We start from the raw sequence: 69,518 nt of genomic DNA, 5'->3' as shown, positions 1-69,518 counted from the left end.
TAAATAAATGGCCTATTATGTGTTTTACTGTATTGCTTATTCACTATGATGGCATTACATTGTTAATAAATGGATATCCAATTTCTACATATTTAACATACATAACAACATTAACATAAGTTACAGTCTTCCAACTTCATGCTTCAAGAGCTTCATGAGGATCATTGTATCTGGACATGAGCTGTGAAGCTGTGCAGCTTTTAAGGTGCAGTACAGTGGTAGAATGAACACTTACACGGTAAAGGCTGCAGCCTGGACGGCTCTGCAGCATCCAAAAGGACAGACTGGGACGCCGGGGCTGTCGCGTGGAAATCGTAGTTCCCCAACCTGAACGTTTCATTTCCGGCAGCTACAATGACTCCAGAACACAAAATAAGAGCAGCAAGACCATCCACCTGGAAGAGGAGGAAAAACACAACAACAACAAAAAAAACAATGTCGCATGAATGCTGCTGGACTACATTTGCTATAAGATTTTAGTGAAACCGTTAAATTATCTTTCTGCCTCATCTGACGCCGAAGGGAGAGCCGGAGATCACGCATGATGAAGCATTTACGACGGTTCCGTGATCGGACGGGAGGCCTGCTTGTTGTTGGAGGACAGATGGGCGAAGGGATTATACGCATGTCAAACCCTGCGGGGGGTAGAGACACTGATAGCTCTTTTAGCGCTTCTTAGAAGAGCTGTTGTCAGGTCAAAGGTTACAGGTAACTTCCTCCTTAGATACTTTGAAATGACCGCTAATTACTTTTTTTTATTATTACTTTTAAAAGTGTATCAATGTATCGACGATAAATATCCCTTAAGTTTGAGAAAAGACAAGATTTTAGTGTTTTTTCTGTCTTACCTCATTTCAATTTGTGTAATGAATGTATTTTGTAGTTAAATTAAAATGACAACATGATAAATCTGATGAATTACTTTAAAATCATAATCAAATATTTAATTGTATGTGGATGGAACCCATGAAATGGAATGCCCACCTATACATTTTAAGCTTCAAAGTGTGTATTTGAACAATATCAAAAATACGATTCTAATTCAAGATGGAACTGTTCATGGTTGGGAATTGTGTTGGCATCAGAATGAAGCAGTCTTTTGCCATACTGAAGGAGATAATTGCTGGGCTGGAATTAAGTAGCTAGAATATCCCAATTTCTTAATCAAATACTATATCAGTACACTCAAAGAAAATCATTTAATATCATTTTTCCATTAATAATATTTTCTCATGGAAGTGCGGACATTCAGAAATATCCAACCTTCATTATGAGTGGAATCCAGGTAAATCGTAATGCATTTAACACATCAGCAAAATGATGTTTTGCTGATGTGTTAAATGCATTACGAGCGGCTTATTTTGTCATGTCTTTGTCTCGCGTTAACAGTACGGTTTGCGGAGTGCGTGCCAGACTATTGTGCTATTCTAAAGAGACTATACTATTTGTGGCATTGGAAGCCAGACATCCAGACACAATCCTCACCTCCCCTTTACACCTCCTCTTCTTATCCCCGACATAAACAATGGGGGCCATTTTGGACCGTCAGGTTTTAAAACCAAAGTGACAGAACATTGTCCCGATAGTACAATTTCAGATGCTCTCAAATCTAGGAGGTCAGCTCAGGAAAAAACAAATCCAACCAAAATGAGGTTAAATTAAAAAAAAAAAAAATGATGCCATTTTGACACCAAGGATCAGAAAGCGTCCTCGGAAACACTTACTCTTCTGCCGTCGGTATGGTAGAGTTTCAGCACCGGGAATTGCATGACCTGGGAGAGGTAGTCTAGCAGAGCGTCAAACGTCAGCGCCATTCTCCTCTGCACCACCACCGTGCGCTTCACGGTGGGATCCCTGTTCTTGATGACGACGAGCCTCTTGGGCGTCCGCACCGTCACCCTGCCGGTGATCCTCGCCGCCCTTTGGCCCCCTCCTTCGCTCCGCCGAGGGAGCTGAGCGCTGGGGGGCCCGCGCCGCCGCCGCCGCCCGGTGCTCACGGGCCTGGTGGTGTTCCACGGAACCTGCGGCCGGTGCACCGCGTCCAGGTTCAGGGGCTTGACGCGGCGCTGGTCGGAGCACACGTAGGACCCCCCGTCGCGCAGGTCCTCCAGAGCCTTGACGGAGTGCGTCCCGCGAGGCGTGGTGATGGTCCGCACGCCGAACGGCAGAGGCACTTTGTTGGACAGGGCGTCCAGGAGGGTGTCGAAGGTCTTGAAGGTGCGCGAGGTGATGACCATGCGGTGCCCGCCGAATTTGTGGTCCCCGCTCTTGTAGAAGGACACTCGCTTGGAGACGGAGGGGTCCGAGGGGACCTGTAAAGTTCTGGAGGCCAACGTCTCAGCGCCTTCAGAGGACACCCCCTGGGCGGGCAGCTCTAGGAGGGGCGTGTTGCTCATGTTGCCTGAGGGCAGCTGATGAAAAAAGGCAGAAAAAGAGAGAGGATAATGCTCGGGAGGGAATAAGACATTGAGAAGGCGATTTATCCGAGGTTTGGTAAAGTATTGAAGCTGTAACCCGGAATGAAATTTGACTCTCCTCCGTTGGTCCTCTTAATTCTATAACTTTCCATTTGTCTTCTCCAGGTTTGGATGATGCCAAATATTTAAGGAAAGCAGAGATCCACTGCCTGCAACAACCAGACAAGGCAACACTGGCTGTAGATGATACGATGGAGCAGCCTTTTTGTGAGAAATCACGATAGTATGGCGATCCTCATACAAAAAAACCCTACATATTTTTAGTCCCTACATGTGCAATATTTCACAGCAACAAATAAAAGTTCTCCACTCTCCAGACGAGTGGGTCGAACTGTGGCTGTCGGGTGTGAATCCGAGCCTGAGGTCCTGTAAGGATTTCTGTTCCTCCGTTTTCTCGTATTGAACTTGTACTAACTTGCTGAATTACTCAGAATATCTCACTTTCACCGTAAGTCAGTGGCTGTTTTATTTTTCTGGAACAGAATGAACAGAAAGATATATAGAGCATCGTCAAAACAGAAGGCTCACCGACACTGCGTGTGGAATGCTGTTTAATAATATTTAAATAATCCAATTATCCCTAGACAACCTGCACAATTGTATACCACTTTATTAAATATTTTGTCCAAATAGAACCATTGATTCTAAAGCGTTGAACCTGACCCCACTCCCCAGATATCCTCTCATCAACACGGCTCAAGTAATAGAAATAGCATCGATTTGAACCACACAGTTTCTCCTTATTTTGTACCATGATCCAGTAAACGTGGCACAAGTGGTCTCCTGAACAATGTCTAGCTGAAAATCCTACTATATTAATGCACATATTATACGTATATTAATGAAAATATACAAAAAACAAATTAGTGTCAGGTTCAATTGGAATCTGCGTAAATCTACATGGCCCGTGACGTCCCCAGTGAGCAATGAGGTCACATTAGGCCGAGCTCAATTCTAACAGCCAAACAGGGTGAAAACAAACAACACAGAATGCGAATATAAGAAATGAAACTCACCGTAGCTCACATTTTCCTTGAATTTGAAACAAAAAAGGCGCAGTGGCCTCCAAAGTGGCCTCCAGCGCACTGGCTTGTGTCGGGGAAAGCTCCTCAGCGGAGGAGCGGAGGCTATTTTAGGACGCGCAACATCATGGCCAATTTGCTTAATCTTTGCTCAGAGTTAATCAGCGCAAGATAACTAAGAAGAGAGGAAGAATCCAGGAAGGAAAGTGGTATTTTAAGGCTCATTAATTGCGTATGCAGGGTAATCAATCTGAAATAATGTGTTAATTAAGCCAATGGGAATTATTTTATTTAAAGAACAGGGATTAGTATGGATATTTTAATAAATTAACATTTAATGTTTATAATAATATCTCATTATACTTTATGTGCACATAATAGCTTTTTGATGTGCATATATAACCACTTTGTAATTTTCACTGAGCGTTTAGTAAAACAATGCAAGTGAGAGTGGATAAATATGTCGCTAATTGAGAAAGAGTGAAAAATAGGAGGATAGGTGAAAATGAGGGCAAGGACGAGGAATTCCCCAATTTCCCAACCAAATTTCTCAGGCCACGCCCATGTTCTCCCCGCAAAAAACGTCTCTACAAATGGAGATTTCCATAGCATGGCCCGCGTTTTAGGGGCAGCTCCATAATCAGATTGGAGGAGTCTAATAGGGATTACAGTCGGGTGAAAGGGTTTTGCGTACTTGCTGACAGTGGAACAAGATCCCAAGCGGGCACTTCTGCCTATCAAATTCACCATCACATTTCAACAAAGACATCTGTGTTGGTGTGCGTAGAGTACATAGTAACTGGTGAATTTTATTTATCTTATACGCTGGTGAATGGTGGTTGTTGGCTTCAAATATGAACGAAAAGTTCCAAAGACTGCAGTCTTTAAAAAAGATGTTGTGGTCAAAGTTGACGTGCAAATTCAGTCGAATTCAAAAAATTTTGCAGGCAATTTGTTCTGCAACTCTTTCGGGGGATAGGGACCGCATCAAGGGAGTCACCGCTCTATAGTGAGCAGACAGTTCACTATAAGCAACACACGGTCGCCTCCCGCAGCATCTGTTCCAAGGGCAGGGATCAGCTAACCGAGGATAAGTTCAAATAAAGGACGTGGAGTCCGCGCTGTGAAGAGCATTAGAGTATGTTATTGCCTTTTTGATGTGAGCGCAATTGAATTTTTTTTTTCAGGCACTTGGTATTTTGAAATTTAACTTGTGAACATATAGCTTGAGAGGGAGAGTTGTGAACAGTGGCCTGTAAAACATTTTAAAATATTCAATTTCTACATTGCACTATATTCACGATACAGTTTTGTTGCTCATCAGCAAAAAAAAATAAATAAAAGAAATGTAAAAACCGTGTGAGGCGGTCCAAATATCTGCCTCTGACTATGATTCTCCTTGTGAGTCCATCGGGATAACTGTGCTGACTTATTCTACTTTTTTTTTTTAATTAAAATAAATACATATTATATGATGTGTTTTAAATTGTTGTTACGATTTTTTCTTTTTATTATTATTTTTCTTTCTCAGACACTTTATGTGTCTGAGAAAGACTGTATGTGACGTCACTGTATGTGAGAATAAACCTCTCGAATTAAGCTTTTTTTATGCTATAGATCTGCACACACACTGTTATAAGTTCCCCTGGAGGAACGTTTGATAATCTAGTCAGTGTATATTGACGCTATGGGAGTACCACGGAGAGTTCAAAGCTCACGATCAGATGTTGATTGGATAAATTACATATACTACAACCAACAAAGATTCGTTAACTATACTCGGAATGGGATAAAGGGCCTGGCAGAGCAATTGGATAACACTAGTTTGCCGACGTGGCAAAATCGGGCGGCATTGGACATGTTGCTGGCTAAAGAAGGTGGCGTTTGTAAGATGTTTGGCGACGTATGTTGTACTTTCATCCCAAACAACACCGCTCCTGACGGCAGCGTGACCAAAGCATTGGTTGGACTCACAGCATTGTCCGAGGAGATGACCGAAAACGCAGGGATAGATAATCCACTCACCAAATGGCTGGAGGGCATGTTCGGTAAATGGAGTGGCATGTTACAATCAACCCTAACATCATTAGCAGTAAGGGTTGCAATTATAGCTACAGTACGTGTGGTTGTTGTTGTATTCCATGCATAAGAGGGTTGTCTCAAAGACTCATAGAGAACGCCATCACCAAAACTATGCTGTACACACGAGCTCCGAATGATGACAACAATGACGGTACAAATGCCAATTATGAATTTCTGATCAAACCCGATCAGGGGGAATTTTATATGTCTATGTGTTGCTGTGCTTTTCATGCACACCAATAACAACCATGGCAAATTCCGAGTAGACCCTCGTGTCAATGCATTGAGGTCATTCTGATTCTGGCTCTGATTCTGATTTTTGATTCTGCATATTATTTGTAAAAAATCCGATCTGCTCGAGGAGCGTTACGTTATGCACTGGCTGTGAGATGGAACGCAACAACACGTAAGAGCAGCGGTGAAAGCCGGCTTGAAAATAAGATTCTGAATCTGGAGAATGAGTCCGTAGCAACAGGAGTTACTCAAATACAAGTGTACACACCAAATACACACCATTCGATTAAAACATATTGTAATTTTTTTAAATGAATAACAAATGTGAAATAGGATATCAAGGAATCAAACATTTTCATTGATAACATTAAAAAAAAAAAAAAAAAAAAAAAAAAACATTTTAGGAGTCAAGAAAAACCGGGTTCTGGCTAAAAACCTGGCTGCGTTTTAGCGCCACCCACCGACGTACGGCGATACTACACAGCGATGAAAAGTCCGGTTCTGTTTTTGGATTCGGCTCCCGACTAAAAAAAAAAAGAATAAAAAAAAGAGTCGTTCGATTTTTTTTTTTCCCCCCCCCCCCCCCCCCCGACTCTCTGCGTCCGTTCGATTAGTCCGGTGTAATGCACCGGGGAGCGACGGAGGTCTTCCCCGGGGGAGTCGGGCGAGAGTCGGTGGGCTGAGTCGGCGGACGGACTTCGCACAGCGACCATTTAACCCCGTCGAAAGGGCCTCGCCGGGCGGGAGGACGCAACGTGTCAACGTGAAATCACGGGCGCGAGCTCCCGTAAAACGAGTCGCGGACTTTTGATCACCGACCTCCCTTCGACCCCCGGTAATGAGTTGCGATATTCGATTTTCGCCCGCCCCATCCATCCCCACCGGAGTGACTCCCGACTGTTCGGGTCATTTGTAAGAGATTGTTTCACATCTCGATCGATCCTCCTCGGGCGCTCTCGCATCCGCTGCTCGGGTCTGGCTCGGTGTGCGGTCCGCCAGGCTGAAGCCGCTCGCCCTCCCCTCCAGTGGCGTGGGTCTTTGTCGCTGATTCCCTTCCCCTTCTCCGGCTCCGCGCGGTTTTTGTTTTTTTTTTGTTTTTGTTTTTTTTTTTAAACCGAGCTTTCGGCCCGTCCGCCGACATGGGCAAGAAGGAGGAAGACGAGATCATTCGGATCGCGAAGAAAATGGATAAGATGGCGCAGAAGAAGAGCGGGGTGAGACGCCGGGCTGAATGGGGCGCTCATCCCGGCGGATGTTGACGTGTTAGCATGCTAGCGTGTTAGCATGGCTGCGCTGCCGCCGAGATAATGGTGGTGTCGGCGGTGTCCCCCGTCGTCCGAGTTTTCGCAGCCGGTGCGACCCAGTGAGCGGGTCGAGCTTGGCGTAACAACCGAGCCGGTGATCCAGCCCGTTGGTCGGACTCCGTCGAAGTAGCCTGCGATTAATCGCTGAGCATCATTGAATCTAGCATGGGATGCGTTGCTCGTGCGACCTGTGAAAAAACCCATTTTCTGTGCAATATACCGTCATGGTAGTGTAATTACATTGTTATAATTCAGACCTACTTATCTATTTCTATCCACCCCCTTCTTGTTGTACACATTTATTCATCCTGTATAGAATATCCCATTTATATTTACACCCATAGCCATACTAGCAACCATGCTGCCAAGTTGCACCTGTCATAGCCTTTTAATGAACCATTTCCATAGAACACACTAAGTACATTCTGTATATTTCCCTATTATATGTTTTTCTTTTTTCTTTTTTAATGCTAATTGTCTGGACACAACAATGCCCCCTCCCTTACCAAGACCCATTCCTTGTACATGGAAGTGTGTTGAGGTGTAACGGTAACCGATTCTGATTCCCTGTGCAGTCCGGGGCTTTGGACCTTCTGAAGGAGCTGCGCAGTGTCCCCATGACCCTGGAACTCCTCCAGGTATCTCACCTCACTCTGACTCCCCCCCCCCCCCCCTACTTGCATCTTCACTGACGTCTTACTTCACGTGACTTGGTACCAAAAACGACACCTTTTCCGCAGTCGACGAGAATCGGCATGTCCGTCAACGCCATCCGCAAGCAGAGCACAGACGAGGAGGTGACGTCCCTAGCAAAGTCCTTGATTAAGTCGTGGAAGAAGCTATTGGGTAATTATTGTTGCTCACTTGAACCCGACACGTGCGTGACTTTTGGATTGTGCTCCTTGATTCTCTGTGTAGATTCTGTGCTTACCTTTTTTTCCCCTCTGTGGGGACATCGAAAAAATAAAAAAAAGCGTGTGCAGCCTGGTTTTCAAATAGTAACCTCAGCGTTGCTCAGCGATCTTCTGTGTTCATCTGCCCTGACTCTGACTCTGACTCTGACGCCTGTCTGCTGCGCTTGTGTCTGGTCCCTAGATGAGCCCGGAGGTGGAGATAAATCTACAGACGACAAAAGGAAAGAACAAACCACACCCGTCTTGTCTCCCTCGCAAGGAAGTCCAGAGGCTAAAGAAGAAAGGTAAAGGGGGGGCGGGTGGTAGAGAACCAAAACGCAGTGTCGATCTTCAAACATACTTTCTCTCGTTTTTGTTTCTTTTTCTCTCGGTATAATTTTAGTGATGGCTAATGAACTTGTCTTTTGTTAAAACGCTCCCATCCCAGTTCCAGCAGTAACTCCAGCAACAAGAGCGAGCCGGCCGACGTTTCAACCAACACACTCATCTCCACCTTTCCTCGTGCTCCCGGTACCTCGGACTCCGTTCGGATCAAGTGCCGGGAGATGATTTCCAACGCGCTGCAGACCGGGGGTAATCCTATTAATATAATATGACAAACTAGGTCTCTCATCAAAGGATATTGGTTTGGATTTCCGGTTGTCATTTGTGGCTTTACTTATTGGACAAAAACTATTCCCCGCCCTGCTCTCTTTTTTCTCAGGGGACTATATTGCTATTGGTGGTGACTGCGATGAGCTTGGAGCACAGATTGAGGACTATATCCTTTTTACCAAATGTAAACTGACTGTCTTGTTATATATATATATATATATATATATATATATATATATATATATATATATATATATATATATATATGTATATATATATATATATATATATATATATATATATATATATATATATATGTATGTATATATATATATATATATATATATGTATATATATATATTTTTTTTAAGATGAATGTATGGATCATTTTCTATATTTGTTTATAATAAGGCTGCACAATGTACCTTTTCACAATCCACATTGTGATTTTAAAACATTCCATGTCGTGCAGCCCGAGCATGCATTTAGCACACAGTACAGGTTCTCCTCCATTAACGACCCGAGTTCCGTTCCTACAACCAGATCGTTAAGCGAATTGGTGGATAAGCGAGGACCCGTGTTATTTCACGGTAAGGGGGCGTGGCCATTGCAAACGGTAGTGTAGTGAATACTGACAGACTGTGGGAACGACACTGAGACTGAGAACAGTGATGTGATGCGATGTATACAGTGTATATAGTGTTTATCGTACATATAGTGTATACAGTGTATATAGTTATATAGTGTATGTCGTATATATACATTATATAGTGTATACAGTATATATAGTGTATACAGTATATATAGTGCATATAGTGTATAAAGGGTGATGCGCCATGAGATGCTTGGCGCTGACACGCAGTGCACACGCCATGGTATTGTACGCAGCATACAATACAGACTGGTAGAGAGCTGGTCGTATGTCCAAACGGTCGTTAAACAGGTAGGTCGTTAAGTGAGGAGTACCTGCATAAACCTCGTCGAACCGTGTAATGTGATACGTAACCTTCTTTTGAGATGAAGCTTTCCACTGTGCGAGGTGAAAATCTTTGACCCGGCCGGCACGCATCTTCCAAGAATTTAAGAACACTGACATGAAATACAAGAACCGCGTGCGGAGTAGGATCTCGAACCTCAAAGACGTCAAGAACCCGAACCTGAGGAAGACCGTGCTGTGCGGCAGCGTGTCCCCGGAGCGCATGGCCAAGATGACCGCGGAGGTGCGTGAGTGACACATCGCTTGAAATGAAAGAGGCCTTCCAGCGGCTCCAAGTGCATTTAGTCATTCAAAAGCCTGTTTGGAATGTTTATTTTAGTGCCTTCTTAAAAAAAACAAAAAAAAAAACCTTTGTCTGATGTGCGCGTTTGGCTGTGAAAGGTGATGGGAGGGGTGAGGGTCCTTTGTCGTCGTCGTTTCAGCCTTTGATTCCGTGCAGGATATGGCCAGTGACGAGCTGAAAGAGATGAGAAAGAATTTGACCAAAGAGGCCGTCAGGGACCACCAAATGGCCACCACCGGAGGCACGCAGACTGATCTGTTCACCTGCGGCAAGTGCAAGGGCAAGAGGTGCACCTACACACAGGTAAAGAGACTCCCCCTGTGCAACACACTACATACGTATATGATCTCGCCTGAAAATCTTTAGGACGGTTGTTGTTGGTAAATTGGCACAATATGCCAAGAAAGTAGGGTAGTGGGGAGTCCGATACAGCATAGCGATATTGTATCGATACACGGACGGTATCTATATTTTATTATTATGGCTGTCAGTCGATGAAAGAATAATACCTTTAAGGGATATTTTTCAAGTGTTTAATACTCTTATCAATATGGGAGTGGACAAATATGTTTGCTTGATACAAATGTGTGTTTATTGGAGATCAATTAACAACCAAAAACAAATACAAATATTGTCCAGAAACCCTCAAAGGTACTGCATTTTGCATAATTAGCATCTGTCCATCTGCCAATGGTGCGTGCATAAGTGCACATACCTGTCAACCCTCCCATTTTCCCTGGGATTCTCTCTCTCGCTCTCCTCTCTCTCTCTCTCTCTCTCTCTCTCTCTCTCTCTCTGTGTCAGCTGCGCGTTGCGTTAATCCGTTAAAACACATTTGTGTTAACGTGCTATTACCCCGTTAACTTTGACGGCCCTTTTTATGATATAAATTGCAAATACAAATGACAATTTTTGGTTTTGGAATAACACAATCAATTCAATTCAATCCATAAAACCGCTTGGTTACGCTTCGTGTTTCCGGTTGGAAACTTTGCGCTGCGGCGGAGCTGGAGTCGGCAGCAGGAAGTCCCGAAGAAGCGCCAGCGATGATGTGCATCTGCGTCATGCGTGTGGGAGAGTTATCATTTCTTTTTCCTTTCATAACCAGCGTGCCACTGTGGGTTTGTTGACCTATCAATGAACATGTTCTACCATTGCCAAACGGTAGAACAAGGTTGGCCTTGAATTTGAATTTGAAAATTATATATAATATAATAATAAACACGACTGGTGGAACTGGGTGGGAAAAGGGACGGCGCTGTTGAGCTTGTCGCAAACAAAGTCAGTATTGGATGTGACGTCTGCGTACCGCTGTGACGTCTGCGTACCGACGACACTGACGCGCGTCTCAGTTAACGTCCTGACGTCAGCGTCTTCAAGGAGAACTGCGTTTTGAACGTTTTACTGCGGTCAGGTGAGAAACAAATGAATATAATGCGGTAGCATATCGCAATACTTGGCGTGCTGCAAAACGTAGAGAATCGCGATATTATCGTATCGGGACCCAAGTATCGCGATAGTATCATGAGATCCCTGGCGGCAAGAAAGGGCTGCCTAATTAGTAATTTTTTTGGGGGCTATTTCTCCGAGAGGACAGGCATGCCAAGAAATATGTTTACGATGAGCCATTGCAAGAATGGTTTTTGTCCACGGTTTTTGACAAGGACACACAAGCCTTTGGCTATACAGTGCGGCGTTTTTATTCGTTTGTTAACAAGAATTGGTTGATTGACGCTTGTGTCTCTCTAGGTTCAAACACGCAGCGCTGATGAGCCAATGACCACCTTTGTCTTCTGCAACGATTGTGGAAACAGATGGAAGGTACGTGTTGAAAATGACTTCAACCTGCTGATGGGTTTAGAGTACGGAAACGGCCCTAGGAACCTGGAAGGTTTCGCGTAGAAGCTCGGTCGGATTTTTGACGTTTTCAAAAGGCGCTAGCCCCCCAGATAATTCAACGATTAAATTAATGACACGATTTTTGGATGTTAAGGGGCTCTTGAGTTAATTCCTCGGGTCAATAAGGTCAGACCGTTTCCAAACGACCTCAACAAAAGCCTCAGGGCCTCTTGACGCCGGAGACCCGTGCCCATTTCTGCTGGAATGTTGATGGGAGTGAGACGTTGGAGGGAGAGGGTTATCGCCGTCCTCCATAACAACAGTGACCTGAACGATGAGTGTTTCAACTCTTGTTGCCGTCTGCGTTGAGCCAACCTCCTCGATCGCTGAGTCAGTCGAGGTGTCCCGCAGGGAGCGCGGGTCCATTACTGTGCACCAGGTGTATAATATCTCCAGACGTATCACAATAACTTTGCGATGGCCTTGTTTTAAACTAAAAACGAGTGAATGTATTTTGTATTTTATTCACAATGGCTTGTGCTGTTAATATGCCCCCGTACTATTATTATACTCCCATCCATCTCACAAAGGCGCTCAAAATGAGTTAGTACAACGTTATAAATACTAAGCCCTTCAGCTGGATAGTTACTGCGCTTCAAAAATCACTTGTGTTGAACCCCATCTCAATAAAGCTTGTCTCATTTTTTTTACAGTTTTGCTTTCTCTGTTGCCATTTAAATATATTAAAAATATATTAATGTTTTTGTTCTTTTTGTTCTTGTTTGTTAGTTCTGCTGAATATACGAGCAATATCATTGGAATTCAGAAGTAGCAAAATCCCTGGACCAGGATTCTGTCTCCCCTGCAACAGATTGGAACCTTGTACTTTATGGTACCTGGTGTACAAATTGCCATCTAGTCCATCTACCACGGCTGGTTTTATTTGAATATGTTGTTCATAGGCACAGTTCATTGTACCCCCTACATACAAACACACACACACACACACAAACACACACATACATACACACACAGATCTGTTGATCATATTTTTCAGTCATTTTTCCACTGTTTGATGTATGCGATCAACAATGTCTAGCTGTTTCTTTTACCAATATCTTTTTTTATATGTAGTTTTAACATTTTTGACAATGTCTGACTGACCTTTACTACGATTATGCTTTTCCCCCCACGAGAATCTTTTATTTAATTGCCCAATAAAAATGTAATCTGTTTGATTTTGAAAGAATGTAGTCCATCACTCCTATCTTTTTTTTTTTTTGACTGTGTGTTTGGTCTCTTGAGCTTGTGGCGGCTGTGTGAAGTGAAGCTGCTGCAACAGAGGTTCTCTGGGAGCGGGGGGGGGGGGGGTCTGTGCTTGTACCATCACTGGTATACTCGTGATGGCGAATGTACGTACATGTATCATTCTGTCTAAAGACTATTAGATTATGTCATTTGCCAAACCGAAGGGATACAATAGTTCCCCCTTCCTTTGTGCTTCCCCCCCGCCCCCTGGCTTTGTTTTTGGCCAGGTGCAGCCTCTTAAGGCTTTGGTAGAGCCGTTCATTATGAGGACCGCGGTACCAACCTGTTCCAAGCGGCGCGTCCCCGAGACTTCCCGAGAGAACATTTTAGTCCCGTCTCCTTTTATAAAATCTGTGTTTTTCTTTCAGGGTAGCAGTGGACTAAATGAATTTTAAAGAGTGTCATATTTTGGCCGCATTTGCCTGTTAATTCAGATGAGCCGTCTTTTGGGTGCTCGGGCGGCACCGAGCACCAGGAGGCGCCTGGCCATAACGAGTCTTTTATGCGTGCGCTTTGTTCGCGCCCCCACTCCCGACAACTACTTTGATCTGACATAATTTACAGTTGCCACTTAAGATAAAAGATGAATGCAGTATCCTAATATTATTCTGACGGACAAAATGAGTATGGCCAATCATCAACCGCATTGCCCAGAAAGACCTGTACCGACAAAATAGCGTTCCAGAATCAGTAAAATTATTGTGCTTTATTTTATCTTAAAGAATCAAAATGCCCACAAGTCAATATTTTCTTAGAGAATAACTGGAAAAAAAAAGCTAAACCATATACTGTAAACATTCACATTATTCCTTTTTTTAAAAATGTATTCTTCCGCAAACTTACTGCAAAATAACACATTTCATATAGTAAACAGAAGAAACAACATTTATAGGCAGTATCACTCCAAACCATTGGCTTAGATTGTGTTTGAGGTTGATCTACGTGGTGTATCCATCAGTTCAAATTGCACATATCAAGTAAAAGTTAACCCTAAGACAAGTAGTGTCACCGTGAAGCACACAGGTTGGCCGACAATTTCAGATCCATCCGCCGTTTCCATCGCCCTTCGTTGTCCTCAGCAAACAAAGGCATGTGTTGTCGTTAAACCTCCAGCTTGCTATTTGGTAGCACCACCAAAGTGGACGGGTGTATTCACAACTAAGGAATCAAGACACAACACATGCAATAATTTGGCCAATGAGAGGGACAGTTCCCAGTAACGGGCTGTAAGGGTGCTCCAGTAACCGTCCGCATGGCGATGGTTTGGGAAAACCGTCGCCAACGAGAGAGATGTCACAAAATTGAATGTCAAGGCACTTCCCCAACTGAGGATCTTGTCTTTGAGTGACACGTTTGTGAGGCAACCAATTAATTGAACTAAAACTAGCAAAATACATCGACGTATTCACCACTTGGCAACTCCAAATTCAGTATTTAAAAACGCTTATGAACACAGTTTTACATGGTAGCTTTGGTGTCACTGCTAAGCCTGTCCGACCCTTCGGCGATTCCACGCTGCAATCGACATGATAATATAACAGAGAAGCTCCCAACACTCTGATATTTAAACGGAAAATGTCACTGTTATTACCCTTTCCCCTGATTATACCGAGGGCAGTCTTTACTCCAATCATGGAGAAGGACTGAACATGATATATCAAAATATGGCTAGGCTTGTAAATCCTAACTAGGTGTCTGCTTTCTTATTGACAATGCACGCCTTTGTATTGCAATGTACAAATGCAAAATACTTAAAGATTTTACGAACTTGCTGGTATTTCAGTGTTGGCAATGGAGAAGAACAAATAAAAAATACTTATAAATAGAAGTACCTCTGATATCCCAGTGTCAAACTATGATGATCTAGAACTGGCTTTGATATAGTGTTTTTAATTAGGGTAGAACATTTTGACTGAACCAACTAAATATAAAAAAGGATAAGTGACGTGTGTGTGATATCAGCCTCTTTAAGGGGGAAACATATTGCACACTGTGACGGTTAAGAGCCTCTGACCAGGTGTCGCTTTCTGTTACATCACCAATAACTACATTTTTTTTTACCTGGAGTTACTCGCATGGTCTACGTGAACTGGAGTTGCCAAGTCACCGGTGCAGGTACCAAAGGTTGAGGTTCACTGACCAAAAAAAAAAAAAAAAAAACCAGGGTGAAACCAAGTAAAATCATACAGCACCCCACAAAGCTGCCTGCAAGTAGAGCTAACGTGTAGCCTTTGACTTGAGCTTTGATTTTCATACGCAGTAAATAGAACCAGGCATTCCCCCCGCAAAATACCCACAATTCCCTTTTTTTTGTTTTGTTTTACTATTTACAAAACCGATAAATATATAGTCTACGGTAGGAATCATTTTCTCCACCAAAAACAATCATACAAATAACAACAGGCCATTTAAAAAAAAATATTTGAACCCAAATAAAATAGATTATTTCTATAAAAGAAAAATGGGAAAAAAAAACAAAAAAACTTATTTTTTCCTTTGGAGTGTTTTGCTATGTTGATCTTTAGCAGTACTTGGTAATGTAGAGCCCTCGGGAGATTTCTTTTTGTTGTGACCTGAGTGTCTTCGGTCAGGTGCAGATCACTATAGCGCTGAGATCCCTGGGAGGAGGGGCGGGGTGCGAGACCCCCAGTTCGTCATATCCTACACTGAACATACAACGAAAAAACAAACAAAAAAAAACAAAAACAAAAAAAAACAGGTAGGGGTGGGAGTGGGGCAGGGTGGGGGTAAGAGGGGGTGGCGGTGGTTGGTGGTGGTGGTGGTGGTGGTGGTGGTGGTGGTTGTTGGTGGTGGTGGTGGCGGGGGGGGGGGGGGGTTAAGGGAGTCAAATGGTCACAGGTTGTCACTGCCCTAAGATTCGGGGGACTGCTCTGACAGCGTGTTGAGCAGGTTTTTGTAGGCCGAGGAGTTCATGTAGCGGGGGTACGAGTCTCTTTGCATTAGCGTGTAGATCTGCAGCTGGGCGTCGTCGAACGTCTGCGAGGTGGGCTCCAGCATGTTCCGGTTGATCACCTCGCGCACGCGGGAGTCCAGGCTCACCTGGGGGCCGGGAGAATGAGGGGGAGGGGGGAGGGGGATTAAAAAGCAATGTAAGCAATGTCATCACTGCGGAAGGACCAACACCTTTTTAACCACCCGTACAGATTGTGAACCCGAAACAGTTCTGATTCGGACCATTTGTTTGGGTCGATAAGAACATAACGCTTCTCCATCGGAGACCGCAAACATGCTTCTGCCTTTTTTCGAAAAGCAGATTCCAGACATTTTAGCCGTTATGGCATTCAGAATATTCTCCAACGCCAACATCCTTATTTAGGCCTGGTCGTTAACGGCCGAGCACAGTATCAGCATATTGATACTCAGAACCAGAGGTGGAAAATTCCAGGTTCAGAAAGTACAGTAAAATTTCCAAATGCCACGTTTCTGCTCCAGCCGTGCACTGATCATCTATTGGACCCGTGGGTGGATGCTGATTAGCGAAAACCTCCCACGGTTGTCTCAACATCCTGGAGAGGAGTTTTACTTTCTGAACCGGGGATTTCCAAACCAATTGTTAATTCCTTCGCTGATCATGAGATGAGACTCGTATCTAATGTATAAGTTTATTATAAGTTTACCTTTTGTGTCACAAATATATTAAAAAAAAAGAGAGTATAACAGAGTAAAATAAAACAAACAGCCTTCAGACCTCTTTAGGCGACAAAATGGAGATATAGTCTTCGTAGATAACTCTGGCCCTCTCCTCGACCGTGTTCTTGTTGCTCTCTTTGTTGAACTCCTCGCAGGCCAGCCAGAAGAGCATGTTCTCCTCGCTGAATTCGGTGCGAAGAAACTGCCGGAACGAGCTCTGCCCAGTGGGGCAGCACATCAGCTTGTCGAAGGACTGCCCCCACGCGCGCACCTCCTCCAGCGTCGGATTGGGGCTGCACGGGACAAGGTGTTTAAGCCAGATTTCGGGTTTTTTTTTTTTGGTGTGTCTAAATAATCAACAAATAAGTCGTCATTGTGCAGTGGGACCTTGCAAAAACTCACCTTTCCTCACAATCCGCAGTCCCTTCCTTGACATCATAGGATGCCTTCCGATTCCTTTCTTCCCTGTCTTCATTCCTAATGGTGAGAGTGACCACAGTGTACAGTATACGCTGATCAGCCACAACATTAAAGCCGCTGACAGGTGAAGTGAATAACATTGACATCTCCTTCCAGTGGCACCTGTCACGGGGTGGGATATATGAGGCAGCAAGTGAACAGTCAGTTCTTGAAGTTGATGTGTTGGAAGCAGGAAAAATGGGCAAGCGTAAGGATCTGAGCCACTTTGACAAGGACCAAATTGTGATGGCTAGACGACTTTGTCAGAGCATTTCCAAAACAGCAGGTCTTGTGGGGTCTTCCCAGTATGCAGTGGTTAGTACCTACCAAAATTGGTCCAAGGAAGGACAACCTGTGAACCGGCGACAGGGTCATGGGCGCCAAAGGCTTATTGATACGTGTGGGAAGCGAATTCTAGCCCGACCGGTCCGATCCCGCAGAAGAGCTATTGAGGCACAAACTGCTGAAAAAGTTAATGCTGCTGTGATAGAAAGGTGTCAGAACACACAGTGCATCACAGCTTGCTGCGTATGGGGCTGTGTAGCTGCAGACCGGTCAGAGCGTCCATGTTGACCCCTGTCCACCACTGAAAGCACCTACAATGGACACGTGAGCATCAGAACTGGACCATGGAGCAATGGAAGAAGGTGGCCTGGTCTGATGAATCACGTTTCATTTTAACATCATGTGGATGGCCGGGTTTGTGTGCATCGTTTACCTGGGAAAGAGATGGCACCAGGATGCGATAACAACTCATTTGTTGTTATCCATGCCCATATTATAGTATGCGTATTTATTCCTTTTACAGAAATATCCCAGCTATATTGATATTTATACCCGCATCCAATTAGCCCCTGCCATAGCCTTTTACATTCACCTTGTGCATACAGCATTCTGGATATCTTTGTATGTTTTGTGTTGTTCAAACATATTTGGCCAGATAATTAAATTCCCTTTACGATTATGATCAGACTACTCGATTGTGCATTTAAAAAAAATAATAATAATAAATATATATATATATAAAAATAAAAATAGTATTGGTTCTAGAATTTAGGGGGAGGCCGTGGCAAACAGGTGGATGATGTGGGATGCCTTGGTATGTGTCGATGTACACGAAAACTCTTCACAGAGCTTCATGAAATGTGTGAGCGGACATAACACACCAGCTGCCATCTGTCGGGACGCTACAGCTCGGGCCTCTCGGCCCTGCGTGCATCAGAGATGTCGGGCGCCGTTCGCTAGGGGGAATTGAGCCAGGAGGGTGGAGACTTACCAGGAGCAGCTACAGCAGCAGCACCAGCAGAAGCAGCATGCGTTGGAGCCCCGCGGGCTGGCCTGGCCCGGCTGCCCCTGCTGGGTCGGTGCAGTGCCGCCCGCCGCCGACTCCTGCTGCACCGACATCTGCCTCTTTCGCATCTCCATCCGCTCTGATCCCATGGGCTGCGGGGGGAGGACAGGGTCACTGAGCAGCGCCCAAAACCTGAACGGCGTGTATTCAACATTGGACGAGCGGTGTAGGCTGCTATGTTGAAGTAATGAAGGACGGCGTGGGAGATACGACATTTACCAAAACAACATTAAAAGGATCAACCCGCCACCGTACTATCATCCATTTCCCGTGACATACTTATTTAAAGCTATCAGTGTTATTTGTGGCCCCGCTCCGACCACAGCATGTGCTGGCATACTAAGAGGTCACATTGTGGTGGAATGCATAATGTCTCTGTCAGGGGCAAGTGTGGGAGAATGATGCAGTGACTTGCTACCACTGTAAAATAAACACTGAGCACCTCATAGAGAGAACTAAAACTAAAACATTGCTGCACCTTCCACCATTCGGTCTCATTAAAAACTAAATGTAAAGGGAAGAAAACGCTGAAATACAGTCTGGTGATGTAATTCCGTTGCTCGGCCTACACGTTTAGCCAACCCGAGATATTCTATTTGGGAACCTCTCACAACATTCAATATTTATTCCGGGAAAAAAAATGTTACATAAAAACGAAATATAATTAATTATATTGTTTCCCTGAAATTGAATGCAGTTTGTGATTAATCCTCTATTTATTTATTTTTTATTGTCCTTCAATGTCGACTGTGGGATTGCCATGCACACGAGGTTACTTCTAAGCCTTTTTTTTTTTTCTTTTTAAATCAAGCTTACTGTTCCCATACATAAACCATAATGCCTTTTTTTTTTTATAACAGTGGTAACAGTGGTAGGCCTTAAAACCTAAAAGACATGGCCACACAGAATCACTCACAAGTACGACATATTATTATTTTAGTTTTTTAATAAATGTGTCATCACAAAGCAGTGAACGGCAAACCCAGTCTGATCACGCATGTAACAGACCACCACCTGCCTTTAGAAAATGTCAGAAGATTTTTATTTATTTATTTTTTGGTCCACGGGAGGGTGGACCTGGAGGCGCAGCTTGAGAACCAACACCCGCAGCATCACGGTCCTGCCGCCAATACAACATCTACTGTCCATTTCTAAAATGGATACGAATTCGGGATTTTTTTCCCGAGGGAAGATTTTTATTTATTTATTTATTTTAATTGGGGTTCGTTTTTTTTTTTAAGGTTCTGTTTTTTTTACGGGTCTAATCCAAATGGCGCGTCGGGCTCTGTCGGACGCGTCAAAGCTGACACCGTTGCATTGCGCTGCGGCTTAAGACGATGAAATGGGGAGGGGGGGGGGGGGGGGGGGTGGTGGTGGCGGCGGTGGTCTCCATCCATTCGGGCGATAAAAACATTATCAGAAAAATCATTGCGGAAAAAAAACCCCAAAAACCCCCAAAAAAAACAAAAACAACAACAACAACAAAAAAAAACAAACCCCCGTCGTCGTTGCGGAACGCGGCGACGGCACCGGTTAGACGCGCGCGTGTGGACCGCGGCGACGGGGAAACGCCGCGTTTCGCACCCAAGCGGAGGAGCGGGCGCCGCGCCGAAGACCGCTCCATCACCCTTTGGACACCCACCCCGCGGGAGAGCCCCGCGACGCGGGGCCGCTCAGACGCCGCGTCGCGACGCGGCCGAGTCGCGGTATTTGCGAACGCCAGTCGGCCGCGAAATACTCACAATGTCACCATGTATGCCCAGGGAGGAGAGCTACTTCTTCGCCTTGATTACATCCGTCGGCACATACGGCTTTTTTCCGACCGGCTGCCCCATGCCAGTGCGCATGCGCCGCCCTCTCCAAGTCGTAGTAGCCTCTATATATAAAACTCGGGTCGAACACTAGCGCTCCGCCGAGCATTAAAGTGGTAATCCGTGCGATTGTTTAATAAAAACAAAAACAAAAACAAACAAAAAAAAAAAAACACGGTCGATACGTTTTCTTTTTTTTTTTTTTCTTTTTTTTTTAAAAGAGCCGGGCGCCTTCTGACGAAAGCAGCCGCTTTTCTACATGCCGTCTCCGCCCGTGGGGCGGCGGGGTCCGCCGCAGCTTCCCACCCCCCCCCCCCCCCCCCCCCCCCCCGAAGGAGGACGCGGCGATTTCGGGGACCAGGGCGGCTGGCGGTTGAATTTGAGGAGCGGCGGACCGGCGTGGCGGGCGGGCTGCGGTTTTTTCCGAGAAAAACCGTCGATGCGGAGAAACGTTCCCGCAAAAGAAACGGCGTCCCCGGATTGGGGGGGGGAATTTTGTGACAATCAAACGATTTTATGGATTGCCCTTTTTTTATATTTGACCCTTAAAACTGATTGCTAAAATTGCCAGGCCTATGTAATTTGTAGTGCACATGATAATCTTAAAATCACTGCCAGGATACTAACGGAAACGCTGGCTGCTGCGACTTCAAAATGTAATTTGGCAGATTCCTTGTGTCGCTGTCTGAGGTCCTGAAATAGACTATCTCTATCTATCTATATATCTCTGCTGGTTATCTCTCTCTCTCTCTGTATCTCTCTATCTATCTATCTATCTATCTCTATCTATCTATCTATCTATCTATCTATCTATATCTATCTGTCTGTCTGTCTGTCCGTCTATCCATCTGTCTATCCGTCTATAACTGGGCACAGCATGTACTGTATTCTATGCAGACACCAGGTGGCAGCCTGTACTAGATATAATCTGTAGGTAACAAACCTAGACTACAAAGCAGTGAAACTTAAATTCAATATTCCCTTTGCTGTTGTGCACATGTCATTAATGTCGATATGCAATGTGCCGTTTTGGTTTATCATGTGGTCCTCTCTCGTGTTTCTAACCGTGACAGAGAATGAAGGTGCGTAAGATCCAGAGGATGGATGTCCTTGCACTATCCTCACGGAACAATATGTCTGTCAAAGCCTAGCCTCACCAATGAGAAAGGTTTTGAATTATGACACATAAAATGCGATAAATTGTATTCAAGAAAATGTCAACAATATATATTTTTTCTCAATAACAACCAGAATGCGGACCATTATTTCCTTTTTAGCTCCTGTTCTGGTTAAAGTCAATTCTAAGGAATCAATGTGCTTAACTGGGGCATGCCCTGCACAGCAAGTTCCAATGTCTCCCAAAGAGGCCGGCACATGTGACTTTCACCATATCGGCCTCATTTAACACCTTCCCCGTGCTGTGTTTGTGTTATGCAACGCGGTCCTACACACAGCGGCCATATCCACATCCATATGGAAAGAGGTTCTTTTTTTTTTTTTTTTTTTTCATGCTGCGGTGATTTGATGATACACAGAGCTTTTCGCTCACCAAACAGGCTGCCAAGCGGAGAAGGGGCGTATGCAGACAAGGTCACATGCAGCCGAAAGGAGGAGAAAAGTGATCGGAAAGAAAGATGAATCAATTGTCTTCAGAAGTGGATTCTCTTCTGGGATTCAAAGGACTGTCGTAGGACCGAGCGCCACAGAGTGGAGATAAAATGACTGCTGGTTCACACAGCCAATTATCATTTTACTGATTGCTGGTATTGTCTCCTTCTGCATTACCTGCCCTATTCATCACCACTGATTTGGAGATTGATGTTCACATTGTTAATTAGTTCAACATCCAGGTAGTGTGAGTAAATCTACTACGTGTTTTATTATTATTATTATTATTATTATTATTGTTGTTGTTGTTGTTGTTGTTATTATATTATTATTATTGTTGTTGTTGTTGTTATTATTATTATTATTATTATTATTATATACATTATAATAATATTATATATTCTTACTATTGTCTCGGTCATTTATATGTTCACCAACAGATAGAGCCACAATGCTCTACTGAAAGCAATATATAGAAAGAATCTTTATTTTAGTCCACATTTTGTCCTTGGAGTTATTTTTTAACAATAATGGCCCATAATTGAGATAAGGAACTTTTGAAACTCAACAGAAAAGTTTGAATTCGAGTTCCACAGAAAGAAGCACATATAGAGTTGCCTTAAAGCTAAAGGTCATAAACATCCATACGTTGTTTGCATGACATAAATACACATTTTACATTTATCGCAGGTTGATTCCCAGTCGTAATAAGTGACCTCAATTGTCATCTCAAATTCTCTATCCAGCAGTGATGGACAACATAAAAAAAACAAATGCCTGCTCAAAAGTATAATACCAGGGTCATTATTATTGTAGTCAATGTTATTGAATTCTCAATAACACTTTGACTTCCGCCTGATAAAAAATGTAATCGCTTACAAATGAATGAGAAAATTGCCTGTCAGCGTCATTTCAACAGACACTGTATGACGAGAAGTCCGAAACACCTTTTCATCAATTTAAACGTTGACAATCCAGTTGTGAGATAAAATTGCTTCTTTGGAACGTCAGCAGCAATTTGGAGAATATTTTGTTCCTGTGCTCTGACTCGAGTCAGGAATCTGCGTCTGTGTCCTCACAGCTGTAAATCGTAACAGAGTTGTCCTTACTGCTTTATTTGATTTTAATCCGGCGGCAAAACCTAGAATGAGCCGTGTTCTTAGAAGTAGTAAGGCTAATTTTAGATAGTGCTTAGTTTACAGTATTTTTAGCTGCCCGGTTGGTTGTTGTTTTTTCAACAAGCGTGGAATTTCTAATCCGCTCGTCAACAAACGTCTCTCTCGCCGTGTCAGATAATTGATATCACATTATTTTTAAACACATCATGTTAGTCAACACAGTTTAAGCTTCTTAAAGCCCTGTGCAGACAGGAAGTACCGTCCCGAAATAGACGTCTCTTGGTCGTCGAGAAGCAAAAATGTCTCGCTGGCGCAAACAAGCGACGGTAGTGTGTAAATTCACACAAGGGGAAAGAAAGAAGGAAGGAAGAAAGAAAGCTTAGAGCAATTCTCAGGGGTTACATTTTCTTGTCTAGAGTAATCGTGCACATAAGTGCCCTGTTAAGGAAAAAACAATTTGATTGAATTATCTGTGTTTTCCAAATGGCAACAACGGATTCCTCTGATTGGTTTACCTCGGGTGAATATTAACCCCACGTTTACCCTCTGGTTTCATCATCTAAGTAGCTGACACCCATCATTATAGGTTGTTTGTCTTGGTGTTTACCCGACACTTCATAATAAGGACCCCTGCGGAGAACGGCCGGCGTCGCCCCGTCTGTGCGGCGGCTGCAGGTGCTGCAGGTGGAGGTGTTTCATATGAAGGTGTTTCATTACCTCGAAGCACACCATCTCCTGCTCCTCGCCGTCGTGGTCCATCTCGTCGCCGTAGCTTCCCGGGGCCCGGTAGCCGTCCCCGCGCCGGCAGGCCTGCGCCAGACCCCGGATCCGCTGCCACATCAGGGCCCTGGCGCGGCCGAGGCCCCGCAGAGCCGCCGTGGGCCTGACATCCCACCGCCGCGCCCCCTTAACGCACGGCATGCTCCACCCGCGGTGGTCGGCACCTCGCGTGAAGGCCTCTCGGAGAGCCTATCGCCGCATAGGCGACGGGGATGGGAAGTCGCACTCTCTCTCTCCTCCTTAACCCCCCTCCACCCCCACCCCGCCCCGTCCCGCTCCACCCCGCTCAGCTCGTCCCTCTGTCCGTCCCGAAACGCATTGTGTCCGTCAGCGGGAAGAGTCAATGACAACGACGAGAAACGGTGTTTACAGATGAGCCTGCAGAAGGGGATTAGCGCTGTTTCCACCGAGTCCAATCCCAGTGCCTCCCTCACCGCGTCTCACCGGCTTAGGGCAGATTAATGCGAGGTCTTAGCGCCAGAACAGGACGGACGGGGAGGAGAGGGAGGCATGGCGATATAGGCGGCCATTTCATCGTTATGTACGCTCCTCTGCCGAAGGATCACTTCCCCCCGACGACCGCCGAAGAAACACAGCCGATTTAAGGACTTTCAAGAGTAAACATACGGCTGTGGTGGTGGTGTATACAGTATATACATACGTACAGTACGTGTACATATAGAGAATGATCAAATCTCTTCCCACGGGACAATAATCTGCGGTCCTCCAAGAGCGATACAGTACATCAACGTCGAAACGGCTGAATCCAAAAATAATAAAACAAAAGGCTTAAATTCACAACGTCGACACCCATCCCAAGGTATATGCGGATGCAGGGCGTACCGTAACACCTGATGCGTAACATTAGGGAGGGAGAGAGGGAGGGAGTGAGGGAGACTTTTACTTTTAAGGTTCCTTTACTTGCAGTAAGTCATGTCACAGCGGCGGCAACTTGATTACGAAGGAACCAAAAAAAAAAAACACAACAAAAACAGAGACAAATCACAGGTCAGCAAGAGCACAGGCACCCCTCTTCAGAGACGGCTCGGTAGGCAGGGACCTGCTGGTTTCTTCACCTGGTTTGAGATTCAAGATTCGAGATTCAAGAAGAGACTGCTGTTCACTATGAGGACGGCTCCCTTTGTAGCCCAGACGCCCTCCTTTGTACAGTTTACCTCCTTGGAGAGAGAGAGAGGGAGAGAGAAGGAGGGAGGGAGGGGGTATAGACAGAGTTAATCGCCGACGCGCATGATGAGAAAACAACGCGTTGGCGTGTGACGTGTGTTTGCCGTGGGATCGAGGCCTGTGTCCTGTCGCAATTTCCACCGCAGTCGCCTGTGCGTCCAGTCGGTCATTCGTTCGGAAACCTGCCGTCCCGCCAGGTTGTCGTCACCGCGCGGTCATATTGTTTAATGGCTTTTCGTTTGCTGTTCGCTCCACTATGCTTTGGAAAACGTACACAGACATGGGCGCTCTGGAGTTGGCTCTATTTTGGGACACACACACACACACACACACACACACACACACACACACACACACACACACACACACACACACACAACAGTGGCGCCGGGGCCCTACACTGCGGTTGCAGAGCGCCTGATTAAAATGATGACGGAGGGTGGAGGGTGCGCGCAGCGCAGTGTGGACGCGAACGAAGAGGCGACCGTCGATGCGTCGTGCTTCTTGAACCGACGGACTCCCCCGAAACTTTTTGGGAGACGCGAGATCGCGGTCACGTGACAACCGCCCCCCCCCCCCCCCCCCCCGGGATCACGTGACCGCGGATCACGTGCCGCTGCAGTCCCGTCAGCTGCGCGCAGAGAGCGACCGATCAGCCGGTGAGTGGAGCCTGAGTTTGCGCTCGTTTCGCGTCGAAATTGGGAAAAATACGTCGTAGTCGATGGTGCGAGAGCTTCGGCTTCGTGCCCGGGCGGTCCGTGTGCGTTTTTGCCGGTGGAACGACGGCGGAGCCATGGGGGCGTTCTCAGCGTCGACGTTCGCTCCCTCAGCTTCCTGCTAGCTGTCACCGTTTGCCGATGGGCTTTCTGCTAGCCGAGCTCGTAATTCTGCATTTGGTCACCCGCGGCGGCTGGGTAGCACTTCATTTAGTGACGCCAAATATATTGAATTTGTGCCATAACCCTCCGTTGGTTTCAGATCTCACCATGTCGTGACATTGGGGCTTGCTAGCTTGTTATGACCTGAGTTTAGCATCTCAGCTCCATCTGTGTTTTGTACAAACCATTTTACGAATAAAACACATTGCAACTCAATATAAGAGCCCCCTTTCTGTTTTCATGTCGGCCCATGTCAAACATATAACAAGACATGGTAAAATATATATATATATATATATATATATATATGTGTGTGTGTGTGTGTGTGTGTGTGTTGGTCAGGTTTGCAATTATTGCATGGACCAAGATGGGTGGAATAAAGTACCATGCATTTGACAAAAAAAGATTCAGATTACAGAAAGAGCCTTATCGCTGCAATTGATGGAACAAGTAAGCTGTAATGTACAGCCGGTCGGTTGTCACCGCAAAATAAACCCCTCTGAAGCGCGCATTAGACTCGATCATCCTGCCGGCGGTTATTTTGCAATAACGGTAGGCTGGCTGTACATTCTTCTTCTTCTTTTGGCTGCTTCCGTTCCGGGTCACCACAGCGGATTTTCTGTTTCCATCTCTTCCTCTCCTGTGCATCTTTATAGATCTTGATTCATCTTACACAGTTACTAACTCAATAATACCTTGAGACATGATATTGATTTGAGATATAATTTAAAAACTAGTACTGCTAGTTTAGGAGCTTCCCATAAGAAAAGTAGTCCACAGCAACACAGCTCATACTAGCAAACTATTGGCTAACCCCTTTACTCTTGATGGAATGTGAAAGTAAAGTATGAAAGTATCAGAATGAGAAGGTATCTGGAACGCGACAATCGCAGTGCGCACAGACACAGTTGAACAGGGGACGTTTAGAGTTTGATCAATATCGATGTACATTTGGAGCGGAAATTAGTAGGGCTGCCCCCTGAAGGTCGACGAGTCGAATCATCAGTTGGAAACCTTTCAGTCGACTGAGATTCTTCAAGTCGTGCAGTTTTTGAGGGGAGCTTTTGTCAGTCAGTCGGCATTACAACAACAAGATAAAACATATTGATCCGGTACTTTAACTGTACTCTTATGGGGTCTTTTTTTTAATCACAAGAGAAAAATTAAAAGCAGAATTAACACTGCTTTATTTTCTGCTCATTACGCATGGGGAGGGGGCGAACGGGGGCGGAATCTGTGCTCAGGGTCTCCTCGTGTGTGTGAGAGGTAGAGGGAGCTGACCCTGCCCCCTTTGCGCATATCTCCATTCCGATGATGGGGGGAGAGAGAGGAGAGGTGTCTCTTCTGATAGTAGCGAAAATGTTTCTTAGTGGAATATCTTAATCTTATTCCAAGTTAGAAACGGGTTATATATCCTAAATAAATTGATGAATCGATTTTTCTTAATTTCTCCATTACCGGTAACGTGGGAGCTTATCGATACTACAGTCTTTAATAAGTTAGCCCTGGGGCCCATTTAATACCGGGTCATACACTTGAGCAGCAGAATCCGATTCGGCTGACAAAATTCTGAGTCGGGTACAGCCCTAGAAGTGAGTGACAAACACCATCCAACGTTATATAGGTCCAAGCTTCCTCTCTCGGCAACTCATTTGCATCCAGTCACTTGCGACTAGACAGACAACTTGAGCCGATGCTGCATTTGAAGGAAAACTCGCTGCGTTTTACAAAACCTGGAAAACTATAATCAGTCACAGAAGACGTAGGAACCAACCCTTTCCTCTGTGTCTGCACTGCATGATCCAGGAAGGATCGTAATGATTAAAACGGTTGTATGTTAAAATTGTTGCAACTGAATGACAGAAAAGGAACATTCAGTGACGTAAGTCCACAGTGATTGGTCGTATGAGCATGAAAAATCGAAAATGAAATGACAAATAAGACACTTCATTTAAAGTAAACATGTCTTTTTTCAAGTTATTTCAAAAACATTAAATGTAAAGGCTGATCACGCCATTACGGAAACTCCGAAAATTCTACCTAACTAAACTGGACCCCGTATATTGCTCCCTGCAGCTATATTTATTATTATTATAATAATAATATTAATATTAATACTTATTATTATTATTGCTGTTATTATTATTTTTATGATTATTATTATTATTATTATTCAGAAACAAGCGCTAATTTCTGCTGTTGACCAATGAGAATCGAATATTCCACAGAGCCATCCAATAAAACATAATAATGCTATTTATTCCCATGATATTTTCAGCTGCGTGGTGTTGGATTAAATTTAGCATTATACTGCCACGGTTTATTCTACAAGATGGACATTCGAGGGGCCGTGGACGCTGCAGTGCCCACGAACATCATTGCTGCCAAGGCAGCTGAGGTTCGAGCCAATCAAGTCAACTGGCAGTCCTACCTCCAGTAAGCACACACCACTGTCGATTATTCATGTCATGTGACAGGTATTTCTGGTGATGTTGAACAATTCCATGAAGCTTTATTCTCTTCTTGGAATTAGTGTCAGCTATGTAGCATACTTTGGGTACTTCTGGAGTTTCGGCCTCGTGAGTCACTGTCAGAAGTCTCACGTCCTTCCTCATTTTGGCTGTTTACTTATAGTGTCAAAGCGAAATGTCTGGTATTCAATGTCTTATCATGATTTATCATATCACATTTTCTCTCAGATTTTTCTGAATGCTTGTTTTCTATACAGTTGTACTATACTGTATATTAGCAGCTTATTATTGACATATGACATTCTTAGAGTGATTAACATTATGATGCAAGCTACCGCAGGCACTTCAAAACCAGATGCCAGACAAATACTCCAAGGCCAATCTTCACTTTTCAGTTCAAAAACTGTAAACTTTTTGCATTATTAATGTGACAATTTATTTGTGCCCTTATAAATTGCACCATAATGGATCAAATAGATCAAATATATCTGCATAAAACTCGTTTTTTAAATTCTATTGGTTTATTTGGACTAGAAAACTTCTCATTGTATGGCAAGGGGTTTGGAATAAAATGAATCAGATACTTATTATTATTATTATTTTATTTATTTATTATTTTTTTTTCCCTAACAGGGGTCAGATGATTTCGGCTGAAGACTGTGAGTTTATCAAGAAGTTTGAGGTGGCTCATTCTGAAGACAAACAAGCCATTCTGACCAATGAAGGACATCAGGTTTGAAGACACTTTAGCCCCTTTCACGCATAGTTCCCGGTAAATTACTCTCAGTATGGTAGTAAGTCCTAGTCCTCATAAGGAAAACAAATAAGAACATCCAACGGCGCCATTGTTAAAAGACTTAACACACACTCTACAATATTAAAATAATTTCATATTCATTTTTCAAAAAAAATGCCAGTTTGTGCATGGACAAGACAACTATCACATACGCACGACGTAGACAAACGCATCGCATCATTTGTTGTCGTCACTGTAGTTTTTCGAAGGACCTTCTGCTGCTGATTCCAGCTTTGCTGCCATGGAAAAACAAACTGTAAAGGCGGCTTGTCTCGGTGGCCCTTCACTTTCTTTTTTTGGGCAAATTGTCAATTCCGCGGAAGGAGGCAGATTTCATGGTCCGTGACGCTATTTTCACGGCCGTGGTTTTGGTAGGGCCCTACACATGTGTGTTCGTCTTTAACGGGACTGGAAGCATAAGGAGGCAAAATATTGAACCATTTTATACTTGGCTGACCTCAGCTTAAACCCCAGAATATCTAAAGCAAAAAGATCTTTCCAAGCAAAAGCAATTTACTTTCCCCAGAGTGCGAGTGCTTATTATCTATTTATAATTTTTTTTATCTCTGTTTTTGCTTTTGTGCTCAGTGTGCGAAGACCTTTCTCAACCTAATGGCTCACATCTCCAAAGAGCAGACAGTCCAGTACATCTTGACCTTGATTGATGACACTCTGCAGGTAATCAGAAACACCTCAGGCCAGCGGGGCGTCAACCATCACACAAACCTCTTGCATTTCCAATGAAATGGACTGTGCTAATATAGCATTTTATCCTTTCTTTATCCTTCCTTAAAGTTACATCCCTTGGTGGGTAGTACAGGGTGAAACATTACTGCTTAAAATCTTGTTGTGTGCCATGACATCATTTTCAAATTATACTTAACATCCCACTCTGTTTTTGGACTAGTAACAGTCATTGTAACAACAAGTATATTAAACAAGTTGTGATAAAAGACATTGCATACAGAGTTTAGTCATTATCCAAGCATAGATTATAATAAGGGAGCTAATATTCAAATAATAACAAATTATAATCATACATAAAAGCCCAATCTTGTGCCCTTTTCAATGACACGTTAATTGAATTTCATTTAGCTATGATCATATCACCTATGCTAGATTAGATTAAGCCTACATAAACAAGAGGGAAAAGATCAAATGAATCAGCCTGAGCAGGTTTTAGTCCGGCGGCTCTTGTTACATCGCCGTTTTTGATTGAATGTACTCAGGAGAACCATCAGAGGGTGAACATCTTCTTTGACTACGCCAAGAAAACCAAGAACACTGCCTGGTCCTATTTTCTGCCCATGCTGAACCGTCAAGACCTGTTCACCGTCCACATGGTGAGTTGGAAGATCCATGTTCTGGTTGTGTGTGTGATGAGATTCAATTTAAGTTTGTTCGCGTCGCCCGTTATCAGAGTCACAGCAAAAACTTGAGTGTCCCTTTAAACCACACAGCAGTTTTTTGTCTGCGTATTCAGTGTGTACATGTATTTTACACCTAAAACCGGGCTCAGCACAGCATTGTCAGGATTTTGAACTTGGTGCCCATCATAACAGTACGGCGAGGTTGGCAGATTTACTTTTGCGGTACAGAACAAAAATGGACAGGACAATGAATAGCTACTATAATTTATGAGGAAGGTAGTAGAAGGTTATAGTGAAGTGAAATTAGATGTGAAGGAAGGACAATTGCATTATACTCTGACCATGTAGTCAACAAAACGACATGTAAAACCATGTATCTGACACGTGGGCCTCACACAACAACGGCTCTTACCCGATGACATCCATCGCAGACCAATGACATTGTCGGTTTGCACATTAAACACAGCGTAGAAGTTGTAGCTGGTGTTTTTTAATGAGCCACGACGTCGGCAGACAAACTATATGAAACACACATTGATTATTGATTTATTTATTTGAAATGATCTCTCTCATTAACTAATCAGCCTCTCACAAAGAGATTGGTTTGCCATTTGAAATAAGCATGTAAGTATTTTACCAATATTGCAAGTGTTTTCAGCCGCTGCAGTGCATACTAACACAGTGTGTATGTCAGGCAGATGTTTGCCCGCAGTTCGTCTGTAAGACTGCTGCCAGCTGTTGATCTAATCGCCAATTTCCAAAGAAAAAAAACAGAAAGTCTATTCCATGGAGTCTTTCACAACCCCACAATAAACCGGTTCTAATCATAGCCCAACACATCAATAATTTCTTACACAGCAACCTTCCTTTTTCTGCGAAAACAGGCAATTAGAGGCATCGTGACCCCTCACTGATAATCTTTTCATATCAGCGAAGACCACCTCACAATCTATAACTTTAGCACTAGGAGGTGATACACGCAGCTTAATTAAGGGTGCCAGATGGCGCCCAGCAGGTCGGCTCAAAGTGACCCCCCCAGGACTGCCATGCAGCTCTTTCAACAGACTCCCAACTCCTCATCAGGTCCACTGCTGTCCCGAAATCACGGCCCCCGCATTTCCCCACATTTTGACTGAAGCCTTGGCTGTGCCCACAGTCTCGGGAGATCAGAGGAAAGCTTACTGTTCAGATCGACGGGATTGGCTTCTCTCTCTCTCTCTCTCTATCTCGGATCTGTGTGGCAAAAGACAGGGAGAAGTTTTTCAAGAGCAAATTGGTTATGAGGTGTACCCTGGAGGACCTGAGGTGATTTGCATGTAGATGGGGTTTCGGAACAGCGTGCGTGCGGGGGTGCGTTTTCCTGTTTAAATGTATTCGGCTGGACTTCTGTGACATCGTAAATGGAAGGACTCTCTATCTATCTCTTTGTTCTTTGTTTTCCGACTCTTTTCAAGGTCGTTTAAAAAAAAAAAAAGAATAGGGGGGGGGTGCTGGAATCCATAAGGTCCTGATAACTGGCGAATCAAATGAATATTAAGTTAACTGCAGCAACATTGAAAACTACGCCATTTTAAGCTTCCCCACCAACCTTTAAACGCTTTCAATCGTATTTTCGCTGTTCCAGTGCCACCCAAGACAACATTTCTCAAATACAAGCCATGCTAGTTTGACCCTTATTATGTCAGTGCAGGGTGTTATAAGGGCAATCACAACCATGAACGTTTAATTGATGATTAATTGTCATACAAATAATTTGTTCATTGATGCCAATATACTGTTCATAAAAATTGGACAGACCGTTCATCTTGCTCCACCCAACGGATCACACACCTAATTCTCATTTAATTTCACAACATTTAAGCATTGGTTTGAAATTCCCCTTAAATTTGGATAGAAACATGATTGTGGAACCTTTTGATAAAACGATGGCAATCTGCTCAAACTGTTGCGGCGAGGGGATCATAATCGTGGCGGCTCTGCATGATATGCCGGTGTCGGTCAGTGACTGAAAGCTTATTGTTAAGAGCTGTTCTTCAAATTGCGCACGTGATAGCCTATCGAGAAATCAACTGCAGTCAGCGTTTTACAAATAAACTTTACATGATGAATTTCACCGTAGCTTACCTTTTGCCAGACACTTTATTTGAGCCTCAGGGGAGTGCAGATGTTTGATCGTGAATAGACCACTGACAGACACAACATAAATGTCAGATCTATCATTTGTTTTTGTTTTGTCCCCCCCAATTGCTGTCAATCAAATAGTTGGTATTGTATTTACTTTTATTCCTGCCTCTTCCCCACTAGGCCGCTAGGATCATTGCCAAGCTCGCTGCTTGGGGACGTGACCTGATGGAGGGAAGCGACCTTAACTACTACTTCAACTGGATCAAGACACAGCTCAGCTCCCAGGTAATTGATGCAGCATTGTGCAGCAGAAATGCATTTGGGATGTAGAAAATGTTACAGGCTAAAGATTGTCATGCTTTCGAAAAAAAAAAAAAAAAAAAAAAAAAAAAGAAGCTCAGTGCAGCCACGTGGAATAGTTTTACATTGAACAGTGCTCTTTCTTTTTGTTTTTGTTTTATTTGGGTGATAATTTGTTGAGCAACATTCAAGTGACAACATTGAAGGGACAATGTTCCCGAGCCTTAATATTACAAAATGTGGGCATGAATGAAATTCTCCAAAAACTTGCAACTGTGTCAAATTTGATCTTGTTTGTGTATCATAATTTTTCGGATCTTTAAACTAATTTTGACATAGATTTAATATACCACATTATCTGTGTCTTCCCATTTGCCATATTTTATCCCCATATTTTCTCCTGCCTAACTTGAGCAATATTCCAAACAAAATAATACTTCATACATGTCCAGCTCTTAACTTAATTTGTATTTGTTGCCCTTCGTCTAGGCCTAGTTTTTTTTTTTTAACTAGGTAACCACACTTGTGGCTATCTAAATTAAATGTGACAGCTGTAGACGAATGACAAAGCTAAATAAAGCCTGAAAATATGCATTTTAAACCAAAACAAAATTGTCTAATGAAATGCTATATTAAATGAGTCTACACCATTGAATAAATTAAATGGACATTAAATTACTTTGTAAAATATATAAAAAATAAATATGGCCATAATATGTTTTGTGACACATCTCAACTCACCTCAATAAACCTTTGTGCCTCATGTACAGTACACACTTTTTTTCTTTTAAATATAGGTTTTACACCGTCTAAGAATCTAAGTTTGAACAGGAAATCCAGCTTAAAGGCGATTTATACTCGCTGCAAGTGGAGCTCTCGACCAGAGAGCACGGCATTTGCAATTGATGCAGTGGTGTAGATGGTGTGGTGATATTCTACTGAAAGACAGGGGGCGATGTGCACAAACAGGGGAAACAAAGAATTGTAAACGTTACAAAGAAGTCCTGAGAGAAGGATCTGAATAACTAGAGCAGATATAAAAGATATAAGAATTAAAATAGAAAGTGTTAAATGTATGTATATCTATTGTAGTCAGTGTAGTTTTTTATCACACTGCCGCTGGAGCTATATAAATATAGTGTGTGTGTGTGTGTGTGTGTGTGTGTGTGTGTGTGTGTGTGTGTGTGTGTGTGTGTGTGTGTGTGTGTGTGTGTGTGTGTGTGTGTGTGTGTGTGTGTGTGTGTGTGTGTGTGCACACACACAGAGTTGTGGTCAATGTTTACATACACTTGTAAAGAACATGTATGTCATGGCAGTCTTGAGTTTCCAATAATTTCTACAAGTCTTATTTTACTGTGATGGATTGATTGGAGCACATACTTCTTTTGTCACAAAAAACTTTCATTCATTTTGGTTATTTCATGAATTTATTATGGGTCTTCTGAAAATGTGGCCAAGTCTGCTGTGTCAAAAATATACATACAGCCATGCTAATATTTGTTTACATGTCCCTTGGCCATTTTCACCTCAATAAGGCGCTTTTGGTAGCCGTCCACAAGATTCTGGTTGAGTCTTTGATCACTCCTCTTGATAGAATCAGTGCAGTTCAACTAAATTTGTTGGCTTTCTGACACAGACTTGTTTCTTCAGCACAGTCCACATGTTCTCGATAGGTTTTAAGTCAGGACTTTGGGAAGGCCATTCAAAACCCTTAATTCTAGCCTGATTTAGCCATTCCTTTACCGCTATTGATGTGTGTTTGGAGTCATTGTCCTGTTGGAACACCCAACTGCGTCCGAGACCCAACCTTCTGGCTGATGATTTTCGGTTTTCCTGAGGAATTTGGAGGTAATCCTCCTTCTTCATTATTCTATTTACTTTGTGTAAAGCACCAGTTCCACTGGCAGCAAAACAGGCCCGGAGCATAATTCTACCATCACCATGCTTGACGGTAGGTATGGTGTTCTTGGTGTTCAAGGCCTCACCTTGTCTCCTCCGAACATATTTCTGGTCATTGTGGCCAAATAGCTAAATTTTTGTTTCATCTGACCACAGATATTTCCTCCAGGAGGCCTGGTCTTTGTCCATGCAACAAACTTCAGTCGAGCCTTAAGGTGCTGCTTCTGGAGAAAAGGCTTCCTTCTTGCACGGCAGCCTCTCAGCCCACGGCAATGGAAAACACGCTTGACTGTGGACACTGACACCTGTGCTCCATCAGCTTCTATTTCATCGCTGACCTGCTTTTTGGTGCTTCTTGGTTGACTCTTGACCATCCTGACCATTTTCTTTTCAGCAGCAGGTGATAGCTTGCGTTTTCTCCCTGATCGCGGCAGTGATACAACTATGCCATGCTCTTTATACTTCAAAGCAATTGTTTGCACAGTTGATCTTGGGACCTGTAGCTGTTTTGGAATGGCTCCAATTGACTTTCCTGACTTGTTCAAATCAATGATCCGCTTTTTCAGATCCGTGCTGAGCACCTTGGACTTTCCCATTGTAGTGTTATGTGACTGAGTCTGATGAGTGTATCACACGAGCCCTATTTAAATGGGCTCAGAGAAGTCACCGGCTGTAGTCGATCATTATCACTCACAAGAGGCCATGCCACAAAGCAAATTTGATTGACACAACTTTCTACATCACCAAAATTGATCATTCATGTTGCTGTATGTATATTTTTGACCCAGCAGATTTATTCACATTTTCAGAAGAGCCATAATTGATTCATAACAGAACCAACATTCGTGAATGTTTTTTGTGACAAAGGAGTATGTGCTCCAATCATTCCATCACAGAAATTTAAGAGTTGTGGAAACTTTTGGAGCTCAAAAGATTCGGACGTGCGCAAAAATCACTGCGGCGCTGTCGCGAGCGCCGCAATTACATCATTTTTGGCACGCGCATTAAACAGCACTACGGCTGCAGCGACTATTAAAAAAAAACAACAAAAAAAAACCTTTATTTAAAAACCTTCATAGTTACTCTATCAAAAGAGTTGATATTGCTCTTTGAAGCCCCTTGCTGGATTTAATATCTTGGATTGTCTTTGGTATTGATTTTTGAATACCTTAGGATGGCTTTGATCAAAGCCATCCTAAGGTGGTGGAGCCCAAAAGCCACACTTTTGGGCTCCACCAGAGCGAGGGCTGACAACAAAACACATCAGTGGTCTCACCTAAGCAGGTCAACAGCCACTATTAAAAAGGGACATTTTCTTTTTTAACATTCATTTTCTCTGTATTTGTTCTGCATCTCTCTTGAAAAGTGTTTTCCGTCCTGGAGAATGTGTGTGTGTCTCATGCACAGTGTCATAATCTACGAGTTCATTATCGACGAGTTGCCTAATATGCCTGTTAACTTCTCGATCTTCTCTCAACAGCAATAAACTGATCCGCAATCACCTGTTTCCACTGAAATGCGCTTGCGGTTGAGTTTTGTTTTTTTTGTTGTTGTTTTTTTGTTTTTTTTAATCGAACTGCCACTGTAACTCCATTGGAAGCAGTGGGATTTCTAAGCCAGGTCTGTGGTGTTTGTTTGTCTCTCATTAGAACCTGCATGGTGCAGGTCCAGAAACAGGCTTGGGAGCAGGAACTATTTCCCCCAGTGAAGTGAGTATGAGTGAAGTGCATCCTGTGCTTCCCTGATGCTTCCAACCCTCCTCCCCCCGCCCCGCCCGGCCCGGCCCGCCCCGCACCGGCAGGGTAGGGTTTGTGCAACCTGGCTTTTTGTCTGCTGTCACTGGACATTCACATCTTTTTTTCTCTCTCCTCTCCTTCTCCCTCATCCTGTTGTCGTCACTCCAGTTTTCTTACTATTAACTCCAGATGATTCTTTGTTGGGACCCTGGGCTTTCGGGGACTACATTTCGAGCCTATGTTGGGAGGGGTGGTCCATTTAGTCAGCATGGTGTTGGCCGTCATTGGTTAGGCAATTGAGTAGAAATTGCATGTCTCATGCCAGTGCTCCTTAACGCCTTGGCGCATGAAGAGAACCACTTTTGCCTGAAGAATTGAAGCTTCAGCCACAAAATGAACGAGCGACGCCGAATTTGAAAATTTAAAAGGCGTTTGTATGTGAGCGACGTTCCCTTCTTTCTAGGGAACATTACCACGGCTGCATTATTCTTAGGAACGTGCTCGGAAACCGGCTGATGCGATGGCTCCCTAACGGCCGAACAAAGTAATCAGCTTTCCCCTCTCTCTCTCTCTCTCTCTCTCTCTCTCTCTCTCTCTCTCTCTCTCTCTCTCTCTCTCTCCCTCTCTGTCATCTCCCACAGAACAGTTAATCTGCTTTCTCTCCTTTGTGCTATGTATCCTACTGCATTCCTCCTCTTTAACGCCAGACCTTCCGAGCTAATGTGAGACAACTTCTCTTTTAACAAATGAATTTAATCAATTTTTCTCTTTTCTCAGCTTCCTCTGCTTTAATCTATTCCTCATTCACAAGTTTTGTTTTTTTCTGCTCAGGTGAAATGGGACAATAATTTTCTGTATGGTATTGTTGTGTGTATGTTTGATACGGCATGTGTTGATCTATACTGTACCTACAGTTGCATGGGCGATGCCTTTGTTGGGTGGGCGATGGTAATGCAAGTGTACTGACCGAACTTTTCACCCGCGCTGTCTCTGCCTGTCATCCACTTCATCCTTCCGGAATGATCTGCTCTAACGTTTTCCTAACCTTTCTGATATCCTTCCACTCGTACGCTACACTCTCAGTCGAGTTTGAAGAAACATCTGCCCCTGTCCGTTGCAGAGCTCCCAGTATGTCCAGTGCGTGGCGGGATGTCTCCAGCTGATGCTGAGGGTCAACGAGTACAGGTTCGCCTGGGTGGAGGCCGACGGCGTCAACTGGTGAGTTGCTGGGTATTAGGCAAGATTTCACCGTTCCATTTAGATGCAAAGGGTAATTTGGGGTAATTTCTAGAATCACCTGTGTATAGCATTGTAAATCGAATGGTATTGCCTCTCGTCTATTTAACGTGCATGTTTTGAAAAATCGGTAACCAGCTTTGCAACTCCATCCATCTATTTTCATTGCGCAATTATTCCTTCTCAGGCTCATAAATGGCTGGTGCCGACTACAAACGTAGGAGAAGCTTTTTGTACGGTCATCATCATTCTGACGCACACATGTCTGTACTTACCTGGCTATTTCTATGGATGTCTCTCTAGTTGTCTGCATTATGAACCCTTTGCTCCTTGCAACACACTGTTTTTTATGGAGCATGTGTTTCTTGCAATATCAGAAGATAATGAATCTGTGAACGAAATACAAATTGCTTTCTTACACAATGTCGCAGCTCTGAACACTCTATATAATCTTTTTTTTTTTTTTTTTTATCAGCATCACTGCAGTGCTGAGTAACAAGTGCGGCTTCCAGCTCCAGTACCAGATGATCTTCTGCGTTTGGCTGTTGGCCTTCAGCCCCCAGCTCTGCGAGCAGTTGCGGCGTTACAACGTAGTGCCTGCCCTGTCCGACATCCTTCAAGAGTCTGTCAAGGAGAAGGTCACGCGAATCATCCTGGCTGCTTTCCGGGTACTTGAAGAAAGACCAGCGTTGGCCTCCAAAATACCGCCCTCACTTGCAATTAGGGTGCCTGGTTGGGTGCTTTCTTCTGGTTCCCTCGTCGGCTTTCTATTTTCGCTCTCGGCTGTTTTGGCAAAAACGTCAGCATTCCCATCCTATTAAATGCTCACAAAGGATTGTAGATCACTCCTTTGTCAAACTTTCACGATTGCTTAAAAGTCAATGTGTGGTTGTCTTCCAGTCTGTTTTCAACTCCATTGCCCTCTATGAATTTGCTGGGGTAATGCCCATTATGACAACAAGTTGAAACCTTTTTACAGCAACCCACTCGTTAAATAATACATTAGAAAATTGATGGTTTTGCTGTCCTCTCAGCGCCTTCCCGCCACCGCTAAGAGCTTCTATTGGATATTTAATTTAGTCCTAAGAGCTGTGCTCTGGTCCTGCTCTGCTGTTTGTATTCATGCCAAGTAATGAATTCCCCCTTCCACGTCTCCAACAGAATTAAATTAGAGGCCATGGCCCATCGTTGGTTGTCCTCCCCTGGCTGAATCATTTAGACCCAAATTTTCTGGTCTGCAAATGTATCCAAAATGATTGCAATACATCTAATTCCTGGTTAACTATGGGTTATGCATTTGTTGGCCGGTTAAGTATTATTTATCAGACTTCTCACATCTTTAGTCACTTTATGAACCAGAACTTTATAATAATTTTAATCTGGAGATCCTTGTTTGGATCATAGCATTTGTTGCATCCCTTTCAATCCCACCACAAAAAAATCATAAATATATTTTTATGGAACTAAATAAATATTCAGATTTTTTTATTGTATCACAATTTGATTTGGTGTATCAATGGTGTATCATAGTCATCAACATATTTGCGATATCAAATATTTTTTTATTTCTGTTCTATTCTATTTCTTGTACTTTGCTCTTTGTCTTAAGAGGTATCCATTGTTTTTCTGGTCATGACACATTTGGAGTAGGGGAAAAAAAATTGAGTTACAAGATAAAATTGCTCCTTCGCAGAACCTTCTGGAGAAGTCTGCGGAGAGGGAGACTCGCCAGGAGTATGCCCTGGCCATGATCCAGTGCAAGGTCCTGAAGCAACTGGAGAACCTGGACCAGCAGAAGTACGATGACGAGGACATCACTGACGACATCAAGTTCCTGTTGGAGCGGCTGGGAGAGAGCGTGCAAGACCTCAGGTACTTCATTGGACTCCTTTAAAAATACAAAGGCACTAACAAGCTTTCTCACCACCCATCAAGGGCTTCGAGCGATTCGAAGCTACTGTTGAACTGTGTTTTTGCCCCTTTGTAACGTCGTCCCGATAAAATCTAGTGTTGAACTCCAACTTGTGATCAGCTTCAGCAGCATTTGCCACAGGCTGCAGAAACGTCTGTCTGCACAACCGGGAGACCGTAGAGGAGATGGCTCTTAGTGAACCATGGCATTGCATCACATTCCCTATGAATCTCAACACATTCTTTTTTTTTTTTTTTTTTTTTTTTTTTCGTCGGCATCCAGCTCCTTCGATGAGTATAGCTCGGAACTCAAGTCCGGCCGCCTGGAATGGAGCCCCGTGCACAAGTCTGAAAAGTTCTGGCGAGAGAACGCCGTCCGTTTGAATGAGAAGAACTACGAGCTGCTCAAGTAAGAGATGCGGAAACCACATTCAATTTTATCCACATCATTTATATACATAAAGCACACTATGTGTTGAGATTGACAACTGACATTGATGACTGACTGTTCTTTCATTTATTTTTTATCTGCCAGGAAAAAATTCTATGCATATTCTATGCATTCATTCTATGCAAATCGAATATATTGTGATTACAATAGATCAACATATAATATACTCTCATGGAGAAAAATTTCCATTTATTTCGTTTTCTTAGCTTCTTACTTGTATGTAAAATGAAAAATGTAAACCTAACTCGAAGAGAATTATAGTGGAGTTTTTTATTTCTCCTCCAGACAGCGGTGCGCTGTGCACACCAGTTCCCGACTTCTTTGCCGGTTTTCGTGTTTTATTTTTTTTATTTTAGATGTATTTATTTTTGTTTGTTTCCTATTTTTATGAAACAACATTTTTAAACACATCTAAGTTAAAAAAAAAAAAAAAAAAAAAAAACAACAACTGCATGTGCCACATCACACACGTCTCCCGATGCATTCCTTTGCTGTGGGATTTGATTTAGTAAAAACTGGACGTTTTTGTGAAAATACTGTGCTTGGAAATAATAAATCCTGCAGTTCTGTAACGGAGAGACCGCATTTTCCGACGGAAAGATTTAGATCTGCTAAAATAATTCAGGCGGTTTGGTAATAATCCCTCATACAAATTGTTTTTGTTATGCTTTGTCGTGTCAAGAGTCCTCTGTTATAAACATATTTGACCTCTTTGATTGCTGAAATGTTTCCAAAATCTGCCTTGCCTGTCAAAAAATAGCATCTCATTTGGTTTAACCATTCAGTTCATTATATGCATATAATTTAGACGCAACAGATCATTTACATATTACTAATGTCTAAGGTGTAGGCACCTGTGCCAAGGTTAGTCCCTCCTCCTCAGGTAATACTTGCGCAGAGGAAAATTTCATCAAGCTCAAAATTACATTATCATTTTCTTCAGGTATGATTAATACAAATTATTATTTTTTTTGTTCAGGGAAATAGTGACACCCCCAGGTCATCAGAGAGTCAAAGAATATTTTACAGTGCTCTCTCACCCTCTCTTTTGTCATCTTGGAGCGCCTGTGAAGCTTGCGATTTCTCTATACGATGAGCTTGTGATGGACGGCTGTGCGTGCCTCTCCTGATAAACGCCTCTCCACCCAGGATCTTAACCAGGCTGCTGGAGGTGTCGGACGACCCGCAGGTCATCGCTGTGGCAGCCCATGACGTCGGAGAGTATGTGCGACACTACCCACGTGGAAAACGGTAAAGCCTTTCATCCTGCACGCCTGCCGTTCGGCTGCGCTCCTGAGGCCAGGAACCCTGTCCTTTGTTCAGAATCTGTAGATTCAGCTCCCGCACCCGGCAGCCCGCTCTGTGATTACAAAACACTCCAGGAACAATTAATGATGAGTAGATCCATAGTGGCGGCGGTACAGTATTGCTGTAATTTTCCCCAACCAAGCAGCCTAAGTGGATACGTTGCCCTTGTGGGGCTTTCATCCTCTCATGGAGGTTATTAAGGATCATATACATTCAGTCTGCGCTTTATTCCTCCTCCATCTAAGGGCATTCGAACTAATGACCAAAAATAAGTTGTACAAAAATCTATTGCTGTTTGTCACTAGTTTACTATAGCTCACCTATTTTCACCAACCAAGACCATGCATACACTCAAATTGTGAAATGATTACATATTCGCTGTTGGGATAATAGATTGCTCTCTCTCTCTCTCTCTCTATCTATCGGGTCTGTCAGGATCACAAAACTTTTGTTGGCGATTATCATACAAATAATTGCGATTTACAATTGAATTGTCCCTTATCTGCAGTTCATGCCTCTATCACAGTATAAGCCGATAATAACGTTATAACACACATACCTTAGGAAGGAAAATACATGCATTTTGTAACATAAAACTTTGGGTTGACAGTGATCGCGATTGTGGCGCCACCCCTTGCGGCCGCCTGCGCGAGCACCGTGTGTCGATTACGCACATTTGAGTATTTTTCGAGCTTATAGAGCTTATTGTGCGTAATCACCGGGTGTCATGACATTTCACTGCATAAATGTACGACCGTATGTGTATGTATGTGACAAATAATCTCTTGAACTTGAATGTTTCTCAACAAAACTGATAAACATTTTGGCTCAAAATTCCTGTAAATTTGGATGGAAACAGGTGTTTGTGGAACCTAGCGATTCTACAACATTATTCCGATTAGTTCACCCAGTTGCAATCAGGTGATTATGTAAAACTACTTATACTACTACTCTGTTGCTCTCTTTCTCTCTCTCTCTCTCTTTCTCTCTCTCTCTCTCTCTCTCTCTCTCTCTCCCCCTCCCCGTCTTTAGAGTGATTGAGCAGCTCGGCGGGAAGCAGCTGGTGATGAACCACATGCACCATGAGGACCAGCTTGTGCGCTACAACGCCTTGCTGGCCGTGCAAAAGCTCATGGTCCACAACTGGTACGTACTGGAACCTTTTAACGGATATATCGGTCTGTATCATCAGCTTTATATACTGCATATGCAGTATGTATATGTATGTGACAAATAAACCTCTTGAATCTTGAAGTGCGACTTTTAGGGTAGCTACTAGAGGCCTTTTTCCACCATACATGTGTTTGCATTGCATGGCACCCAGGCAGAAGTTTGATTTAAAATTCAATTTCCACCACGGAGAAAAGAACAAGGAGGCCATAAAATATATTTATTAAAGAGGGAATTAGATATAAAAGCCTGCCTCTAATAAAGGCCTGGTACCCTCTGCAGTCGAGCTAAATAAAGGCCCCAGTCACTATTTGAGGAAATACAAAATAAACAAGTCAAAATAAAACATGACAAATGATGATAGTTTAATATGAAAAAAGGCAACTCGATTCATGCATCCGTAAACATTTTGACTGCATACGTACCGAAGCTTTTTAAACAAAAGCCCAAAATCTGTGGCTATGTGCAATTGGCTATTAATGAGCAAACAAATGTTCTGAAATGTCCCAATTTCTCAAGGTCCCACCTTTTGCTGTCTTATGCAGAATACATTATGACAAATGACTAGTTGTTTACTTTAAGCTGAAGTGTTCTTATTGAAGTAAGACTTTGCCATTACAGTACATCATCTAGATCAGCTGGGTGTGAATAGACTGTCAACCTTGTGTTTTAATTGTAACTAAGTTTAAATTCACAAAGTATTTGGTCGACACAATGTATTTTCTCGAACTGTTGATGTTACAGAATGCCTTGAAACGGTTGTACCTTGTGGTTGAAGTTTTCTAGTAGTCTGAGGTTCTTTCTCCGCCATTTGAACAATCTTCAGATTGGCCACTTCCAGGGAGGTTGACTACAGCGCCATAGTCCTTCAACCTCATGATAACATTGTGCACGGTGAACACAGGAACAACGCGGTTTTGGGAGATGGACTTGTAGCCTTGAGATTTCGTGTCTTCTATCTGGCCTCCTTGTTCTTTTCTCCGTGGTGGAAAACAGCAGAATTAGTACTCTTCTCTATTCAAACTGGAGGAATTAGTGATTATTATCTTGCAGGCACCTGGTACCCGCCACGGGAGAGTTCAAAGGCTAATTAAAGGAGAATCACCTCCTGAAAATCCTTTTAAAAAGTGCCAAGTTCCATTATGATGATAATAATAATGAAACTAATAAGCTGAGATCTATTTTATTGTATTTTTACAGCTTTCGTTCCACGGCAAACCAAATGAATTAATTTATTTCTATTTATTTAATACAATTTTAACAATTTTCAGGAAGAAATGGTGCATTATTTGGGAGGGGGGAATGCAAGGTTGCCATTTTTGGCGCACAACTGCCACTCTGGTCTTGAGTGTTGCTGTCATGAATGGATCTCCTCTCCCTTGGCTGCCGAAGGCCCCTGTGCTGTCATGACAACAGCAGACAAAAAGCTGAATGTTTGAATTGATAACCTTTCATTGAAGAACACATTATGTCCTTCTAGGTTATCAAAAGTACATTTCCCTAAGGCGTTAATAAGTGATTATGGCATTCGTAATAGTGGTAAAAGAACCAGTAACCTACCTATTCTCTAAATTTGGTGGTGGAGGAATGATATTCTGGGGCTGTTTTTCATGGCTTGGACTAGGTCCCACAATTCCAGTGAAGGGATCCTAATGCTTCAGCGTACAAGGACATTCTGGAGAGCTGTGCACTTCCAACTTTGTGGCAATAGTTTGGGGAGGGCCCTTTCCTGTTTCAGCGCCACAATGCCCCAGTGCACAAAGCGAGGTCCGTTGATAAATTCTTTACGGACTCTGGTGTGGAAGAGCTTCACTGGCCTGCCCAGAGCCCAGAGCCCAGACCCATTCGACACCTTTGGGAAGCCTTTTGGATAATCTCCCACTGTGAGCCACGCTCCATCGCCCAACCTCAGTGCCTGATCTCACAAATTCCCTGGTGTCTGAACGGGAGCCAATCCCCGCAGCCATGTTCCATTAAATGTTCAACAAGCACATAGGGGTATGGGGTTCGGGTGTCCACATACTTTTGACCATGCAGTATGTATGTTTGTATAGATAGATAGATCTATATACACCGGTCAGCTCCAACATTACAACCACCTGCCTTATATTGTGTCGGTCCCCCTCCTGTACTTTATTGACCCCCCACCGGGTCAATAAAGTGCTCAGTGAGTGTATGTACATAAAGGAAGCATGTTTTTTTGGGCCATTCTGGGGAAAAAAAAAAAAAAAACTCATTCAGTGAAGTCTTCCTTGGCCTTTTGTATTTCATGTACTTTGATATTCGTAATACCGGATAGGTGGGTCAAATCTGGAAAGGTTGTTATATTAAAAAAAAAGACACGCGGAGATATGTGACATTAAAAAATAATGCCATAGAGGTTCTTAAGATTCCTTAAGCTTCGTCTCAGTTCTCCAGTCATTACTGATGGTTGTTGCTCTCGCTTTGTCATTGGAGCTGTATGTAAACGAATGCCGCCACCAAATCTAAGTATTTTACCAGCAGTGTGAGTAGGGTAGTATATTTATGTCTTTTTCCTAATATATATATATATATATCTAATTTTTTTTTTTTCCTTCCACAGGGAGTACCTTGGCAAGCAGCTGCAGTCCAGTGACCAGCAGCAGCCTCAAGCCGTGGCTGCTCGTAGCTGAAGCTGATCTGTGGCGTGGATGTTGTCACGTAATGACGCGTGGTCGAGTGTGTTCCATATGTGCAGAGTTCGTCGTGGTTTTTTTTTTGGTTGTTCATCCATTCCTTGTCACGAATTGCAAAAAGCAGAACAGGGGTGACTTCTTTTTGTCAACCCCTCGCTCGATGGATGTTTACCGACCTCCCTGTTGTGCTGTGCTCTCACAGCTTAATGTTCAGTGATTGGAGTAGCACTTTGTGTCCGTGGCAATATATGTACAATGAAAGATTATTTAAACCTTGCCTGTGAATAATTGTGTGCTCATGACATTAAAGGAGCTTGTCTACGGTACGACTGAGTGTGCGTGAATTTCTTTTGTTCCCGAGCATCCTGCCTCTGTCCGCCGGGCAGCGGACGTTGACCATCATCAATAAGACAATATGGTTTTGCGTTTAGTCTGTAACACGTTTCCTGAGCCGCTGCAAATGAGTTTAGCTTGAAGGGGAATATTGTGTCAGCTCTGTCATCAGCTCTCTCGTGCCGATGTGAAACCTGTGAGGTCAGTGCCCCCACTGCAGTACATCTCCATAGTAATTAAAATAGCCTCCAAGTTCGTTTAAAAAATAGTAATAATAATAATAATAATAAAATGTTCCCCTCACAGCTTTGGTGCTCCGTGGTGGCGCCATAAAACGCCGCGCTAATTTTCTGAGAGATGGTGCGTGTGTTATTATGGAGATGCGTTCTCTTAGGTAGCAGCCCCGTGAGAAACAAACAAATGAAAAAGCATTTTATTTCTGACTCGTGGCCGGCGGCAGTTGAGCCTCCAGATGTAGAGGAGGGAGAACCGCCCCCGATGGCCGTTTCGCATCGAGGTCCACCTTGAATCTCAATCCCGGTTTTGTTTTGTTTTTTTCTTCGACTCCGGCGCCGATCGAGGTGCAGTCCGGCATTGTCAACACCCGCCCCTCGACTTTACAAGACATCTGGAAAGTTGAGATGCACGCCGAGTCAATATTTGAGTAAAGCAGTAAGATCTGCTCGAGCGCCGTTTACAGCGGCCGGCGCTCCCCCCCCCGTCCCCATGTACACCGAACTTGCTACGAGCGGATGAACTTTGGACCGTGAGGCAGATGGTTTTTGCTTCGCCGTTATCATGCTGCCCACCTCATGTTGTGGCAGAAGGTGACGTTGGCGGCGTCTCTCAACAGCCGCCATGCATGCACAGCCGCTACGCAGGCACAGCCGCGGCGCTGTTTTTCCGTCAGGGACTCTGCTGAATAATTATCCGTCCCTCCAACAACAGGGCGAGGTTTGGGGACTGTCACGGTTCTAGTTCTGCGATAGTATGAATGTCGGGTACTTTAAATGCAAAGTCATGGGGTTATCGGGCTTCCAGCAACCCGATAACATCACACATCAAATTCATATCGGGGGATCGCTCGTGGTCACAGAGGAAATTGAAGTTGAATGCTGAATATTATTGACTGGCTCTATTGACTGAATCCCTTTACTCTTGTAGCCAGAGGTCAGAAGTGGTCCGTACCCGCGGTGATGGAATAAGGCTGAGCCGGGAGGAGAGACAGGCTTGGTATTTCACCTCAACTGGGGGAGAACTGCAGCTCAGGCAGCATGCTGATGAACTGGCAACCCGACCTGATCATGCCAGACACCAGCTACACAGCCAACAGCACCCGGGAATGCCGCGCCTGGGCCCATGTCCCCGATCATCCCCGTCATGCCCGGCTGTTACGAGCCGGCGCAATCGTTTCCCGTGGACACCGAATGCTTCCGTGCTGGATTCCAAAAGAGATCGGGGCAAAAAAAAAAAAGTTGGAAGACTTGGGATTGGTTCCACCGTCATGTACATGCACGGGATCACGTGCTGTGTGCCTCTGACGGTAGTCTTCCCCACGTTTGAGCCGATCTCCCCGCAAAGCCCCTGCCACTTTCGGGAGCAATTCTGACTTGTGTCTTCACGTTTTTACCGTATGGATGGGTGGAGTGGCGTCACTTTCCTTGCCTTTGAGCATCATCTCGACTTTTGGCAACACGACAGAAATTGCAGCGGGAAAGGTGAATAGGGATGCGTGTCACAGGAATGTCATTTTTTATTTTTGCCTAAAATCGTGCGGTGGTACCTCGCCTTACGACTGTAAGTTCGCTCGATAACAACGTATGTTAAAAGGGTTTCCCCCATATGAATTGTGAAATCATGAAGGGTGAAAATAAACAACATGCACAGCAAATTTCCATGGTCGCGTCTCGGTCGCAAATCTTCGCGCCTATCGCCACCCGTATCTTGGATTAGTCGTAAGTAGAGGCAGTCGTAAGCGGAGGTACCACGGTATCATCAAATGACGGTGTTTAAAAAAAAAATAATAATAATAAAGTGTTGTTAGCTGTTTGACCATGAGCTAATAAATAAATAAATACCTGCACAACGATGTCTCGCTGAAAAGCTGTTGCATGAGATCTCCACTCAGCCACAGGCGCGGCTCCAACGACCGGGGGGGGGGGGGCGCGCTATCCCACGCTGTCGCGCCGTCCTTGGTGCTTTTCCAAATGCAGGGCAGAGGCGCTATGGATACGGTAGCTTAGCTATGCATGCCCACGAAAGCCCGTTTTCGCTCATTTGAGGTGATTGCTTCTCACTGTGCACTGGGTGCATCCGATGCGGAAGACGGTAAATGGGGAGGGAGAACGCAAGCCGCCACTTCCCCGCGGGGTTCGCGGCCGCCGGGGATTCTTTCTTTGTCCCTCCGTCCTTTATTCTTTGAATTGCTTCCTCTGATGGAGTGAGGTCTTGAGCGAACGACGCCTTCGTAAGAAGCGGCGTGATTGCGGGGCGGGCCCGGAGACGGGGCTTTGTAGTCGGAGGACGGAGTGAAGTCTTTTGTTCATTTTGCCGTCGCTGATTAGGGCGAAAACTGATAGAAGTTGATCAGTCTCCCTCTCTCCCTCCTTCTCCCCCCCCCTCTCTCCCTCTCTCCCTCTTTCTCTCTCCCCCTCGCTCTCTCTCTCCCTATCCCTCTCGCTCTCCCGCCCCTTCTCTCTCCTTCTCTCTCCTTCTCCCCCCCCCCTCTCTCCCCCCCTCTCTCTCCCTCTCTCCCTCTTTCTCTCTCTCCCTCTTTCTCTCTCCCCCTCGCTCTCTCGCTCTCTCTCTCTCTCTCCCTGTCCCTCTCGCTCTCCCTCCCCCTCTCTCTCCTTCTCTCTCTCCTTCTCTCTCTCCCTCTCTCCCTCTTTCTCTCACCCCGTCGCTCTCTCTCTCTCTCCCTCCCTATCCCTCTCGCTCTCCCTCCCCCTCTCTCTCCTTCTCTCTCCCCCTCTCTCTCCCTCTCTATCCCTCTTGCGCTCCCTCCCCCCCTCTCTCCTTCTCTCTCCCTCCCTCTCTCTCTCCTTCTCTCCCTCTCTCTCTCTCTTCCCCTCTCTCTCTCTCTCTCTTCCCCTCTCTTCTCTCCCTCTCTCCCCTCTCTCTCCCTCTCCACCTCTCTCTCCCCACCCCCTCTCTCTCTCTTCCCCTCTCTTCTCTACCCTCCCTCCCCTCTCTCTCCCTCTCTCCACCTCTCTCTCCCCCACCCCCTCTCTTCCCTCCCTCTCTCCCCCACCCCCCCCTCTCTCCCCCACTCCCTCCCTCTCTCTCCCCCTCTCTCTCCCTCTCTATCCCTCTTGCGCTCCCTCCCCCCCTCTCTCCTTCTCTCTCTCTCTCCTTCTCTCTCTCTCTCTCTTCCCCTCTCTTCTCTCCCTCTCTCCCCTCTCTCTCCCTCTCCACCTCTCACTCCACCCACCCCCCCTCTCTCTCATCACCTCTCTTCTCTACCCTCCCTCCCCTCTCTCTCCCTCTCTCCACCTCTCTCTCCCCCACCCCCTCTCTTCCCTCCCTCTCTCCCCCTCTCTCCCCCACTCCCTCCCCCTCTCTCCCCCTCTCTCTCCCCCTTTCTCCCCTCTCTCCACCCCCTCTCTCCCCCTCTCTCTCTTTCTCTCTCTCCTTCTCTCCCTCTCTCTCCCCCTCTCTCTCGCTCTCTCTCTTCCCCTCTCTTCTCTCCCTCTCTCCCCCCCTCTCTCTCCCCCACTCCCCTCTCCCCCCCCCCTCTCCCCCACTCCCCCCCTCTCTCTCCCTCTCTCCCCCTCTCTCTCCCTCTCTCTCTCTCTCCCCCTCTCCCACTCTCCCCCCCTCTCTCCCTCTCTCCCCCTCTCTCTCGCTCTCTCTTTTCTCCCCCCCCCCTCTCTCTCGCTCTCTCTCTTCCCCTCTCTTCTCTCCCTCCCCCCCCCCCTCTCTCCCCCACTCCCCTCTCTCTCCCTCTCTCCCCCTCTCTCTCCCTCTCTCTCTCTCTCCCCCTCTCCCACTCTCCCCACCTCTCTCCCTCTCCCTCTTCGACAGCAGTTCCCCTCCAGTCACTCGGGGGGTGCGTGTGAGACGCCGCTCGCCATGTTGCAGAAAGGCCTGAAAACTGGCGACGGCGGGTCCTCGCCTCACGCCCGGCAGCTGGCCTGTATCCCCCCCCCCACCCCCCCCCCCCGTCCCCGGAGGCTGGAGCTCCCCACGAGGATGCCTCCACATCCGCTCCCAGAGGGGGTGGCTCAAGTTGGCGCGACAGCCGGTTGCTATGGAGACGAGCGACGGTTTTTCGTTGCACTTCTCTGCCGCCAAACGAGCGTAGCCGACGCGTTCTCGTTCCAACGCGCCTCGGAGCCTCGCGCGGCCTGGCCCCCAAATAAAAGGGCGCACATCGGCGTCCGTCATCAGCGTCTCCCTTCCCGGCTGTTTTCCATTCTGCCTTTCGGTCGAGCACGGGAGCGAGTCGGGGCTTTTCGTGGGACGAGGCGGCCATGAACAATGCGCCGTTTCTTTTCTCGCTTTGTGTAAAGTTTTTTTTGTTTTTTTTTTTAATAATTATCGTTTTGACCTCATCAACAAAAAAAAAAAAAAACATATGAAAAGGCCCCGTTTCCTCATCTCTAGTTCTATAGTTCACGGTGGACACAGGTATTGAATGCAGCGGGATTTTGCTGAAAGGTGGGGTGCAATGAATGAAGATATATATATATATACACGCTCTCCGTGTTGCCGAAAACGTTGTGTTGGTTTTTACTGTACATCCCACGCATCACAAAATGTATGCAGCCCGGTCTCTCCTCCGCCAAAGCCGTGAGTTCAAAAAAACAGGCATTAAAAATAAAAATCACTTATCGTTCAAGAAAAAAATGACATTTAAAAAAAAAAAATAAACATCACAAAAAAGGTGAGTTTGATATTTATTCACGAAAAGATCCCCCCCCCGCACAATCCTTAACAACAGGAAGACAGTGTCAGAAGCAGCAGGACGCCTCAACACCTGTCCGTGAGGGGGTTTCCAAGCAACGAGCGGCTTCCACTGCAACTGGGAAGACAAACGATCATCATCATCATCATCATCATCATCATCATCACTCTGCTTTATTCAACACCGAGCGTCGGGGCTGTTTTTTTTTCTGTCTTTGCCGAGCGACTGAGCTGGGGGCTTGGTTCGCTGTAACTAGTTCATCTGCTGACCTCGACTCTGCGGCTCTGGGAGGATGACTGGACACACACACACACACACACACACACACACGGGCGCAGTCGATTCTCTCGTCGAATGCACGGCGGAAAAGAAAACGCCGGAGAGGATTTGGGTTTGCAAAGCCGCTTCTCAGAACACGACTGGGAAACATGCTGGCGAGATGAAGAAAAGGCAGTTTTCACCATCTCAGCGCGTTTGAACGATAGTGATTATTACGCATTTTTTCCACCTGGGTCAGCACTGATGCAAGCACCTGGAGGGTTCTTTTCAATATTTCTGGGAGGGAGTTGCAAGATTACAACCTAATATACAAAACAATATATAAGCTATAACATGACATAACCTGATTATTATTTTTAATAATTGTATTAATAATACTGACATAATTATAAAAAAAATATTATTATTATTATTATTATTATTATTATTATTATTATTATTAATAATAATAATAATAATAATAATAATAATAATAATATTATAATAATAATAATAATAATAATAATAATAATAATAATAATAAATATTGCTGCATGCACCAATACACTGGGTCCAGGGTATTCGGCTCATTAAAGTTCAATGAACGAGTGTGCGTTTGCTCTCCAGTTCCAGTGTGTTTTGTGACTGCAGAAGTTATGATCAGGCGGTGTTTGCGTCTGTGGGTGGGTTTCCTAGGACGCAACCAAGGGCGGTTACCTTTCTGAAGTAGGGTTGCATGACGACGGCTAAAATTGTAATCACTATTATTTTATTCTATACTGTGACCACGATAATTTGTCATGAATATTCATCCATTTTGTGGGAACAAAATTATTTTATTGCACTTTGTAATCGGCCTTCACAATAATAATGTATTTTATAAACCTATGAATAAATAAACTCAAGTGTACAAATCTTTGAACCAAAATGTGCCTTTCTTCACATGAATTCAGTCTCCTTAAGGTGATATACTGTCGTATAGCCTTTAGAAGACTAAATTCCCGCATCCCCGGGCGCAGCACAGCATCCCCAAGAATTTCCTTACAAACTGACATTTTCATTCAACACTTGGAATCAAAATCACTACTGCGCGGCAATTATTTTAGGTTTTATATTTATTTAATTCGTAATACAGGCAAGTGTAGAGCAGTGGTGTAAATGCGTAATGGAGAATCCAATATGCATTTACGCTCCGCTGCGCATGCTCGTTTATTCTTTCTCCAAATGAAACAAATAAAAAAAGTGTGTGTGTGGAGCGCGATTTGTCAAGAGCAATTTGCACTGAGCTGAAAATCTAGTCAACGAGGAGACTGGTTGGAGCCGACAATGATCCACGGAGAGGTTATTCGTATTGTCTGTGAGTTTGTCGGATCCATGACATCCATGAAAGTCGGATGTCAGTCCAATCTGCGTGTCCTTCTTGGCGAGGACCCTGTTGTTGACAAATCACTAGACTGCAATGCTATCATGTGACCTGTGCGAGCCGTCGTTTTCCCATGGGTGCGCGTTGCGCCGATTAGTAAAACGTATTTTTTTACGAAATTATTCCACAATAATAGGACAATACTAGATCAATCTTGGACAATGGCATATTGGAACTGCCCAAAATACACATTTTATTCATCTTGTCTGTGAGTGCAGCGGATCCTTGACATCCATAGACTACTGACGTCAGTTTTTCATTAGCAATAACCATAATAATAATAATAATAATAATAATAATAATAATAATAATAATAATAACAATAATAATATTTTAAAAATATAACATTAAATAAAACTAGCACTAATGTCTGCAGATATTTCTGTTTTACGTGAACTTGATATAATACCTTTATTTATTTAAAACAAAGGTGAAAAGATGGTGCAGGTACGGCCCAATAATTATTTTCCTAGTTTCTTAAAATTACAATATCAAACATGTAATGTAAATAATTAGGACCTGGGTGCCAGGTTACTATAAGTCCAGGCTGGTGCGTGTGGCTGCTCGCTGTCTTGGATTCACTGATGTCATTGGACGGAGCGCAGCTGGAGACGCACCTTGTGGGAGCGCACGGTGGACGGTTCTATTCTAACTACAGACACACGGCGTCGATATCCAGGAGGTTTTTCTTTAGGTTTTTTTTTTTTCTGTAACCGAGGAGGAAAAAAAGACAGAAACACTTCCCAGCTGGACGGAGCGCTCATGTCATTTGTCTGAACTTTTTGTCGGACCGAAACCGATCAGGTAAGACGATGTGTTTGCGTCCTTGAGGTGGGGCTGCGCGTTATTCTTTGTTCTTTGCCTTAAAACCGTGCTTTCGGAGAGAGAATTCCACGAATAACTTCCCGTGGTGCGCAATTTTGGGTCACATCCCGCTTCCCCGAAGCGTTTCCAGACGCGTTGTTCCACCTCCTTTCAGCACCATGGACAGCGCCATAGTCCACATCTACAAGGAGGCCAGGTGTCCACCGGACCCCACAGAGGACTGTGTGCCAACCTCCACCTGGCAACCCGACCTGATCGTCCCAGACACTAACTATACAGCCAACAGCACCTGGGATGCCGAGCCTGAGCCCATGTCCCCGATCATCCCCGTCATCGTGGCCCTGTACTCCGTAGTGTTCGTGGTGGGCTTGGTGGGCAACTGCCTGGTGATGTATGTCATCATTAGGTGGGTTCGGTCACACTTCCACTCATGTGGTGCAGCATGCACTGTTGATTTAAGGAGACTTCGAGCTCCAAAGGTCAACCCCATTCATGTCTATGACATGAATTGTTTCTAAAACAATTTAACACAAAGCTTGAACTGAGTTTTACTGACTGTCCTCCAGAAGAGCATTCCTACGAGTTCCTAAGCTGATTAATGATCCACCATCGCTGCTGAGGCTTGACATTTCTGTGCGTCCTAGATGGTGCATGGAAAGACATGCTTTGTGTGTTTCAATACGTAGGTTAATGTGTGGCATGTTGACAATGTTACTTAAATGCATTATCAAAACAGCACCCTATGTTATTTGTCTCACACAGGCATTGGACTACATACAGTATGATTCGAATTTAAAGCGGTAATCCGTACAATTATTCGGTTTTAAAAAAAATCACATATTCAATATTTATCATATATTTATTTAGCTGGCACTTGATAAGAAACAGCTATTTTATGTTTTTTCATATCTATATGTGCTACTCTTCAAGCTTTTTCCTGTGTAGAATAGTAAATTTAAATAAAAGAAAATGTTGATGGTGGCGGCATCCGCCAAAAAATTACAAATCAATCGATCAGAAGAAAGCAAACTTTCAAGAAAAGAAAGTTACCATTTTAGAGCGTGGATGAAGGTAAACCCTGATGTTTGAAAAAAAGGAGCAGTTTCAAATGGATATTTTGGAATTCGTGGAATTTTTGGATTTACGGAATAATGCACGGAAAACACACGATTTTATGGATTACCACTTTAATGTGCAACAATTCCATTCAAACATCTAACCACACAGCAGCTATGATATTTGAATTGCTTATAGTTATATACTTTTGAACCCATAGATTTTGGATTTCTGCCCAAACGCTATGGAGAGCTATTTTTTTTGATTTCCTATATTTTCAGGTACACCAAAATGAAAACCGCCACCAACATCTACATCTTCAACCTGGCCGTGGCCGACGCGCTGGTCACCACCACGATGCCCTTCCAGAGCGCCTACTACCTCCTGAACTCCTGGCCCTTCGGAGAGGTGGTGTGCAAAGTGTTCATCTCCATCGATTACTACAACATGTTCACCAGCATCTTCACCCTGACCATGATGAGCGTTGACCGCTACGTGGCCGTGTGCCACCCCGTCAAGGCCCTGGACTTCCGCACGCCCATGAAGGCCAAGCTCATTAACGTGCTCATCTGGGTGCTGTCGTCCGCCGCTGGCATCCCCGCCATGATACTTGGCAGCACGCAGACCAGTAATGGTACTTTAGCCGCCATACTCACGCACAGGTTCTTGCCGTTTTACTACGCATCGGGGCCAAAATCGTGTTGTTGGAACGAACAGTATGTGTGAATGGTCCGTCCATTTATTTTATTTTTGTTCTTTTTCTAAGTCACTTATTAGATGGACAGACCTCACCAAAAGAACGTGATTTGGCTGCAAATAGGCCGTCATGGACATTTTTATACCAATTTCCACCGTCCTTAATTGGTCTGAATTGACAAGGAAATGTCATACAACTCACATGCGGGTAAAATTCTGGTAGTGCGGTTGTTTAAGAGGAATTTCATCGGTTAAATGAAGCAGTGACATGCAGAGAAAGCAAAGCCTGAAAGGGATTTTTTCCTAATGACTTAGATGGTCGATGTTCCTTCAGAGCACTTTTACATTAGCCCGCTGTGCACTTAACACTAGAAACCTGCAAGATAGAGGACGCGTCAGACCCCGGTACGAGGAAAACCAATTACTCACTTAATTACAAGACGTGACATTTAATGCTTCTGTACTTTACCAATAACCGTATTGATCCACTGATCTGACGATTTGTTTGATTCTCGAATCCCGCCAAGGAACCACGGAATGCGCCCTGCAATTCCCCGAGCCCTACGCCTACTGGGACACCATGATGAAGATCTGCGTCTTCATCTTCGCCTTCGTGGCGCCCCTCCTCATCGTCACCGTGTGCTACACGCTGATGGTGCTGCGGCTGAAGAGCGTGCGCCTGCTGTCGGGCTCCCGCGAGAAGGACCGCAACCTGCGGCGGATCACGCGCCTGGTGCTGGTGGTGGTCGCCGTGTTCGCGGTGTGCTGGACGCCCATCCACATCTTCGTGCTGGTCAAGACGCTGGCGCCCGACGTGCCCGAGACCACCGCCGTCATGGCCGCCTACTTCTTCTGCGTGGCGCTGGGCTACACCAACAGCAGCCTCAACCCCATCCTGTACGCCTTCCTGGACGAGAACTTCAAGAGGTGCTTCAGGGACTTCTGCTGCCCGGGCGCCTGGGGCCCGCGGGACGGCCCCGGCGCGAGTCGGGTCAGGAGCACCCTGAGGGACCACTCCTGCCCCGCCGGCGACCGGCGGGGCGGGAGGCCGGCCAGGCCCGTGTGACTAGCTGGGGAGATGTCGTCCACTCCCTGCCAGGCCCGGGAGGACTCCAGCGACCTGTTGTTGACTCACTTCACAACCGCGGTCTGAGGAGGCGCGATAGGCGCGTTAGGTCCTCGTTCATCCCTTTTGATTAGTCCAATATTCACAAAGCTCTTAAAGGTGGTGTCTCTGTGTGTGTGTGTGTGTGTGTGTGTGTGTGTGTGTGTGTGTGTGTGTGTGTGTGCGCGCGCGCGTGTGTGCGCGCGTGTGTGTGTGTGTGTGTGTTCGCTTTTTAAGCCAATGACACGCGGGTCTTCTAAGAGCTTGCTTAAACTGAGATACGTTACTCGCCACACGACCAAGAAGGGGGGGGGCGAATTTTGTCCCGACACAACGTCGAACAACGCGGCAGAAACGACGCGGTTCCAGAGTGCGACGTGGAGCCCGGGGACGCGCCTCCCGGCCCCCGGGCCGGCACCGCGCCCGCGGCCGCTTTCGGGCGTCAACTCGAGCGGAAAGCGAAAGGGACTTCTCGGGGAAATCAAATATTTGTTCGTTCATTCGCCGCGCGGCTGGATTTCCCGGTCAGTGCCTGCGCCCACAAGAGCTCCCGTCACCGACCCCCGGGGGCGGGTTGTTGGGAGAGCGTTTTTTAATTGTCCGCAAACGCACATGGTTGTTTATTTTGGATAGGGCGTGTTATCTTTTGGGGAAGGAGCGACTTTGTCCGGGTCTGTTTGCCTGGTGACGGCACAGCTCCTCGGAATGTTCATTGTGTGACCCCACCCCCACCCACCCAGTTCATTGACCCCACTGTCCCCGAATCCAATTCTTCCCGGGGCCCCGTGTAGGCGCTGAGTATTTTGTTATATACGTCGAGCCACGTAAAGATCAACTTAAAAACTATCAGCTTGTATTTATTCCTGGGGGGGGGGGGGGATGCATCAACAAAGCAAACCACAACTGTTTCTCTGCGGCTGCTATCAGAGAATGTTGTTTCGGGAGCGACGCGCTCTCTACGCCTCGCGTGTGCGTGGAGCGTGTCGCCCCGTCATTTCTTTCGGGAGGCGCAACCATTTCAGGGGGACTTGTTTTCTTTGTCGGTCCGTCGTCAGTGCGACGGGAGGACTTTAGAACCTCTCGGGGAGCCGCGTCCTCGTCCCCTCCGCCGACGAATGGGGCGAAGTCAGTGTGAGGTCAGTGTGTTGTAGATAGTCGCCCAGAGACAGGCGCGTGCTTTACGGTGATAGCGCTGCTGTGCGCCCACGAGTTGTCACAAAACGGGTGAAGTCGTGGATAAAGTGAGCGGACGTGTGCGTGGGGGGGGGGGGGGGGGGGGGGCGCTCCGGAGCAGCGCGGACACGCCCTCCCTCTGTGTTTACTGTGTTTTGGTGTCCGCTGCGATCGAATTAAAACTATATACATACACTGGCGATGTGGCGTAGTGTAGTGGTACGGCTTGTGCCTGTCTGCGCTTTTGCTGCAAGGCGGTGATGGAAACGTTCTCAAGACGCAAGCTTAAAAGAGTATTTTGAGCAATTGCTTATTTGAATCGTCATTTGTGCACATTTCCGATTCTGCATTTTGACAACTGTCACAAGGCATCCAGTCTATGTGTGACTACAGTATATGATCGCCTATAGAGTATATGAATGTATGTATCTATGTGCTTTCAAAAAACGAATATTGACACAGTGTATGTTATAGGATGTTGTTTTTTTAATTGTTTTGTGTATCATATCTTCAAAATGTCTAAAATTGCACCAAAAGATGATCAATTTGACATTATCACATCACCTTGTTTCATTTGGATGATATCACATTTGTACTTTGGATGAAAATCAACCTTTAAGTACAGTGAACCGTCACCCCCAACTGGACCAAGCCGCGCCCACCGAGCACTTTTCTCGACGAACTTCCCAGCTCATATTGTTTCACCTCTGACCGTGTGAAAATATTCAGTGAGAGAACCTGTGGAACGAAGTTCTGCATTCCAAATTCACAGCTGCAAAGGTGTAGCGACACGCTCATTTTTACTTCGTCATGAATCCCAAAATAAGGCTTAAATCGACACTACTGCAGTCGGCCGCCGGGTCCATTTACTTTGTGTCTTGTGTGGATTGTGTGCTTTGCTGTACTCGGTTTGGATACCGTTCTGTGCTTTGGACATGTGCAATGACGTCACAATAAAGCCAGAGAAAATGTGACATCCCTTCATCATTTGGAGGCCACGTCAATTAATTGGACGTCGATGTGAAATAACGGAATTGCTTCCGGGACACTGTGTTCTGATTTCATTACGTAACTGTTTTCTTGTTCAACTACTTCAAATCGTTTGACACAATTGAGCGTTTTCTTGTGCAGAGAAATGTCATGTTTCCATGGTGAAGGCGGAAGCTCTGTTTTGTGAGGTAAAGAACTTTGGGACGGCGACCTTGAAGGATCCTCCACGTCCACATTGAGCCTCAGCAGAGGAGGATGAGCGGATGAGAGGATGACATTCATTCCATCTATCATTCATTACATCTATCATTTCTTCAACAAGAATACGTTTGAGCTCTTTGAATGGAAGGTTATCCAAGCCTCTGTGCATTACGAGAAAATGTCTGTAAAATTAAACACGACAGTGTAATGATGAAGCAACAGAAAAAAAAAGTTAAATTTTTTTTGTGTTTGTGTTTGATCTGTCAGGATAACTCTGCAAGTCTTAACAAAAACATTGAAAGATTAAAGATGAAAGTTATTGTTTTTATTGTTATTAAGGGGAATAGGAAAGATCTTGTACACAGTTCCTATGGCACAAAAAAACAAATAATAATAATAATAATAATAATAATAATAATAATAATAATAATAATAATAATAATAATAATAATAATAATAAATAGCTGCATGCAGCAATACATGGCGTCCAGGGTAGTCGGCCCTTTGTTAAAGTTCTGTTCCGGTGTGTTTTGTGACTTTAGAAGTTCATTTGTCCCGGCCTGGTTATAGTGTAATTCTAGGATCAGGCGGAGTTTGCGGCTGTGGGTCGGTTTCCTACGACACGACTAACGGAGGTTACTAACGGAGGTTATCTTTCGAAGGTACCGCTGCACGATAATGGCTAAAATTATAATTATTACAATAATACTGCATTTTTATAAGCCTATAAATAAATACATTAAGGTAAGTGGTTTAACTGACTTCAACTGTGGAGGATATATAATGAAATAAATTGTGTGTAGCGGGGCTGCACCTTTTTGTTGTCTTCTTTCAGTTGCTCCCGTTGGGGAATTGTAACAAATCTTCCAGGCATCTGGAAGGGAACCCAAAAATACAAAAGTAAAGGAACTTATTTCAAAACACATACACAGTGAATACATGTTCCTTGTATTATGTATTCGTTTATGGTTATTGTCACCAGTAATACTTCAGGAAGCTTGTAAACATTGATATCTCTGGAATGTCCATAAATTCCGACAGTGGTGTTATTGGGTTTTTATTTTTACTCTGGTGCATGTCAGTTGTCCTCAGTAGCGTATATTTTTACGACGTTCTACGATATTTAATACGCTTCACTTTGTTTAATCCAATTGTCTTCTGGTAATACTTTAACTTGTTTTCAAACATAATTGAATAGTAAGCAACAGTAATAGTACAGTTGAATAGTAATATAATAATACCTGTCACTATGTAACTTTGTATGGTTAACAGTTAAAGTCCAATCGTGTGATCTGTGTACTCCGTCAACCTGTGCTGTGCCATCTTGCGTGAGGTGGCGATTGTTGATCACAAACTTCTTCCACAATACTAAACCGATCTGGATGAAACTCGAATGACGTCATGTTGGAACTGCCCCGAATACAAATCCCTTTCAGATTGTCTGTGGGTTTGTCAGATCCATGACATCCAGAAAGTTCTGACTGCACCTGCTGCCATCTTGGTGATGTCCCAGACTGCAAGGCTATCATGTGACCTGTGTGTGCCGACATTTGCGCATGTAAAAAAATACAGTTGTTGTTTTTTTTTTATAAATTATGCTCCAATAATGGGCCGATCTGGATCAAACTTGGACGACGGCATGTCGGAACTGCCCCTAATACACATTTTATTCATCTTGTCTGTGAGTGTGGCAGATCCATGACATCCATAGACCACTGATTTTTGTATTTAAAAAAGCAATTGGGCTGGACCCCTAATAATATACAGTATATATATTCGAAGTTAATACATTCTATATAATTCACACGGAAAACAAAGGCTGTTAAAACCATGGGACAAAGGCTTATATTCAGAGTCAGCTTCCTTTTCCACCGCCAGAGGGCGCCCCTGAATAACCATTGGCTACGGCCGTCCACATGCCACAGACAGCAGCCAATAGGATCCCGCGCCCTCGTCACAGCTTCCGGGTGTCTTAACCGATGCCTTTGTGTTTTCCAGGAGAAGTCGAGAAGGTTTTTCGCTTTTGACGACAATGAACAGGATCTTTGGACGGGGAAAGCCCAAAGACCCCCCTCCAAACCTGTCAGACTGCATCGGAAATGTGAGTACCGTCTGGTGGTTGTCGCTGTCGCTGCTGCTGCTGCTGTAATCCATTGTTGTTTACCTCCGTTGGCGAGCCGGCCTGTCCAGCCGGTCACGTCTAAAGAGCCGATCTGTGTAGAACGACTGCGGTCAACAGTGTCCGGCCCCGTTCAGTGTTGGAACGGAGCTCATGTTGTGTTGATCTTGAGCTGGGATTGTCAAAAGTGGGAGGTGGTGTTGGATTTCCTGCTGCCATACAAAGCGTCAGACCCTCTGTCTTCCCCCAGTGCAGCCTATGAATCCAATACGTCAGAATTAGTCGTATAAATATAAATATAAACAGCTATACACACACACACTCACACTGATAAATACATTGCATTCCCCTTGAGCATTTCCTGACAGTGATTTTCTCTCTCCTTTTTAAAAAAACAACAAAAAGAAGCATAACGCTGTAAACCATTCATTCTCTCTCTCCGATCACAGGTGGATGCCAGGGGAGAATCCATCGATAAAAAGATCGCCAGGCTGGACGGCGAGCTGATGAAGTACAAAGATCAAATGAAAAAAATGAGAGACGGGCCCTCGAAGGTACAGTTTGACCAGATTTCCCCCCCGCCGGCGTATTTGTGAATAGGATTTCTGGCGTTCCGTTGCTGCGCTCTTGCGTGCTTCATAAATATAAAATATATGTATTTACAGAATATGGTGAAACAGAAAGCGATGAGAGTCCTGAAGCAGAAAAGAATGTAAGTCCCGGGATTCATCGAGTAAGATGCCGCGAGAGTAACACGATCAGAATAAATATGAATATTTTATTGTGAGTTTGCCTACAGTTCATCATCAAAAAAAACAAAAAAACAACCCCATCTGTAGATTTTTCGCGATTTCTAATTATATTTGTTGTTTGCAGGTATGAGGGTCAAAGGGACCAACTGGCACAGCAGTCTTTCAACATGGAGCAGGCGAACTACACCATCCAGTCACTGAAAGACACAAAAACAACAGTAAGTCCCTACATCCAAGTCTCAGGTGTGTTTCATCTTTATCAAGTGTATGGAGAGGGTTTGTTTTTCCTCCAAGACCTCCACATTTTACTGGTGGGACACACCAAATAATACACAATGTGATATAATTCCCCCATATTCCTGTATGGACTCAGTATTATTATTATTAGTAGTAATAGTAGTAGTAGTATTTTATAAAAGGAAAAACAAAAAAAAAACAACAACACACATACCGTAGTTGGGAGCAGACATTAGACAATTAGGTTTTAAGGTTTTAGTCGTACACCACAGAAATCTCAGCCCAAAACAAGAGGCGAGCCCCGCCGCCCTGTACCATGTACACGTGTTTTGACCATTTCATCTTTTTTATATTTCGAAATTCAGTTTCTGAATATCCAATCCTGGTGGATCGTTTCGTTAACATATTCTGTGCGTTCAGGTTGAGGCCATGAAGATCGGAGCAAAAGAGATGAAGAAGGCGTACAAGGAGGTCAAACTGGACCAGATCGAGGTACGGCCCGGCCCCCCTCACGACGTTTGTTTTTTGCCAGTTTCCTCTGCGCGACTCAGCACAATGATTGTTTGGTTGAATGTGTTACCGGCGGTTCAATCGAGCCTGATCTCAGTTTAAACAAAGGAGCTGTGAATGGCTTTGAGCGATCGTTTCCTTACCCGTCCCCGCGTGTTCTCTTAAAAGGAAAAGCGTTGGATTTCTTTGTGAGAAGTGACGTGAAACGACGGCGATCAAATGCTTCCTTGTGTCTTCAGGATTTACAGGACCAGCTGGAGGACATGATGGAGGAAGCAAACGATGTTCAAGAGGCGCTGAGTCGTAGTTACGGCACACCAGAGATAGATGAAGACGATCTAGAAGCAGGTACGTCCCGACTCTTCTAAAGGTCCTATATGGTAATCAATCGTCTTTGAGGCATAGTTTGTATGAAGCCGTCATGAGCTGCACTTTGCTCGTTGAGGGGGGGGGGATAAAATGTGGAACGGCCTGTTCAGTAGAAAGGAGTCTCTACGTAATATTTCCAAAATGAATGGTACCAATGCTTTTCTTAAGATTCAAGATTTTACCTACATATACTGTACATGTGGTCATACATGTATGCACTGAAATGTCATGACACCCGGTTATTACGCACAATAAGCTCTAAAAATACTAAAATATGCGAATAAAACAGAAGAAAAGCAGATATGTTTGGGAGGCTTTGTGGAATGATGGGAAATTGCTGAAAAACTGGAAAGAGATGTCACTTAGAAACAGATATTAAAAATGCTGCACTGTCAACATTACACGCATCTCATAGTAGAGAGTGCGAGAATCTTCCAAACAGGATTCAGTCAATGCAATTAAAACATCCTTTACTTTTCCCAAATCCTCCTATGATACCAAAGGATTTGAGAGAGATAAACAAGTTATTTAGTGTTTTTTTTTTCCCAGTGCCTCACAGTGTTATTGTTCTCAGCAGATGGCATATAAAACACCACATTAAGCCCAGGGAATTTCATTTTTGTACCATAGTGGTCGGCTCCCAGTGTCCAAAACCAGGGTAGGGTACGTTAATATTGATGGTGTGGTGGTTATCTCCAGAGCTGGACGCCCTGGGAGACGAGCTGCTGCTGGACGACGACAACTCCTACCTGGACGAGGCCTCTGCGGCCCCGTCCATCCCAGAGGGAATCCCCAGCGACACCAAGACAAACAAGGTGATTGCCGCTCCAAACACCCTGTCAAATAGAAGATTAAATAGAAAAACTGCACTTTTTTTTTTTTTTTTTCTTACCTTAACCTCAAGGCTTAAGAAACCTATCCTAAATCGTATAGGCTACAGACAAGCTGTTGTATTGGGATAAATACATACATTTTTAGGAGAGGACATTTCAAATAAACTATGCATTTACAGGAGAGCTGATTGTTGTTTCTATGGTAATATTTAGAATACTATGATTCTTCTTTTGGTACGCAAAGGTCCTGTGACCTTTTGGCTCATGGCTTTTTGTGGGGTTTTTGGTAGCCGTTGTTGGAGTTTAAATAATAATCTCCGCTAAGAAACATAAGCCATTAATTGTCATAATGTTGGCGATGTGTCTTCCTTTTGGTTTCAGGACGGCGTCTTGGTGGATGAATTTGGGCTGCCCCAGATCCCTGCCACATGAAGGAGGAATGGAGGAAACTGCACTTCAACTAAACAACACTTTTTTTCTACGTAGAGTAACATTTCTACATGCAGACCAGTTTGACCTGAGAACACTACTGTGCTGGAGTAGTCTTGGTGTTGGGTTGTGTATCGTTACTCCTACCGTGCTCGCATGTGGCCTTGTAACATACCACACACCTCTTCGTCTGTTGGTCCTCAACATTTCTGCTCTTCTACAGCATTATCTCATATTAAGTTACTATCTGTGGCTAATTTCAGTGTTATAACCGTGCTGCACACCGGTTGAGTCATAACCATCTGGTTTTTTTGTTTTTTTTAAATTCTCAAATATGGAATTGATTTCCACTCTTGCCGTTTCGTTATGTGTGAGTGTCGTTTGAAACGAACAATAAAATCATGCATTTTAATTTAACATTGAGGTGTTAATGAATATCATGGCAGGCTTAAAGAAGATAAGACCTCTAAGATAAGACTTTGTTTTCTCCCCGCCTTCTCTTGGGTTTAATTTCCTCTTCTTCTGAGATGGTTTCAAAATATCGCACTATATATATATATATATATATATTTAGATCGCTGTGCAGGGATGATAATGAGATTGCTGCACATTATGCATATAGTTCCTGTTTGGATATATTGTGTATTTTTTTTTTTTTTTTTTTTGTAAATCGTGTCAATATTCATTTGGAAGAAAAATTGTGGTGTTTGGATATAATTATCGTATAAAGTGCCACAGTAATATTCCAGCTGTTGCGCTTTGAAAAAAAAAGTGTCAAATCAATATCGAAAACTGCTTCTTCGCAAATGGAACGCGCCCTAATTATACGCCTACACCTACGTAGCTATTATGTCTCAGTGACTGGAAACGCGTTTCTCCCACATTGTTTATGGATGTGGAAGCTCCATGTCAAACGATCGGCTGGAAGCCATTTCATCGCATATATTGTTGGAATCGATCAAAGTCAAAGAATGACCATTTTACATTTCATCCTGATGTGTCCGTGGACCAACACGTCGGAGAGGAAAATCAACAGTGCGGAGAAAGCGACGGGTTGCGTTTACCACTACAACCGCAGCCGACCATTACAACGCTCATTCGTTGACGTCGAAACACAACGGTTAAAAACGCAAACAAATATTGGTGGTGAATCAAGGAACAGCGTCAATTAAAAGGAGGTAATACGTGATGAAGCGGGGCAGGAGGTAAGAGGGAGGCAAACCGGTCCCCCCCCCGCAGGCGGGAAACAAGCGAGGAACCCGAGGCAGCTGTGCCACTTCCGGCGCGCCCCGGAAGTAGTTCGCCGGCAGCAAGCCCACGACAAGTGCGCCGCATCGGAAGCGCCGCACCTAGAAATGGCGGAACAGACGCTGACGGTGACAGTCGCATATGGTAAAGACGCGCTGGACGCCGCGAACGCGTCGAGGAGGCGCCGTAGTTTGAGCTCCGGCAGCGAGGCGCGGGCGGGAGGTTGTTCGGCCGTGTGAGCACTGGCGCTAACGTCGGCTAGCATAGCGATTACCCAGAATCCCCTCGATCCGTATCCGTCCGTGGCGCAAAGTAGCCTTTCGAACGCAATAGTCGAAACCAGATGACGTCGATTGATTCGGAGCCGACGAACGGGAAGCCCCCGTGAAGCTCCTTGAGTCGGGGGGGGGGCTTTGTCCACGTGTTGGAGGTGGCGGAACGAGTGTTGGACCCATTCCATCCTGGTCCTGACAGTCGTGTCTTTTTCCCCCAGAACGTCAACGTCTTACAGACTTAAGCTCACAACACGGGCTCAAACAGTTTGGACCACGGATCATAACCCTAACGCGCCCGTGGAAAGCCTTGAATTTTGCAATGTAGTTTTCCCAGTTATGGCAAAGTACATGACAAAATTGCCCAAGGCGTCCTGTTTGTTGATATATATTTTTTTCCAACAAGGGTATACCAAATGATGACAGAAACCCCCCCCAATGCGTTCATTTCAAAGCCCTTTGATTGAATGACATTTTATTACCCAGACTGACGACTTCCTAATAATTGTTTTGTCCTACGTTCATTCCTGCCGCAGGCTCTACGAAACATAGCATCGCATTAACGGGACAAGATGGAAACGAACCTACAGTTAAAGATTTATCAGAGGCCCTCGCTCAAGCTACCGGGGTTCCGTCGCCTTCACAGAAAATCATCTTCAAAGGTAAATTGTAGATTTGTCACTGCCCACGTATATTGTGCTGTTTTTGAATGTTGGTAAATTACATCATATTTCTAATTGCATTGCAGGTAAATCATTGAAGGACATGGAAGACAGTCTCTCAGGCTTTGGAGTAAAGCAAGGCTGTAAACTCATGATGATTGGGAAGAGGGTAAAGTTTCGGCATGTGTCTGATGTGTTACTTTTTTCAGGGGTAAAATTATGAAAGTTATGAACTCTGTTTTCTTTTCTTTTTTCTTTTTTTTTAACAGAATAGTCCAGAAGAAGAGGCAGAACTAAAGAAGCTGAAAGAAATTGAGAAGTCTGTGGAACAGACAGCAAAAAAGCTGGAAAAAGTAGATGGGGAGCTGAGAGGACTCAAGAATGTAAGAATTATATTTGCCCAAATGTTGCTACGAGTACTACACACTGGACATACATCCAACGTGCTTGAGTACGAGAGTACAAACGTGATCATTGTCTATTGACGTTACAGGGCTTCTTGGCCAAGGACCTTCAAGCAGAGGCGCTGAGTAAACTGGACCACAAAGTCAAAGTTGCAGCTGAGCAGTTTATGAAGATTCTGGAACAGATCGATTCACTGGTAAGTTATTCCACACCATGACATACCATGTCCCTTTCTATACGACACTATCCTGTAAACTACAAACGACAACCTGACTCTCCTGTCAACAGAATGTGCCAGAAAACTTTAGTGACTGCCGAATTAAGAAAAAAGGGCTCGTGAAAATGGTGCAGGTAAAAGTTTATTTTCTGCATTGGAATTGAATCAAAAAACGATTTGTTTAGTGCTCAATGAGAGCATGAAGGCATCCCCTAATGTCAACATTTTTTAAATTTTTTATTTTTTTTATTTTAAGGACTTTCTAGCCCAGTGCGACAAAGTCGAGGCTGGTATTTCAGACCACCTAGCAAAGATCCAGTCGAAGAACCTCGCTCTGGCGGAGTAGAGCGTCGATGCCTCCTCATCACACTCTGCCAATGACTTCAGGTGCTATAGATTGCTCTGTGAGCAGCAAAAACCGCACTGTAAGCTCCAGTTATGGAGCCATTTATCCTCTATTTATTGTTGGTATGACCTATTTACAAAGAATTATAACTAAGACAATGTACAGTGACAGCGACCATGTGTGGTCATTGTTGGGGAAGCGGTGAGACAAAGACACGCTGGTAACTGAGTTTAATCATGGACGCTCTGACACAGGATCAGCGGTCATCGCAGGCAAGCAAGTAAAATGAGGTTAAACTGTCTGATTTTGAAATGTGGTTGGTGACAGTAAATTGATACTGCACACCAGTAAATCATCGGCCATTATCACATCTTTTGTGTAAAAACGTTTGTGAAACGCAACACCCCCCCCCCCCCCCCTATTGTAATGTACTCTCAGTTAACTGAAAATTTATGTTTTTGTGCTATTTCAACTCCATCTTGTAACGCCCAATCAGCAACATTTTCTTTGGACAAATGGATTTAATTTTGTTTACGGAAAAGATGTGTTCTATTTCAAATAAAATTTGAGTTTGTGTTGACTGCTTTTTTTTTTTGTCCTCATGATGTAGTTCAAGGCCATGCTAGGCATTATGGCTGGAAGTGTGATTCACATTACTTACCTTTTATTAAAGAAACAATCAACAAGGTCCTCGCGCTTAAGGTTTTTGCATGACGTGTGTACAAAAACAGATTTGTATTGTAAATTATTACCGGGGAATTATGACATGGGTAACAGCATTACACTTATAATTTCAACTATAATACAAAAAGAAAACCCATCTTTTTTAAATTAAGTTTATTTCCAGATTGATCCATGTAATGTTCTCAACCATGACCATAAACTATCTGATACATATCGTTAGCGTTGTGTCATAGGAGTTCATAAGAACTGCTTCAGAGGAATGTTTAAATAGGCTGCATATAGAAATGACCTGCTTTCTAGCACAGTAAAGCTTTGTCATAGGTCAAAAATCAAAATCTGAGAGTGGAGTGACGATACACTTTCTATGTTAAACGGAGCCTGTCCAGAGAAGATCCTGATCCTGCCACTAGTCGTCTTTGTCCTTTGCTCCGTGCTTTAGTATGCGTGTGAAAGCTACATAGTTGAAGTTGCCTTTTTTGTCGATGGGAGCCTCCCTGAAGAGCTCGTCCACCTCCTCGTCTGTAAACCTGTCCCCCATGGTGGTGAGGAGCTCCCGCAGGTATTCCTCATGGATTATACCTAGGGGTAGATAAGCTTTTTGTTTTTTCCATTTTGAGATCGATATCACTCACTGCATGAGCCCAGTGAGTAAGACTTCCTGGCAAATGCCAGATTTAAAAAAAAAAAAAAAAAAAAGGCCTTGCAAGAAGTTGTGATGTCTGTATTAAAGGTTAAAAGAAAAATGTATGGGAACAATAACATCTACTTTTTTACGTACCTGTCCCCTCCTCATCAAAACAGGTGAAAGCATTCCGAATCACATCCTCCGGGTCTGTGCCGTTCAGCTTCTCTCCAAACATGGTGAGGAACATGGTGAAGTTGATCGGCCCGGGGGCTTCGTTCATCATGGTTTCCAGGTATTCATCTGTGGGGTTTTTACCTTGGCAAGAGAGAACAAACGGGAGGTAAACAGCAGCGTGTGCTACGGCTCACCAGTAAGACGCTCTGTGAATATAGATATTTGTCATTCGGAGTGGCTTTTATGTCAAAATAATCTGGAATATGGGAAGATTCTCGCAAGTAGTCCAAGGGGCAAAAATTAAAATTTAAGAGTGAAAGATACCTAATGATGCCAGCATGTCATGCAAGTCCTCCTTGTCGATGAAACCGTCGCGATTCTGGTCGATCATGTTGAAGGCTTCCTTAAACTCCTGGATTTGGGACTGATCAAACATGGCGAACACGTTGGAGGTGGCGCGCTGGGGCCGCTTCTTGGTGTTCTTGCCTTTGGCCCGTTTACTTGACATGGTGGCAGCTAGTCGGTCCCCCCCTCAGAGTCTCTGGAAGACAACATGGCGAGGTGGTTGTGGGGAGTCGGTATCAGAAAAGATGTCACCGGCCCATTATGGACCACCGCCAATTGCCGGTGTTGCTTAAAAGCAAAAATCTAATCAGAAACACAAGTAGCTACAGAGTACGTGTCCAATCATTAGTACACAACCCTGGTCACCACTGAATATGCACAATGCATCATTCCCTAACAGGGCAGGATGATCCAGATCATGACATTTAAATGTTATGATTTGGTGACAGACAGAAAAGATGATAAAATAGTTTGCATGACAATAAATAGTCAGCAAAATTTAGCAGACAATTTTAAATTGAGCTTTCTCAATGGGCGCCACTGTAATAGTATAAAATATCAACAATAACAATAACAGTGGTGAAATAATACAAAACGGCTCTCATGCCATCACAACATTTGAGGACGTAAACTCGGCTTTTATGTAATTGTGGGAGCTCCAGCAATAATCTCCATTTGTTATTTACTCACTTAAATATAAATATCGACGGTGTTTACACTAAACAATGACGACAGCAAACATTAAGCGAATGATAGATGTGTAGCCTCGGACAGAAGTCAGCTGTCACATACAACCTAAAAGAAAATAACACAATTTCTCACCTCTGAGCCCACAGGTCTAATTTGCCAAAGAAAAATATACAATTTAGTACATGACTCCGTGGCTCAAAGTGAACGAAGCATCACTCACCCGCTCAGAAAATGATGGATCAGAATATGTTTTTTATTTCAAACCATCAACAGCAGGATGACAGCGACCAAGTGTTTACTTCCTGTTTCCT

General features: G+C 44.3%; 8 protein-coding genes across 9 annotated transcripts in view; 5 read left to right on the top strand and 3 right to left on the bottom strand.

Moving 5' to 3' along the window:
* Positions 1-2,396, bottom strand: part of LOC307237655 (uncharacterized protein) — a gene marked incomplete at both ends in the record, with an annotated part of 8,311 nt that extends 5,915 nt beyond the window's left edge. The window contains 2 exons of the mRNA XM_080010412.1: positions 236-395; positions 1,725-2,396. Of these exons, the coding sequence (XP_079866538.1) occupies positions 236-395; positions 1,725-2,396 (832 nt within the window). The remainder of the gene's footprint in view (positions 1-235; positions 396-1,724) is intronic.
* A 4,355-nt stretch (positions 2,397-6,751) lies between these two features.
* tcea1 (transcription elongation factor A (SII), 1) lies at positions 6,752-12,985 on the top strand. The gene is made up of 10 exons (XM_080010659.1): positions 6,752-7,029; positions 7,695-7,757; positions 7,860-7,965; positions 8,215-8,317; positions 8,461-8,606; positions 8,737-8,811; positions 9,693-9,847; positions 10,064-10,210; positions 11,657-11,728; positions 12,536-12,985. The coding sequence occupies exons 1-10, from the start codon at positions 6,955-6,957 to the stop codon at positions 12,542-12,544; spliced, it is 951 nt and encodes a 316-aa protein (XP_079866785.1). The 5' UTR covers positions 6,752-6,954; the 3' UTR covers positions 12,545-12,985.
* Positions 12,986-15,925: 2,940 nt separating this feature from the next.
* Positions 15,926-23,973, bottom strand: rgs20 (regulator of G protein signaling 20; the record flags this gene model as incomplete). Of its 2 annotated transcripts, none has more annotated exons than XM_080011493.1 (5): positions 15,926-16,114; positions 16,764-16,998; positions 17,108-17,182; positions 18,441-18,607; positions 23,770-23,973. In XM_080011493.1, 5 exons carry the CDS (start codon positions 23,971-23,973, stop codon positions 15,926-15,928), a joined length of 870 nt encoding a protein of 289 aa, XP_079867619.1. The 2 variants fall into 2 exon arrangements, with proteins under 2 accessions (XP_079867619.1, XP_079867620.1); XM_080011494.1 differs by lacking the exon at positions 23,770-23,973 and adding an exon at positions 20,258-20,311 and having other exon boundaries at positions 17,108-17,194.
* A 1,669-nt stretch (positions 23,974-25,642) lies between these two features.
* atp6v1h (ATPase H+ transporting V1 subunit H) lies at positions 25,643-45,650 on the top strand. The gene is made up of 14 exons (XM_080011490.1): positions 25,643-25,676; positions 28,174-28,331; positions 29,000-29,099; positions 29,751-29,840; positions 30,392-30,505; positions 32,837-32,941; positions 36,505-36,564; positions 37,712-37,809; positions 38,303-38,495; positions 39,521-39,699; positions 40,022-40,147; positions 41,339-41,440; positions 42,530-42,643; positions 45,252-45,650. The coding sequence occupies exons 2-14, from the start codon at positions 28,228-28,230 to the stop codon at positions 45,319-45,321; spliced, it is 1,455 nt and encodes a 484-aa protein (XP_079867616.1). The 5' UTR covers positions 25,643-25,676; positions 28,174-28,227; the 3' UTR covers positions 45,322-45,650.
* Positions 45,651-53,344: 7,694 nt separating this feature from the next.
* Positions 53,345-55,887, top strand: oprk1 (opioid receptor, kappa 1; the record flags this gene model as incomplete). Its single annotated transcript, XM_080010411.1, has 3 exons — positions 53,345-53,475; positions 54,407-54,759; positions 55,349-55,887. Exons 1-3 carry the CDS (start codon positions 53,381-53,383, stop codon positions 55,885-55,887), a joined length of 987 nt encoding a protein of 328 aa, XP_079866537.1. The 5' UTR covers positions 53,345-53,380.
* A 4,372-nt stretch (positions 55,888-60,259) lies between these two features.
* chmp5a (charged multivesicular body protein 5a) lies at positions 60,260-63,956 on the top strand. The gene is made up of 8 exons (XM_080011496.1): positions 60,260-60,391; positions 60,859-60,963; positions 61,075-61,121; positions 61,286-61,379; positions 61,819-61,890; positions 62,148-62,256; positions 62,977-63,092; positions 63,492-63,956. The coding sequence occupies exons 1-8, from the start codon at positions 60,323-60,325 to the stop codon at positions 63,540-63,542; spliced, it is 663 nt and encodes a 220-aa protein (XP_079867622.1). The 5' UTR covers positions 60,260-60,322; the 3' UTR covers positions 63,543-63,956.
* Positions 63,957-64,821: 865 nt separating this feature from the next.
* bag1 (BCL2 associated athanogene 1) lies at positions 64,822-67,203 on the top strand. The gene is made up of 7 exons (XM_080011497.1): positions 64,822-64,931; positions 65,596-65,721; positions 65,808-65,890; positions 65,991-66,104; positions 66,215-66,322; positions 66,415-66,477; positions 66,600-67,203. The coding sequence occupies exons 1-7, from the start codon at positions 64,895-64,897 to the stop codon at positions 66,687-66,689; spliced, it is 621 nt and encodes a 206-aa protein (XP_079867623.1). The 5' UTR covers positions 64,822-64,894; the 3' UTR covers positions 66,690-67,203.
* A 357-nt stretch (positions 67,204-67,560) lies between these two features.
* The window catches only part of myl12.2 (myosin, light chain 12-2), a 2,004-nt gene continuing 46 nt past the window's right edge, over positions 67,561-69,518 (bottom strand). The window contains exons 1-4 of the mRNA XM_080011498.1: positions 69,428-69,518; positions 68,497-68,713; positions 68,152-68,313; positions 67,561-67,952 (exon numbers count right to left, since the gene is read on the bottom strand). The exon at positions 69,428-69,518 is cut by the window's right edge and continues 46 nt beyond it. Of these exons, the coding sequence (XP_079867624.1) occupies positions 67,780-67,952; positions 68,152-68,313; positions 68,497-68,680 (519 nt within the window). The 5' untranslated portion in view covers positions 68,681-68,713; positions 69,428-69,518 and the 3' untranslated portion in view covers positions 67,561-67,779. The remainder of the gene's footprint in view (positions 67,953-68,151; positions 68,314-68,496; positions 68,714-69,427) is intronic.

Source organism: Zeus faber (assembly GCF_960531495.2).
Source record: "Zeus faber genome assembly, chromosome: 12".
NCBI classification, from domain to species: Eukaryota; Metazoa; Chordata; class Actinopteri; order Zeiformes; family Zeidae; genus Zeus; species Zeus faber.
The sequence above is the reverse complement of the archived record's forward strand: the minus strand, read 5'-3'. Positions and strand labels throughout refer to the sequence as shown.

What these genes read in the sequence shown, in the direction of transcription:
- tcea1 (XM_080010659.1), top strand. Translation starts at nt 6,955, where the DNA reads ATGGGCAAGAAGGAGGAAGACGAGATCATTCGGATCGCGAAGAAAATG. An exon ending in CAACGCGCTGCAGACCGGGG is followed by an intron (nt 8,607 to 8,736) that starts GTAATCCTATTA and finishes CTTTTTTCTCAG; the next exon opens with GGGACTATATTGCTATTGGT. An exon ending in TGGCCAAGATGACCGCGGAG is followed by an intron (nt 9,848 to 10,063) that starts GTGCGTGAGTGA and finishes GATTCCGTGCAG; the next exon opens with GATATGGCCAGTGACGAGCT.
- atp6v1h (XM_080011490.1), top strand. Translation starts at nt 28,228, where the DNA reads ATGGACATTCGAGGGGCCGTGGACGCTGCAGTGCCCACGAACATCATT. An exon ending in GAGGCCGACGGCGTCAACTG is followed by an intron (nt 37,810 to 38,302) that starts GTGAGTTGCTGG and finishes TTTTTTTATCAG; the next exon opens with CATCACTGCAGTGCTGAGTA. An exon ending in GAGAGCGTGCAAGACCTCAG is followed by an intron (nt 39,700 to 40,021) that starts GTACTTCATTGG and finishes GTCGGCATCCAG; the next exon opens with CTCCTTCGATGAGTATAGCT.
- chmp5a (XM_080011496.1), top strand. Translation starts at nt 60,323, where the DNA reads ATGAACAGGATCTTTGGACGGGGAAAGCCCAAAGACCCCCCTCCAAAC. An exon ending in TGAGAGACGGGCCCTCGAAG is followed by an intron (nt 60,964 to 61,074) that starts GTACAGTTTGAC and finishes ATGTATTTACAG; the next exon opens with AATATGGTGAAACAGAAAGC. An exon ending in TCAAACTGGACCAGATCGAG is followed by an intron (nt 61,891 to 62,147) that starts GTACGGCCCGGC and finishes TTGTGTCTTCAG; the next exon opens with GATTTACAGGACCAGCTGGA.
- bag1 (XM_080011497.1), top strand. Translation starts at nt 64,895, where the DNA reads ATGGCGGAACAGACGCTGACGGTGACAGTCGCATATG. An exon ending in TCATGATGATTGGGAAGAGG is followed by an intron (nt 65,891 to 65,990) that starts GTAAAGTTTCGG and finishes TTTTTTTAACAG; the next exon opens with AATAGTCCAGAAGAAGAGGC. An exon ending in AGCTGAGAGGACTCAAGAAT is followed by an intron (nt 66,105 to 66,214) that starts GTAAGAATTATA and finishes TTGACGTTACAG; the next exon opens with GGCTTCTTGGCCAAGGACCT.